We start from the raw sequence: 72,089 nt of genomic DNA, 5'->3' as shown, positions 1-72,089 counted from the left end.
TTCAAAAACTGGGGATGTAACAAAATTGGATCAGGTGGGTATTTAAAAGTATAAATCATAAAATGGTGTGTCAAAGTGCTGTTTTCCCTGTGATAAGAGAGTAGGAAAATATAATAGTGGATAAATGGTCTGTGTGGGAAGAAGATGCAATACATTGTAGCCAGCTTCCCATTGACACTAAAAATGAAGGGCATTGAATTTAAAGGAGAGGCAGGAGAAAATCCATCTTACAGGATTTAAATGGCACAGTCCAGAGACCATTTCATTAGCGGTTTTGAATAATATGACATTCATTTTGCCAAAGTTTATGACCAAAAAAAAATCAGAGTAATTTATGAAACCATTACTGAAACATTTCAGCTTCTGAAAACTTCTTTTACTGGGTATCTTTTTTTTCCTTTTATTAGACCATAAATATGTCAATGCAATTTCATTAAAGCCATAATGAAAGACATCACTAGCAACGGTGGGAAATGGGTTCATTTGACAATTTACAAAACAAGAACTGTCAGTATTCCTCTTGCTTTTCCTAATGACACTTCAGGCATTTGGACTATTTTCCCAGAGGAAAAAGCAGATAAAATTAATAAATGGCTTCCCCCTAGTCATGTGAGAGTGTGTTGCATGCCTTTGTGACTGTGTGCTTTCTAGGAACAGGCTTTTGGCACAGTGGAAGGCAACAACCTCTTCTCAAATAAACCAGGTAATATTCAGGCCAAAAACAGCTTAACACCTGCCTCCACACCGTGTGGCAGCTCTTCAAGGGGGAAGCACGGCAGCTCATTTCCAAAGGCACAGGGCGCTCCTGGGTAGAGGAGCTCCACATGGGCAGAGGAATGAGGGGATGGTGAGTAACACAGGACCCAAAAGGCCAACATGCACCACCAGATCAGCTCCCCGGGGAGGAGAGGCGTTCCCCACCACAGAGGCAGAGCACCAGGAGCGGGGTGACCAGCACTGGGTGCTGGCAAGGCTCCCTAGGAATTTGCCTAGTTTCTCTTATTCTCTCCCTGAGGTCCCACTGACAGCCAGCAGCAGGGACAGGCTATTAGGCACTCTTCATTTCTCACAAGACCGTGGCTTGGTAAGGCAAACTGTAATTTTCCTACCCCTGAATCCAGAAACCATAAGACACAGCAAAAGCAGCACAGAATTGCCAGAAAACTTTTTTAAAATAATCTGTATTGAATTCAGTGCATTTTTGGGGTCTTGTTTTGACCAAAATGCTCTTAAAATCTTAACAAACTGTCTCCTTTTCTAAATAGACTTCTTTTTCCCACTTCTCCTACATCCCAAGGGGGAACCAGTCTAGGATATTAAATGACATGGACTGAAGCTACGTTATGGATATAATTTTTCCTACCAGCAGAAAGAAATTAGAGGAAAAGAGAGGAACACATATTAATTCACAACTCCCTTAGGAGAAATAGCTCCAGCCTCAGCCTCCCCCATATATACTATTGCTCCAAGGGTTGCCTTCATTAAAGAATATTCCAAGTGTAAACTAGTAAGTCTGTATTTCCTCAATATTGAAAAAAACACATTTTAGCTCTGATTTATTTGAATTCTTCTGGCCTCTTCTAACCTAAGGAAAATCAAGCAAGAAAGCAGCAAACAAACACATCATACTGCTGGCACCTTATTTTAATCTTACAATCACTAAATACTTGAAACCTGTCACATCATGAAACACTACAAAAAGCCAAGCAGAACGAAAATACTGTGTCACTAGAGATAAACAGCTCAAGCTCAGGCGCACGAAGGAAAATATTTTTACAGCTTTTCCTGAAAAATTACACATAATTGGATAGCCCCTATGGTGGAACTGCCTCTTTCTCTGCTGGGACTGAGCAAACCACTTGCTGCAAGGAGTGACTTAGTGTCTGTTGGTGGGATTAGCAATACTCTGTGTGTGACGACTGGGACTGGACATGGCCTTCATGTTAACACATCTTCTGTTTGAGCTACTGCAGTCCACATGCAGGCAGGTTTTGTGATGGAATTCATTCATGGGAAAGCACAGTTTGGGATGGTTTAGGGTTCGCTTTATTGAAGTTCTCTACTACCACTTACTATGAAATATGTAGAAATAGCCTCAGGGCTGGTCAGATCATTTAAGAATTGACCATTCTTTTTTTCATTATTTAAAATGGAACCATTTTTGGGAGCTTTTCTGGTCACATACAGGCATGATATTAAATGAAATTGGAGAATACTCCGAAGGGCCAGCAAGGAGGTAACATGAGCACTTAGACTGTGGGAAAGCTTCAGAATTGTTCAAACATATTGTCAAAACACGTATTAGTCAAAAAATACCATCTTCCGCAGTCCAAAATGTGCCAGACAATGCATTTCAAGTTTTTCTTAATCCAAGACAGTCCTCTGAGATCAGTCATCCTGACTACTGGCACACCTGCCCCAGAATGGAGATGCTGGAAGCTGTGCAGTCCCTCAGCTGGAGTCAGTCTGCTGGTGGATTCCCCCAGAGTCTCTTTTGATGGCAGATGCCAGCAGCTGCTTGGGGAAATTGGTTTTGCTGCCCATTTGTGCTGGAGGTGGCAGTAAAAGTGACAAGAGCATCAGTCTCAGTGAGCTGAAATGCCCTGTCCTGGGAGCTTGTTATTTGGCACAAGTTTCAAAATCAGAAAATTGCTTCTACCCCAAATAATACACAGATTAAACCCAGAGAGGGAGGGAAGGGGAGGTTATTTTCTACTATGGAAGCTTCTTTTTTAGCTTAGCACTTCTCAGGGGTCACAGATATCTCCACAGTATCTGTGGTTTGCAAACACTCTCTTTGCTTGGCTTTAAAACTGCCATGCCATCTTTCAGTTCCACCCTGCTTCCCTCCTCCAAAGAAACTAATAGCTTTCCAACTCATCTGAATTAATTTGGACACAATGAATTTCAATCAAATAAAGCTTCCAAAAATGTATTTTTAACACTCCTGATTGAGCAATACAATGAGTAGAAATGGTCAGGAGGACTGGCAGAGACCTACTTGGGGAATTTCTCCTTCAAAGGAAATAAACAGAAGGTTGTTAGGTACTTTTGCACTGCATAATCAGTTTGCACTGTTAGCATCCCCAGACAGTGATGTGTGTACAGAGGGTGCTGCAGTTGGGATCATTACTCCTCACTGCAGGCAAAAGCTGCAGCAGCATCTTTCTGACACCAGTTTCCTGCAAGAGACCCAGAGGACAGAACGGCAGTAGATTATAAAATTGCTGTGAGCATAAAGTTATTGTCCTCTCTCCAGAGTCTGACCTCCACAAGCAAAAGGTCCTGAAGGTGTAGTTAATAAACTTCAGATCTCTATCCTGCCAGTGAGAATGCTGTCCTGGAAATGGAGACTTGGATCCTACTCCAACAACAATCCACAGATTTTGCATGAAACAGTCATTGGGTAAAATGTGGAAATAGCCAACATGCAGAATGACAAGGTGCTGCCAGCCAGGAATCCCCAGAAGTCCTCTCTCTTCCTCATGCATCTCCCTCCTGCCCTGCAGAGTCCCCACTGCTCTCTCCTTATTTTAGTACCAGACTGTAGCCTCCTCCACTCTGGGAAGGTCTCTCCTGTCATTGCACCCTGTTCTGCTGGGCCCCTCCAGGAGTAGAACGAGGCACTCACTCGCTGTGAATATCCCGAGTCCATAGGAAAAGAATTCTTTTGCTGCAGCACAGCCTGAGATTTCGAAACAGAACTTCCTTCTGCAGCAGAGTTAAAGCAAAGCTTTCAGAGCTTTTTGTGGTGCAAGTTCCTCTACAAAGTGGAAGGTGCAGAATGGGTAGAGCTGGGTCCCAGTCTTTCACCAACATGCAGAAAAACAAAACCTCCGCAAAAAATATTCCGGATCTATGATGTCATTTTCCTACACTGGCAAACTGCTCCCACTTCATGGCATTTGAACCATATCTGTCTTCATAACAGAGGCTTCCAATCTTCCACATCAATACATTTAATTGTATAGTGTTCTGGAGTCAGCAAGGACATTGTTTAGAACTGTTATGAAACACATCAGTAAAACATATGCCCATTACATAAAATTCTATGAATGCAGTGGATCTAAAACTGTGCCATTATGCTAATACTATTGAAAACATCTATCTATATGTATATGAATAAATATGGATGTGTGAGTAGCTATATTGATACAGCAAGTGTATGTGTGAAGTCCAGCCTACTGCTTCCAGTAGCAAAGTTCCCTGTGGATCCAAATTACACAGAACTTCATCTTATTTTTAATAAATACATTTATGGGTATTCTAGCTGAGATTTTGAGGACCACTAGGAGGAAATGGCATCCAAATTCCATATGGAACTTCAAAAGTCTTTGCTTTCCTTTAAAAATTTGTGTCTGTGTAGTCAACTGCATAAATCAGTTGTCATATTCAACTCCAGGTTGCTGTCAAATTATTGTTCAGTAGCTGCAAAAAATTTCATGTGCACATTTGTATGAACTTTACTTATGAACATGTTTTCCCAAGAAGCACAGCTGTGAGTGCAAATGTGCACATCCTGTCCTGACAATTCAGTCCTTATCTTGGACCTGCAATTTAGTTCCTCAAAAAAAAAAAAACCATAGCAAACAAACAAAAAAGAATTTTAAAGCCTTTCCTCAGACTTCCCCTGGAGTAATATCCAAAATATACTACTGGGTTTATCCTCGATGAAATCTCGAAACAAAACAAGAAAATCCCTTAGATGAACTCCCTGGGCCTGAGCAGATTTAGTTTAATTTGCCACAGTCTTTGTGGAGCTGCTGTTCCCGGGAAAGCAGCAGGTCTTGATCTTGGCCTCTAACAGATGGCCCCAGCAATATGACAGTAATAGCATCTGACATGTGTTGTTCCAATGATCTCCCTAACTCTCTGAGAAGTATGCAAGCGTTACATACCGTGTGCTGCTTCAGATTGCTATTTTTGGCATGCTTCTGCTGGCATATGTTATGATGAACCATTCACAACATCTTACATTTCCATCATAAAATAAAGAGGAAAAAGGAAAGTAGGTCCATAAGGCTATCATTTAACCTTGTTCCCAAGGTAACCTTTCCTTCACATGAGGATCAGCTCCACAGAAAGCAAAACCCAAACTGCATTTTGAGAGATTAGCTGTATTGCAGGAAGTGGAGTCCTGGGGGTGGGAGAGACACAGGTTGATGGAAATATTTATGGCCCAGCTCTTCGAGCATTTCACAGTGAAACATAATCAGAGTTTTCTACAACACATATTAAATAGTGGCAATCTACAATCTGAATGGCACCTAGTGATTTAGCAGCTGTGAGAAAGGTAAGTAGAGGGGACTGAGTGCCCTGTCAAGATGAAGTTTTCCTGCTAATTACAAGGGTAATGAACACATCCCTTTTCAAACCCAGAGGATTTTCTTAAAGAACTTGTGATTTTACTCATTGCCAGGCTTAACAAAATAGGATTTAAGACAGGGAAAGGCTTTCAACTCTGAGCAGCAAAACCTAGCTAAAGGAGAAACATCAAGGATTTTCACTGAGTGTAAGTCACTGAAATGTCTTAGCATCATAAACTACTCTTGACTGCTTTTTTCACAAATGAGCTGCTGCCAAATAAAGGACAGACAGCAACAGGGAAACCTATCTCAGCTGCTTTCCTCCTCAATTTTGCAGTTACACCCCCTACCATTTTTCCCCTTAAAAGCTTATCTAGCTCCTCATAAAATTATTTATTGTTATTGCCATGTGGGTTATTTATTGAGTCAATGAAGGACAGGCTCCAGCAGGCTCCCTCCCCGATTCCTCCAGGCCCTTACCTCTCCTTGACTTCAGCTGATGCTGCCTTTCCCTCTGCCTTGACTCAGCTTCATAGCCTCATCTTCCCCTCACAGTCCTGTGCTTTTTTAACTACCTCTTATCCATAGAAGTATGGATAGGGAGTCCTTTCAGTGCCTCTGAAGGAGTTCTTCAGTGGAGAGGTGTGAAAAAGCTACAGCACAGCGAGAGAGGAGGAAAATATCATGGGGTTTGGTTGTTAGCCTTAAAAGAAGAAAGACAAACATTTTGCAGCATAGCCTTGAATTTTTCTCTGACATGCATCCAGAACAAAGGTACCAAAATGGAGAACACAAGTTAAAATATTCACACCTGAAGCATTAGAGAAGCGATGTTGTAGGAGTCCTAGCCCCTTTAAGTGGACACTTCTATAGTTCTGGGTATAGACCAAGTGAACAGCTTAGAAAAATGTGAAAACTAAAAGCAAAGAGTCCTATTCAAGTGACATAGAGAAAGCTTACTGCAGTGTATTGAAAACCCTCAAGGAAAAGGTGAGGGAAAACCCAGAGAAGAACAGGGAAAGGGAGGTTTTCTGTAGAAGAACCTGGGCAGGGAAGGAGACACTGTCATGGAGACATGGGCAAATGCAGACTTGGATACAGGGAAGAGAGAAGACCTGAGCCTCCAGGGAGCTGCTGGGATGTCAGTACCAACACCAACATCTCTGGTTAACAGCACTCAGGGTATTCACAATACTAACACCAGTCTCTGCGATGGCTCAAATTACAGCAGCAGAAAGAGTGAGACAAGGCAGAAGGACAAGGGACAACCAGCCCAGATTGCAGGAAGGATGTTCTCAGCTGGTGCTGGATAAAGATTTCTACCTTTAACAGTGGAATATGTGAAGGGGCTGCTCTCAGAGGAGACTGTAATGGATGATCTGATCTGAGCTCCAGCCCCGGTTTGTTCTGCTGTCACCAGAGGGGCTTAATCCAACAACCACATGCACAGGATGGCTGCATGGATGGCCTTCTTTCTGTCGCACTGCTCTTCCTTCCTGTACTTTCCTACCCTGCATGTGCATGCCCCTCCAAACCTTCAGATAAAACATCCAGCAGTCCAAGTGGCATTGACACTGAGTGAAACTAGTTGAGTGAGATGGTACTTCACTGAGGCGAATGATCTGGAAAGGTCCACCCTTCTCTGATAAGGCTGTCTGCAGACTCAAATAGACAACATTATGTTAGTTAGAGTGTGGGAAGATTATCATGGCAAACAAAATGGTTGGAAATTTACTTGTTTCAACAGAAGCCTAGGTTTGGTGCTCTGTGACGCAGTCATGTCTGCCTTGTTAACTTGTCAAATGGCTAATGGACACATTGCAGTCAGAACAACATCCAGAATTATTATTTTTTTTTATTATTATTATTATTATTATTCAGAGAAATATAGCGTCCATTCCAACTCAAATTCCCACTGTACCTCTGGGAGGAATATTCACTCTAAACAGTGATAGTTAAGGTAAAGCAGAAGTAAAACCCAAGCAACTCTGTCCTAACACAGACTTCACCTTGCTCCCTCCAGTCCTTAATCCACAGAGCCCAAGTTCAGGGCAGAGATGGACTATTGGTGGCTGGGATCTCCAGCCCAGATAAGCACAGCTGGGTTCTCTTCCTTTAGGCAGAAAACCTCTTATACCTTTGGCCAATTCTGCTTCCAGACTGCTACTGTATTTGGAGGAGGAAGAAGATTTTTCCCTGACTGAGTTTTAAAAAGGAAGGATGACACATTCCTGATTTTGTGAAATTAGTACGCCTGCTTCCAATCAAGTTGTTCATGATTTTTAGGAGACTTGCTAAGGGAGATGCCTTACTGGAAATCTCATTTGAATCTAAGCAATTTCCTAGTCCTAATAATGGCACTTCTGGATTTTTCCAGAGATTTAGGCATTGGAAAGTGCCAGAGTCAAGCCTTGGGACCCTTGGGGAATTCAAACACCTTCAGTGCATCAGTAGGAAAGGAGGTGGCATTTTCCATGTGTTTTGACTTAGGTGTCTACACTTTGCATAAAAACTACACTTTTATACCCTCTGTTTTTGACACTGATGCCTAAGTTCAAAAAAAGTCCTGTTGAAGAAACAGCTGTTCTCCTACCAGTGGGCTGCTATTTTAACTCCTACACGAACAGAAAACTGACAGCCTGATGTCCATGCTGTTGATACTAAGGTTGACCGTATGTGCTTCCCTGTTCCATAATGAGATTGGAACTTCATTGCCTCATTGAAGCAATAAATAGGTAAGATTAGGCTGGTGGAAAATGAACATTTATTGGTAGAAGCAATCAAGGAACATTATAAACAATCTTTGAGTAGAAGGAACATTACTTTGCAACTGAAAGGCCTGGTTAGCTTCTCAGCCAGCACCTGACAATCATGTGGCTGCATTAGCTAGCATGGAGTCTCTCAACTCCAGCTGGTCAGGAGCTTGCAAAACTACTGTCCATTACACTTATTATCTCCTGATTATTCTATTTACAAGATGGTCTCTCCAGGGGCCCCCTGGACAAGCTGCTGCAGAACCACTGAATGCAGCAATTGTACTGGGAAGGCTCCTACTGTACTCCTACTGTAAGCACATGCCTTGGGCACTCAAGAATCTGCACTGGCAAGCTGTTAGTTTTCACCTATAATTACTAAAATGGCTTGGGATCTGCCTGTCTGTAAGACACTACTCTCCCCAGGTGATCAGACTGTCACAGTGGCACTCAGAGGATGAGCTCAAGCTGTTGCCTTACAAGTTTAAGAAAGGGCAGGACCTGCTTGCAATGATTTTGCCGAAAAGGGCTGTAAGTTTTGACATATTTTACCTTAGCTTGAATAGAAAGGTAAAATTCTCTGGAATCTCTTCATTTTTACAAATACCCCATAAAATCTAACAAAACTTTTGCAGTGAAGTGGTAAAAAGCAGCAGTGGTAAAGAGGAGACATGCAAACAGTATCTGTGAGTTGGGCAGATTATTGTTTATCTACATTTCTTTAGTCAATACCTAGTCTGTAAATAAAAAGAACACCACTGGATTATGCACCCAAATTGGTGAAACTGAAGGCCTGAATCTTTTTGTAGAATTTGAGGGTGAGTAGGTAAGGAAGGAAAAAGAGAGTATTGACAGACATAATTCCAGTTAATGGTAAGACTTGCTCTGGCAAAGAGATTTTACATTTAAGAGTGGCACACAAGAGCCCTCCACACCTTCATTGACAAAAGAACTCATCATCTCCTATTTCCAAACAATCTGCCCACAGCATACAGATCAAACACTCAAACTATCAACACAATAAGAAAAAAAATTTAGCTTGAGTTTAATTTGGTTCAATTTTTTCCTTTGTAAATCACTACACATCTTAGCCTGATATTCATTTTGCCTACAGCTCTCTACCTAATTTACATTCACATGCCAATATACCTGCTATCAAATTTGCTCACACTATTTCCTTGCAGACCCCAAGAGCTGAGCATAGAAAGTTAATGTTGGTAGTTTAATGCCTTGAGAAGGGGAATTAAAAGCTCTTCTCCTGGCATCAAATTAACCCCAGATTGTTTGAATATAAAGTATATAGCAAGGGGTGTGTCCCTTGATCCTTATCAGATGGGTGAAATATGCCCACACGTATAGAGATTGAGATTAGCATGAATTTACATAAACCAATACGGCCCAGAGTGGAAGTGTGGGCTGTATGAGGGAATATAAGCACACACACACTGCCCACGGGCAATTGCTATTCAGCAGGAACAGTCACATTCCTGCCGTGTGATCCGTGAACAGCAGAGGAACTGGCTGTGTTTTGGAACAGACTGACTTTTGAAATTAGCTGAAGTCTAGATAATGGGGTCAAAGAGATGGAGGATACAAACTTACTGACTTCAGATAATAATTTTTTCATCAATAAAGCCATATCCTTGCTGTATGTCCTGCTTCACCACCTCCAGAAGTTCAGAAGAATGAGGTTCCATCTGTGGCTTTCTAGAAGCTCTGATAATCCAAGAGATTTGAACACTCTCAGAGCAGGACAAAGTGACCTGGCCTTTGGACTTTGGGCTTTGGCACACAAAGCACTAAGAAAATCCTTCTGATCTTTTTCCATTGTGGGAGAATCTTCACAGGATTTCCTTGCTGAGCTGAAGAGGCTGTTAGACTCTTAACTCAAATCTGCAGCTCACTCTTAGGAATAAACCAGCACCAGCCCTATAAACTCAGTGAGCTCTAACTTGTTTTCTTCTGCAAAAATTTATTGCTCCATGCAAAACTTTGTTTCAAAAAACTTAAGTTTTCCTGCATCCACATGAGCAGAAGGAAAGAAGAAGAACATCCTGCCTCTCCTTCCCACTCCTCCCCAAGCAGACCAGACAGAGAGCAGGAACTAAAAGGCCATCCTGTGCAGGTATAGCTCTATTTGATGGTTTCACAGTAACAAAATATGACCTTCTTAAACCTCCACACATGCATCAGCCCAGTCAGCTAAATATTTTCCTCTGACGAGTCCCAGGGGGAGAGCTCCCTGCACACAACCTAAGGACATGAACCCCTCCCTGTCATCAGTGGTTCCCTCAGGTTAATTACCTCCTTTAACATAGCAGCTCTAAGATTTTCAGGATTACATAAACAATGCCTCACTCCTTATCTATTGAAGTTCCAATCTAGCCTCTCATCACTGTACTTTCTGGGCTGTAATTGTAACACTATTAATGGTTATTGCTCCGCTGTGAAGTAAAGTAATCTTGACTGCACCAGTTAATCAATACTTGGGCCAATGAACTGAGCCTTTTCTCTGGGCTGGGATAGTAATGCCAACGTGATCAGCTGACAAAATATGGTTACCAACACTGGCATCTGACAGAGAAGTGTAATTTTAAATATCTGTGTGAAGACTCTGGTTTCACAGAGACACTATTTCTTTAAGTCTAGCTTACCACTTGTCAGAAACCATTAGCTTCAGCTGAACAGTTACCATCCTTCTGAGGAATGACAAGCGAGAGTCTAGTGGGCTGGCTCTTGAGATTCCTTGTTGGCACCACTGTCCATCTGTCCAAGAGCACTGAGCAGAAGGCATCGCATTTGCAGTGAGGTCACAGGGCATCAAAGGGAAAAGCATCAGAAGGCAGAGTGGAGGCAGACCAAAGAAAACAGTAGTTTACTACAAGTCCTGAACACTTTGAGGCATCTGGCAGTCAATATGGGTTAGTTACATTATGTTTGCTCTGTTTTCTGCATGAGAACTACACATGCAGCTTCTTAGAACCCAGTGCAGCAACTGAGACATAGGAGACCATGGAAAAATCTGCTCGGAAAATAATCTGGCTTCTTTTTATTTTATTTTACATGTGCATACATACATACACTGAAAAAAATACATTGCCTAGCTAAGGAGCCCCATGCAAAATTAATTAGGGCAAATGGCAAGTTAAACATTGGAGGGAAAGAGGGCAGTGAAATATCAGCTTGCTTGTTTGCTTTGATCTTCTAAAAAGACCAAAATAGATTAGTTTTTGTTTAGGATTTTACATGTCCCAGAACTGTGAAACATCCAACAGTGAAGCACTTAGGCAAAAGTGTGAAAGTAGATGTATGGATATCTTACCAAACAACATTTTCACAAATCAGTAAGAAAGAAAGGCTCTTTCTGCAGTACCAAAGATTAAGGCATTTTTTGAAAAAGAAACACAAGTCACCTTGCACCATGCTCCAGGCAACTGAAAATAAGGTTGCTAGAGAGAATCACAGGAAACAAGTGCTGTCTACACCATCTTCTGAAGTGAGAGTGCCAGGGAGGCTGGAAGCGGAACAGTCACTCTCTTGAACCTGCTGATGCTGAAAAGGGAAGTTTTCTGTTTGCACCAGTCGCTTACCAAGAGAGGGGAAGCATTTTTTTCCCAGTTTGTGATTTCTGTCCTTTATATCACACCCAGTAGAAAGCTGAAACTCAGGAATTTAAGGGAATACAGAGAAATCTGCTGTAGTTCCTAAGTCACAGCAATGGTTTTGTGCAAATTCTGCCCAGACAGCTTCAGAGCAATGGTAATATATGCTTCTTAGCTCAAAGAGTTACTGCCAAGGACTACCACAGATTTCTTCGGGCAGATTTCTCCTGCTCCTCCAGATACGTGATTTATTTCAGAGCTAACAAACTGGCTGATTTCACTTAAATTCGGACAACTGCCAAGGTTCGTCTGGAACTTGATAAAGTCAGAAAGATACAGAGAGAGCTAAGCAACTGAATGGAGGCATGAAGTAATGTTACATTTGCAGGAACTATACCCAGGACTAATTTTACAGAGAAAAGCATTCACAGGTTACATTAATTTTCACCCTGTAGTAAACACCTAATTTAAATTTGTCCCTGTTGCCCCATATTCTCTCCAATAATTCAACGAGAGTGTTGCATTTCTCTGTTTTAAAGGGAGCAGACTAATTGTACCAGTGCAAATCTCATCCATGAAGCCAGCACTGCTGGCTTGTCCAGCAAACCCAGGCCCAGAGCAGTGCTTCCCAAAAGCACAGCAGAAAACTCACATGGACACTCAGCAGACATTTAACCTGGCACCTCTCTCTCCTCTCCCCCAGTGTCATTGAGGGAGCCCTAGAACTGAGGATACTCCTTTTGTGCATAAACACTGGTACTCATAGCTTAGGACTTGCGAGGAATTTTTAAGGACTTACAAGGAATTTTTTTCCTTAATAGGCTAGGATTAGGGAACTCTTCTGATACTGATAATCTTAAATTCCTCTCCCCTACCGAAGTTATGCAGGACTGTCTATCCCTTTTCTGTTGTACCCAAAAAGCATATACTTTCTCCCTGAGTTCCCTCCCAAGTCTGCAGGAACAATACGCAAAACATCAGTATGAAATTCCTGCTCTTTAGGGGCTCTGAAGCCACTTGTGGATGCCATTCCCAGCAAAGGCAGCCCACTGCTACCCACCCTACCTCCTCAGCCAGATCCCAGACTTCAGCACCCACCTTGACTGCTGCTGCTGGCATCAATTTAAGTGGCTCTCAAACTAACAGCAGTTTTACCATCAACTTTCTACTCATATTTTTTGCTAAGCAAAAGCCGTAGACTCAGGTTCTTCCATGATGTCACAGTCTCATCCCATCTGGCAGAAGGGGCTGCAACAAGTAATTACTGCTACTGACTTCCTAATTTTTTTCTATTTTACCAATGCAATTTGAAATATGACTCCTAAATCCTCCAATGCTCATCTTGTAATCCTTATTAATAGCTTTCATATCTATTTTTATAGCCATTATCTTTTTTTTCACCAACCCATTGACACTCACTGGATTTTAAAAGCTCTACTTTGGGAGTTCTAAAATATATTTTTCCAGAATCTCCTTCCAAATAGCCTGCATAAACACTGATATATCAAAAATAATCAAACTTAACAAGTAGCTAATTATGCTCTTCTGGGAGGCTGTTCCACTCAAACACACTGATCCCATGGGCAAGAGATGTGTGCAGTCAGGGCTGGCTCACAAACATTTTGAGATTAAAAACTAAAAGTCCTCATAGTCCAAGTGATTTCTATTCTCAGTAAAACCGGGGTTAAAGGCAGAAAAATGTCATCCTGTCTTGTAAAGCAGCTTAGCACATTTACTAAATGCCTCTGGGAGAAGCATCCCTTTTTCACCAGAGTTTTATGTGACCAATTCAGCTGTAACAGTTCTGGCTACTTTACTATCGACAATTTGACAAGTGGACTCAAACGAGAAATGTTTTGTGATTTCCTTTCACAAACCTAGATGGGGGAAACATTAAATAGAAATTGAAAACCAAGTTCCATCGGCATTTTTCTTTTGGACCTATTTTCCCAAGGAATTTAACTTTATTTTTAGAGGAATGTTCCAATAGACCACAGGAAAGATAACACTTGCTTCATTTCCCTTCCCTCCAGCCTTAAACATTCAGGATTTATACAGTTATTTTTATTCTTTTCAGATCCTGCAGCCTTGCCTGCTTGTAAAGTGTTAAGAGGTAGACAGATAATTGTACTATTTCACTAGTAAACAGGGAGCTGAACATGAAACTGAGCTCAGAATTGGAAACCCTGTCAAAGTGTTGGTGAATCATTGTATGAAATAAATTGTTCACTTTCTGTTCAGTCCATTAGCTACAAGGATGGAAAGAATTGCTCTCACGACGCATAATGCTGCAATTTCCTATATTCACTTAGCACTTCCCCTTTCCCTTCTGCAAATCAGAGGCATTACATTTGAGGTTTAATTCGCTGCCTCTAACCATGTTTTCATTCCTAACTTTGACAGACCAAACTATCACTCAGTGAAAATGCACCAGCTTTTACACAGCATTCATAAGTACAGTGCTCTTCCTCCTCACTGGAAATAAGGTAATGGCAAGAAAACAGAGAATTAAATGGAGGTCCCTATGCCTGTCCAGCTGCAAACAGACCATCATTTGTTTCTCCTGAGCTTTTTAAGAGATGGTGTAACAAAACTGAATCCACACAAACCCCACATCATCTGTATACCAGATTTTGTACTGACATTGTGATGAGAAAATCAGTACTTGCTTATAGGTACCACACAGTTGCCCATGCCCCTTCTTTATAAGTTTGCAGATGTTTTAACAGTCCCAAGTGTTAGGCTTCCTAAGCAATTGCTTATTTAAAGCAATTCTGCCTTAGAAATGGGGCAAGGGTGATTGTATTGGCACCACTGAGTGCTCTGAGTAGCCTGATGGGCTTCCCTCCAGCACTGAGGTTGGACTTTCCATCTCAGAGCTGTGCACTACCACACTGTACTCACTGTACTCCCCCACGAGGCCACTCACCTCCACACTGCAATGTCCCACCACTGCCTGGGAGGTCACAGCAGGGACAGCTCACCCAGCCCTTCAGATCCCTTCAGATCCATCCAGTGTGCTACTACTGGCCTCAGAGAAGAGAAGGGACAGACAAGACTGATGCCCTACAGAACAGCTGCCCAAGGCCTGCAGTGGGAGGGAGGCATGGAGGGATGGTGCTGCTGGGCCTTTATTTAGCTTTTTTAAAAAAACATCAGCCAGGTATAAGATTATTTGAAAAGGAGAGCTATGGAACAAAATTCTTGGTACTTCCTAACCTCTCTCTACTATTCTCCCTGTACATATGACAGTGTGTGTTAAATGATCCCTCTACAGAGACATCCACAGACAAAGCCTGAGGAGTTAGTCTGTACAAACAACTCACAGAAGACAAACAGTGGCCGCCTGGGGCTTCAGGAGCAACTCAGAGCAGGAACTCTTCTCTGGGATTCAGATAGCTTTGTAGCTTCTGCCCCTGTCAATTAGCACAGGCCAAGTCTTCCCTTGAATGTATGAACTGTGCTGACCAGCACTGGGAAAGAGCAGCGAATGAGATCTCAGGAAACAGCAGACCGTGTTGCCTCTTCACCTTCTGCACACTACATTGTTATTCTGGAGAAGACATTTTCTTTTTAAAAATCTCTGCAAATGAAGTAAGGCTTTACATGCTTGACTTACAGCTCTAGCTCCTGTTCCAGCAGGCATGGATCCGTCTCAGAAAACTGCATAGATTGAGATCTGCAGGTAAAATGTAGCCTTTCAGTACAACAACTATGAAATCTATTTTGAGCTAATTCCAATTGAACTGATTTGCACTGGCACTAAAATCTCTCTTGGAACATGTTCTGGCTTTGCAGCAGTTGAGATTTTGACTCCCTGGTTCCCATCTGATGAGAGACACTTGGTTTTTCGTAACTCCACCTTCAAGTGATTTAGCAGAGGTAATCACTGAAAGGGAACTCAACCAAATAGATCCTCCGGAGAAATTCTGCTAGAGTGGCAAATCCACTGTGTGTATAACCTTAACTCATTTACCATTAACTGACCTTATTCACATCTCTGAAGTTTGCAATTCACTGCAAGGAGGGTGGTGAGGGAGGGTAGCACTAGGTGTACCCAGCAATTGTAAAGCCCTGAGAAATGGCAGCATGACACCTTCTGCATTACTCTACTTTTATGTAAAGTAGCAAGACTGGGTAGGGAGTTTGGTGACAACTAGAAAAGCTCAAGGCAGAAAATACTAAGAGCATCAACCATTTCATAATTAACATATCTCTTTATAGTTCTTATCTTAAATAAAACAATACCATATTTTAAAAGGTTTTCTAGGAAATAAAAGTAATTTTATTTGTGTCATGCTGGTCTCAAATCACCCACATTTTCTGCTGTGGGAAGACAGGGCTGTTTGGCTCTAGAGTGCTCCACTGCTGCTCCGTTATCAGGATTGTATTCATGCAGGAGCTCACACAGAAGTCAGTGATGTAGGCATATTTGGGTTGTGTTACACATCATGTGCCAGTTTAACATGGCCTGAAATCTACCTCCTGCTGCTCCACAAACTCAGCTCTTTACTTCCAAAGATGGAGTATGGCAATGGCAGCTTCTTCTCCATTTTTTCTGAACATCTGAGATTTCTGACTACATTTGAAAAAATGTCCACCAGAATATCCATCACCCACTTGCATCTTAAAGTATGGGACTGTATTACCCATTTCACACTTATTTCACCCTCTGGGCCAAATTCCAACTAGATGCCAGCACATATTTTCAGTCTTACCTTAATATCTTTGCTGTTGGCAAAGAAATATGAACTCTTACTCTAAGGTGTTGGAGGGCCTTTTCTTAAGGACCACATACAAAATACAACAACAGAGGTTTCATACAGCATTTCAATTGAGGAAATTACCAATAAGAATGCCAAAGATATCTCTACAGCCTTTGGTACGACAACTGGAGGCACTCATTTCTAATAAGTTATTTCCTGAGATATATATTTTAATAGCCAATAATTCCTAGTATAACCAGATTTTTTTTCTTAAGAGTCCTGTCTCAAATACACTTGGAAGTCCGTAAGAGGAATCTGTCATTGTTGTCCGACTCTTCACTAAGAAGGTAAGAATTAGTCGGTGAAACATCTCCAGAACTGTAGTGACTGATACCACAGAGAATAACCTTTATATAAATATAGCAGAATTATTCCCTTCACAAGTGATTTGGAAATATGATCATGGGTCCTTCTGAGATAGAAAGGAAGCTGTCGTATTTCTAAAAAGACACAGACTGTTCTGATAAAACAAGAAGTAAAGTTTCCGTCTTGGGAAAGCTGATTTCCTGAGTAGAAGAGCATTGCACTGATCCTCACCTAGCTCTTAATGTGACACTTGGCTGGACAGCAGGTGCAATCCCCAAGTTCCCTGGGAAGCTACAGCAGGGGCCTAAACCAAAGTTCACTTCTGGACTAACCTGTGGGTTTCTTTTTCTTGGAAATCAGAGGACTTAGGGAGAACAGGATGCTCTGTGCCCAGATTTCACCAAGACACAAGGCTGATGTATGGCTGGAGCACTTAAGTTCAGCAGCTTGGAAGAGCTCCAAGTTCTCTAGAGTGTTCAAGGGAGCACAGTCTTCCTGACAACTAAAATGCAGGCGCAGACGGAGTGAAATACAAATTTCTATTTTGTTTATAAAGTTGAGCAGCTTTAAACCTTGTTTGTAAAAACTACAAATGCTGGTTGCTCACTCTTGGTCTTCTGCCTCCGGGCAGATGTAACTAGCCAGTGAGTCACACACAGAGCTCTCCCAAATGGCTGATGAACTCAAAATAGAGCACCACAGTCAGCATATAGGGTTACACTCTGACCATGGATCCTATTCATTCCCTAAGGAAAGACAGAAAACAAAGAGCCACTCTTTGGGACTGGTCAAAGACTGAAGGAGGAGGCAGAAGTGCAGGTGACATATAAATGCTCCACAGTGGTGGCTGTTAACCATTACTGCTCTTATGAGCTGTGTGAAGCCTTTTCAGGCTGGGACTTCAAGACACTGTGTGGCCTCTCCTCTGGTCTCAAGATGAGACTGACTGTGTCTGTCTCTCTCCTGAGAGAAAGCAGCCTATACTGTTCTCTTGAAAAATTATGGAGGCTCTGCAGTCTCCCCAGGCAATCTGTCCCCCACGTTTCACTGTTACATAACTTAATGCTCTTTTCCTGCAATTTAAGTCCATTAGTTCTTGAAGCTGGAGAACAGCTTGTCCCTTCCATTTTGCAGCTATTTCTACGTGTTTGAAAAAGGCTATCGCATCTCCCCTCAGTCTCCTCTATTCCAAAGTATGCAATCATAGCCTCCCAGTTCATCACACAGAAGCCAAGCTGCTGCTGGCTGGTGATAGCTTTCAGTAACTGCTGACCAGACTGGATTTGTACCAGCAGCTTGTAGGTGAAAGCCTTCAGCATCTTTAGCTCTCTAAGCCAGGCTGTCCTTTCAAAGACGAGAAACTTTTTCCATAATCCATTACAGAGCATCAGTAAATGCATATTACACTACAGTAAATTTCTGGAATTTTCTCCATCGCATTAGGATATCCTAACAAGAGGAAAGGAAAAGACACCTTATTTCACGGAAGTGCATTTTAGGGCCAAACTTAAAACAGGATTTTCAACAGGTCTTGAAAAGTGGAGAGGGAAAACACAATATATTATGTTAACACCTTCCTCATTCCACCCGCTCTACCAAGCAAATTAAATTAAATGCATGAACCATGTCTAGGTTTGCAAATGAAACTTGGTATTTGTATTTGCTGCCATGTCTCAGAGTGTTGTTTTTCATTTTAGGCTTTGCATGGTAGTAAACACTGCAATGCTTTACATTCATTAAGCTTGGGCCCATTTACTCTGTGCAGGCAAAGCAAGTGCATATATCTCAGACCCATAAAGCATCAGTTCAGAATTACACAGGAAATAAATGAGACTAAGCCAGAGGTTCAATTTCCAGAGTCCAGCTCACTAAAGCTAAACAAGTACCATATATAAATATGGCCTATTCCAAATAAAACGTTAGTGTAATTTGATAACTGTCAATAATTCCCTCATTATGCCTAAATGAGCTTGTCATCCAAGGAGATTGCTGCATGGCTGATCTTAATTTGCTAATAAAAACCACAGAGAAGAATTTCAGCTAAGCTGAAACTATGTGATTCATAAAAGTGCAACAGTGCACTTTTTAAAGCATTCCTTCCTAGTCCTGGCTCCTGACTGGCTGAAGCCCAAAGCCAGTTAGCTATGCAGCCTGTAAGACAGCAGCTTTGCTATGTAAGAACAATGAGTGATTGTCTCTCTAAATCACTATTATTCCTTAGCCCATTACAGTTAATTTATTTTTAATCATGTTGTATAATAGAAATAAAATCATTGGATTAAGCATATATCTAGCAGCGGGAGCCCATTATCCTTTGACAATGTTCTGTGTCATTGACATTATATCTTCACTGTAGACAGTTTCCTTGCCATCATTAGTCCTAGAATGACTATTGGATTTCAAGGGTTTCTCCCTAATCCATAATGAGATTTACTTGCCAACAGCACAAAACAAAACAAAGATATGCTTCTATTGTTTTAATGCTATGGAATTCTTACTTTAAGCTATTCAGAAAACTCAAGTATAAATCCAGATATTATATGTATTTAAAGTTTTCCTGCATAATTCTGATTCAAGGAAAAGCCTTGGTAACTTTGTAAGCTTTGAATCTTAGTTGCTTATTGTGGCTTTACTTTACTTAAGCAAGCATCAATACCTTGCCAGTTCTTGAACCAAGCTATTTCTTGCACAATGATTTTTTCAGACTGGTTAAAGCAAATCTCAGTACAGTCCATTTTCTCCAGAAAGAGCTACAACGGGTTCATCAGATTCCATGGAAAGAAAGAGGGAGAAACTTTGCTGCTTAGGTTGCCAGTGATTTCTCTGTGTTAAGTGCTAGCTAACAGTCAGCACCAATGTTGGGAGGTTAAAAACTCCTCTGGCATACTGATCCCCGTGGGATAACTCAACAGCTCTTCATTTGTACCAATGGCAGTCACAGTTCAATCTAAAACCAGATTTTTCCACAACCTATTAACAGCAGCATTAGAATGCAGCAGGGACTATCCACAGAAAAAAAGCCTTTTCTGTTATCTCACAGTTATCTTTGAGGAGGTGGCAGATATCCCTGTGAAAATTATCATTATGAATTGCCTCTTATTTAAAAATATGCTGGTACTATCAAGTGGTGCCTTTTTTATGCTGAAATTGCTAGCAATACTTAAAAGTCTCCGCACGACTCAGCTGGGAGAGTAGCTTCAATAGATACCTATTTTCCATATATGTAGACAAGCTGTGACACTTTCACCCTTATTGACATGATCTGCATAAGCCATGTGGTTTCCATTAAGAAGGGTCCACACAATATAGTCAACTCTCCATTATCTTGGCTAATAGGAGGATAGAATAACCCAGATAAAGGAAAGACATGCATAATTATTACTTCCAGATAAGAGCCAGCTCAAATATTTCTGCACTGTGCTCCCCAGACAGAGCTTGTACTTCTGTCAGAGCTTGGCAGCTTAGAGTTTATTAAGTCAGGCATTACCTGCATCCATCTGATACAAGCAAGGCAGCTTGGGTGTTTCTGTGATTTAATCACTCCACAAATATTCTAGTAACTGAAAATCATCTCTGCTATAATTAAATAACAACTTCTATATTCACCCTTTTATACGTTCTGATAGTGGTACAGTGTAGACCCAGTCAAGCATGGCCAAGTCAAGGTTGAATGTGGGATAATGAGGAAAGGCATGCCTGAAATGCAACAGGAGTAAGTTCAAGACACAAGGGAATGCAGAAGACATAGAAGGATGTAGAAGGACTTTGGATTCACATGTAACAATGAAATTAAAACAAGTGCTTCCTCTCTTATTTCCAGACAGCACTCTCAGAGGAACCACTCTCAGGACTGTCAGAGGTAACACATGGGAGCTGCAACCACTTTTCTACATGAACTGTCAAAGGTTTCTTGCCTTTTTTTTACTGTATTGCAATTGCTCAGCCACATTGGACATTTGTCAGCTGTGGGTTCTCATAATGTATAATCTTCATAGACCTTTGAGTACCAATACATATCTTCCTGATCTCTGATACCTACTGGTATATAAATTGTATTGTTCAGAGGCTCCAAGTTCTGTAACAGATATGTGGACAAAAAAGTGTCTTTACCACTAGAGAAAGAAATAATATTTTCTTACAAAGCAAATTAAAATGTTGCAAACAATTTTTTCTGGATTCTTATGGAAGGGAAGGGATAATAAAATCAGCAACACCATTTCTTAAACATTGAAGTGAATCATTTTATGGAAACCGAACTGTTGCCAAGAAAGTTTTTAATGGTATACTTGTACATGACATTGTGCTGAAGAAATGATGATTATATTCTGCCACATTCCATGTTTCGTTTACAAATTAGCATTGCCTTGGTTTGTCTGCACATTACAGTTAGAGAGAGCTACACAATGATGCAAGCCACAGGCCAAGCTGTAAAGGGAAAACTGATGGCTCTGATAAATTAACCATCTTATGTGATGTAACTGGCGACAGAAAGAGCAACTGACAGCAAATCACAATGCCAAACATGTCAAATCCCTAAATATCTGTTCATTTTACTTAAAGCATCACATACAGTGTTTAGATCACTGCGGAGGTCCTGGACAACATTTTCTATACTCCTGGTATCCTTCAGAATCTCAATGCTTTGTGTATATGGATTGAAATACACAGAGAAGGGACGATTGATTGATTTGGCAAAGTCCCTGAAAAGAAAAAAAGAAAATTAACTTCCTTTTTTTTTTTTTTTTGTCCCAACCACTAAAGAAGAGAAAATTAGATTTTTGAGTCAGGGAAAGTAATTTACCTCATCTTTTCTTTGGCCTCTTCAAAACTCTCTGAAACAAAGTAAACTTCCTGGAAAGTAGTGATAAGGCATTCTTGCAAACAGGTTGTCTTTGGATCAAATGTCTTCACATTGGCCTTGTCAGAGAGAGCATGCTGCAAAATATACCACAGGATCTGTTAAACTGGATTTTGAAATTGCTCTGTATTCTATATCAGCTGTTCATACATACAGCTTTTAGATTGCTCTCCTGTATGTTTCCCACTAACTGGTAGCCCGTCTTGTTTTACATACAGTGTTTTTTCAATTTGAACAGTGAACAGAATTTGTTATTTTAAAAGTGCTTACTATGAGAGATGTTTTTTCCCCATAATAATAAAATAATAAAGAGGATATTAGAAATGCATCAGCCATGAACACATATGGACATAAATGTTCAGATGGAAAAAAGAAAATCATCAAATAACCATTCCTGAAAAAATATCTATATAATTACAAATAAGTATGTCCCCAAAATCTCATTTAACTAGCAGAATTCATCTTCATCTTGGTGGGTAAATTGGGTCTGACTAAACCATTCATGTAATCTGTATTTTACATTTTCAGGTCAAAACCATATACTATTTTCCTGACAGGGAAAGTGAAACTACATATCTGAAAACCCATTAAATAATGGCAATATATTGCAAGACAATGAAATGCATTACTCTTGTCCCACACAACCTAAGCAATAATGCTTCATATAGTACTGCAAAGAAACAAAAACAAAACAGATATAAGTAAGTCCAGAAGAGACATTGGGCAGATATGGCAAATGCTGCTACACAGAGCAGAGATTTCTGATTAGCCTTTCTAGTGACACAAGTCACTAGAAAAGAGAGGTTCAGAACTGAAAATCAGGTGCTGAGACATTTTCCAGGACAATGTTTTCTAGCTCCCCTTTCAACTCGAATACAGTGTTGGCTTTTGGATCTACCTTATCTTCTAGAGCACACATATTTTCATTCTCAGTGTTACAGAAATACAATGTAAGGAAGCAGAGCATATTTAGGTCACCTTTCAATCTTCTTTAGTCCCCTGATATCTATATAGAGTGAAGATGTGAATGAAAAGCATAAAGAAATGACAAGGAGGAAGTAGATTCCTGAGGTCTGAAGGTGCCTCTGATTTCTTTACTTTCTATCTGCATGGACATTCTTTATAGTGGAGTAAAGTATTAACCTTAAGGTACTCACCACAACTTTTATCCTTGCTCTTGCCTATGCTCAATCCTAAATCCCTGCGAAAGGCTCTGAAAATATCATACTAACTCTCAAGCTGAAGTCTCCAAATAAAAGGACAGAAAACTAGAACAAGAGCCTCTTCCTCCCACCTTCTCTCTCTCCAAAAATAAAAGCATGAAAAATTAATGTATGGAATCTTAAAATGTCAGGGAATTCTAACTAACTTTCTTTAGTACATGTATCTTTTCCCTCTCACAAGGTTTGCTGTTTCTAGCCAGCCATCAGTTAAACAGGTTTGAAAGCAAATATAAAAAATGGTCCCTCAATCATCATCCTTTTCTAAATGGACTGCAGAAACAGGCTCACCTTATTAGGCTCCTGCCTATATTCCTGTTGTCACTTTCTCTTTGCAGAACCACGGTGTGGTTGAATGCTTATAAATTAAGGCATTTACCTCCTTCTATCAAAATTAATTTGCCTTTTTTCACTTGGAATTATAAAGATTCCCTGGGAGGGTAACTATAGATAAAAATCTCCTCTTAAGGTGCCTTTGTACTTCTAGGTGAGACTTGATGCCTCAAATGTCTAAAGCACAAAGTTTCAAACTCTGAGTGGACTGAGTGAGGTTGATTCCTTGCAGGGAATCAAGATTGTAATACAGGTCATGATTTCATAGGAACTGACTAGTTCTAGTTCATGGATTCTTTCCTGTACTGTGAAAGGTTCAACAGTAAAAGGAAATGCGGTTAACTTCTTACAATAGCCTCTGATGGGCCAGGCCTAGTCCTGGGATGGAAATTATTAGCATCAAGAAGGGATCTAGCCTGTGGCTCCTACGTTGTGAATAACTGCTCTATTCACTCAGCCCTAATTTTATAAAAGGAGAGAGTTTAAAGAGAAGGGAAGACTTTATCTATCACAGGGGATGTCCTCTGAGAAAGCCTTTCTAGTTATTCTCCTCAGATTATCCATATGAAATGTCTCATTCTTTCTGGATCCCAGTTTAGTTACACATGAACAGATCTGCTGCTTCACAAAGCACCTCTGCAGGGAGTGGAACATGAAGACAGCAGCACATGTGCACCCTGGAAACCAAGAATAAAGTATTCAGACATCCCTTCAAAATTAGGTGACAACAGATCAGTTATTCTTAGGATTGCAGTTTGGAAACAAAAGGTGTAAATTCTGGTGAATTCCCATTTTAGATACCTGTCTCCTCTGCAGGATAAGTTCTTCTGGCTCTTAGATCAAGTAAAAATTTTCATGGCTACCAAAGCAATGTTTTCATCTTTTCAAGTCTGGATGGTGTTTTCAAATTCCACACCCTGGCATCTGTAACATCTGCTATTGAGTTGATAGGCTGATGCCAGAGTTCAGCAACTGAACTGAACCTGCAGACAAGCCTTCAGAGAGACTATAAACGATCTAGTGTGAACTAGAATGGTCAAGACATTGACTCAAAGATGATCAGAGCATTTTTCAGAAACTTTACAGTGCTGTAAAATGCTGGTCTTTGGCATCATAAACATTATGAGGTACATAATCTCAACCAAAAAAAAAAAAAAAAAAGGTCTGGTGAGTGCAAAGTGCAAAAGCGTTCAGCTTCAGGCCTGTATTTTTTGAATACATGTTATTCACTTATGGTTTGGCTGGACATTCAGTTCTTTAGTGAACTCAAATGAGTAAGTATCCAATATGTATTTCTCCATGAGAAACCTCTATGTTATCCACCTCCAACAAGATGTTAGGGCTAATACTTATATGCAAAAAGCTTTTGGTAAAATAGAGCATCTTACCATCTTGTGGATCTGTGATAACTGTGTCTAATGGCCCATTCATACTGACTTACTGATTCTTACTGACGTATTGGTAATGCTAATAAAATTATTAGTGAGTCTTCTTCAGTTCAAGAAGTAGAATTTGGAGTGAAACTTTGACATGAATTATCACTAATTATCAGGAAAAGTAGCAGTATCAGACAGCTTAAGAATTAGACAATCATTCATACTGAAAATAACCGTAACAATAAAGAAATGCCTCCACTCCCTGCCAGATGAAAGGTTAGAAGAGCAATTGAGGTACCTAACCACTGATTAGGTATTAGGTACCTAACCAGTGATTGAGGTCTCTAAGGTCTAAGCTGTCCGATGCATTGTACAGAGAATGGAAGATACAGCACAGGATCTAAAGAAGACTTTTACATGTTTTTGCAGTGGCCGCTGGTCAGAAATATTAGGGCATGTCAGATGGCACCAAGCATTTAAACTGTATAACTGTGAATCACTTCCTAAGTGACCACTATCACTGACACATGACAAAAGAGTTTGGTCTTGTAATTCCTCCTTTGAGTATAAAAATGGACTGCAATATTACAACTCAGAGCTTTTAAGTTTTGAGAAAGAAAATAAATGATACAAAACCCAAAAAGTAAAATCTTCAGCTAGCAAGGGGAAAACTTGAGATGAGTTATAAATACTGCACTGTGTGAGAAGTACAGGAGGGCAGAATAGGAGCATAGGTGAGAAGTTTTGTGTGTGCCAGTACTGATTTTATCGCCTAGTTTTCCCAGGGGGAGAACACAGTCTTGAAAAAACTGCTCTTAAATGTTTTCCTGCTTATCTACAAAATAAGTTGCGAATCTGACAATGTCCTGATATTACCAGAAGATTTTGTTCAACAGTGTAATTTTATACATTGTTCAGAAAAATAGGGACAATCTCTCTATTTAAAGATTCTTAAAAAGAGCATCTGGGATCCAGGAGTTGTTTTCTTCATCCTCTTCAAAAAAAAGAGCCAAAATTGCATTTGAATCCTTTTTGGTTATTAAGTCTAATGCTGGCAATTCTTAAATTATCATTAAAACAAAATAATACAATTGGATACTGTATTTGACTTTAAAAATTTATAGAGAGAGATTTTAAGTCTACCTCTCTGTTCAATATAGATATATAAATAGCATACAACAGGGATGTGTGACTTGATCTACAGCCAGCTGAAGCTGATAGGAGACTCCTTTAATGAAAGAGTTCAAGAGACCATCACACAAATTAAATGGATTAAAGTTTCCAAAGACATTTGAACTGCTTTTTAGAAACAGTTTTAATAATTGAAATGTACATTATTTCCGCCTTATCTCTAAGCCCCAAATACATACTGTGTAATAGTGTTAGCTAGAGTTAACTTGACTATATTAGGCAGAACATTTTATAACTACTTACTGTATTATTCGTTTCCCCCTAGGCTTCATTTTTAATCTTCTCCTTCTCCTTATTTTGTTGTGCTTTTAATTTTTTTTTTCTTGATGCTTTCATAGCATGCACATAAGGAGATGCATTTTTCATTATCTGAAATTTTAGGTCTAAATACTAAGTGGGGGAAAAGATTTCAAGGGAATCCTATATTGATAGACTGGTGCACACATTTCTTTGGCTTTTACAGTTATTTGTTACTAGAGCTGTTGACCAGATTTGTGAAGTGGAGCAGTGTAATACAGAAACAGGGATGACTGAACAAGCCATTCGCTCCTCCAAACAGCCCAAATACTGCTTGCCATTTCTACCCTGCAAATAGACTCATGTATTTCTAAAAAAATATACAAATTATACATGAAATTGGCCACCATTTTATTTCCTGTGCTGCATTGAAAAGAGAGCTGATAGGGACAGAAGTTGGAGAAAGGCTTTTCTTCTTGCTCACTGAAACATATTAATAAAAAATGCCTGTGCAGTCTCAAGGGCACCCTGAGTAAATTTACAGAGAACACCAATTTGGGCAGGAGCATTGTTCTGAGGGAGAACAGGAAAGCTCTGCAGAGGGATCTGGACAGAATAGTTGTTGAGGTTCAACAAGGCCAAGTGCCAGGTTGTGCACTTGGGTGCCATAAACCCCAAGCATGCTGCAGGCTGGGGGAAGAGTGGCTGGAAAGAGGCACATCAGAAAAGGACCTGCGGGTGCTGGTCAACAGCAGCTGATCAGGATCCAGTAGTATGCCCAAATGGCCAAGATGGCAAGTGTATCAGCAACAGTGTGGCCAGCAGGAGCAGGGCAGTGATTGTCCTTCAGCACTGGTGAGGCCACACCTCAAGTCCTTGTCCAGTTTTGGGTCTCTCACTAGAAGAAAGATTTTGAGGTTCTGGAGGGTGTCCAGAGAAGGGCAGTGGAGCTCAATGAGAAGCAGCTTGAGGGAAGTGAGTTTGTTTAGCCAGGAGAAAAGGGAACTCAAGGGAAATCTCTCTACAGTTACCTATAAGGAGATTGTAATCAGGTGGGAGTCGGTCTCTTCTCCCAAGTGACAACTGACAGGAGAAGTGAAAATAGCTCCAAGTTGTGCCAGGGGATGTTTAGATTGGTGATTAGGAAAAGTTTCTTCACTTAAATGGTTGCCCAACATTGGAGTAGGCTGCACTGGAAAGTGGCTGAGTTACCATCCCTGGAGGTATTGAAATAATGTGTGGATATGGCACTTGAAGACATGACCTAGTGGCATATTTGGTAGTGCTTGGTTAACAACTGGACTTAGAGAACTTTTCCAACTTAAACTATTCTGTGACTCTAAAGTTAATGTAGCCAAACACAACATTTGGAGATCTGCCTTCCTAGTGGCAGGGATACGTAAGTATTTGCACTTCCACGGGCCACAGCCATCCCCATCTAAAGTATGGCAGAAATTGTTTCTGAAAGGATGTCTTGACTCCCACACCTGTTGCACACCTGAGGGGAACATGTCACGGCCATGCAATCTGAGTCTCCTGTTCATCCCCACTCACCACTGAAATAGCCAGCATTGCTCTCATGATTTTCAGAACAATTGCTGCCATCAGTAAGGATCTCAGTCACAATCAGGATCTCAACAACAGTCTATTAGTATGACCTTCCTTCAGGTCAGGGAAGAAATTTGCCCTCCCAGTAGGTGCTAGGGGGGACACTGCTTTCCCAAGAAACAGCAGAAGGTGATGGTGGCTTGATGCAGGGCTGTGCACCAAAGTCATGGGTGCACAGACGTTCTCCTTCCCTGATAATACCTTGCTGACAAGAAGCACATTCATGCCAGGATTGTGGTCTAGAAATGGCTTCTCCCATGGTCATTTTATCAGAAAACTAAGTAGTTTTTTGCATTCTTCTCTTTAACTTTTACCTTCTTTTCTACCCTGGAGCACATTTCCACAGACTTTTTGAATATTTTTCACTTTATCAGTCCCTTCATGGAGACTATGTCTACTTGTGGTATGGTGCTGTTCTGTTCCCACAGCACACAAGTGTTTAGTTTCTCACTAACTGAAATTTGTAACTTAAGTTCAGTATAAGCAAGATCTGGTGAAATTTAGTATCTTATGATACACAAGAGGTCAAATCAGATGATCCAGTAGTCCCTTCTGGCATCATATCTACAAAATATATATGTAGTGTAATAGAAAAGTATATAATATTATTGACTTATGGCAAAATTATTATTATATATATATGGCCATAACACTGTACTAGATCAATATAGTCCATTTTTGTGCAGATTATTTAGCTTTAAGTGTTGCTTTTCAAAAGGATTATTCTTTGCATTTATACTCAGAGTCTACTGCTGAGCAAAGAACATAGATCTGGGGTCACAAATGTGTGGTACCAAATATGCAGACTTGACAAGAATAATGCATTTGTTTATGACATTGATGGTAGAAGATTTATTATGTTCTTGACTATCCATTTCCTCTTTTTTATGAGCTTAGATGTTGTAAATGATACGGTAGGTATTTTCAGGGTCATCACCTAGCGACCTTAACTGTTAGTTTAAACAAAAGGCCTAATTCTTTACAGAATCCTGCAGAGTTTGGGGCTTAGCACTGAATGTTGCTGAGCCAAAGGAAAACAAGTGGGACATCTCCATCTCTTTCCATTCAACCATATTTGCACTGTAAATATGAAATATTGCCAGACAGATACAGAATGCTTCTGTGGCTGAAGTATGCACAGAACTGAGAGGAACTCTAATGCAATCTAAGCAAAAAGACTGAAGAAAGTAATTTTCTTCAACATTTTTCTACTACTGGAAGAACAGCAGTTTTACTAATGAGTTTCACCACAAACAGTCACAGTTACAGGTAAAACAGCAAAAGGGACCAAGATACTTCCATTAAATTGCCAGGTAGCTCACTGAAAGCCAGCCCAGGTGGGTGGGAAGGGGCTTAAACACAAACAAACAGATATATAGCAAAACAGTTTTCAATACTCCCCTGTATATGCCTTCTAAGTCCAAAGGTTTACCTGCAAAGCCACCAAGTGTTCATTTGGGTCTCTGAACATAGTACTCCTCCCTCTCTTTACCCCTCCCTCCCATCTTGCTAACAGAGAGATGTATTATGTCCCAAAATATCTGTGACAAAATACCTTTTGCCTGTTCCCCATGATTTCTATGCATTAAAAGAGGCAATAAATTATCCACTTCAACTACTCACACCATACAAGGTTAATACTTTCACCCTTAAAAGAATAGGGCTCTATGTACTGCCACACAGACAAGTTCAATGTGAGTTTATAGGCATTCCTTAATTTTCAATATGATTAATCTACTGAGTCAGCCTTAATGAATGTTGTTCTTTTCATATCAAAAATGAATCCACTCAAGTACACTGGATTACTTAGAACAGAATCATGTCTGATTTCTAACATTTTTTGTGGGTATTAAAAATACGTGCTCCTCATCCAAACAAAGCTTTTAGAGCCCAAGGCAATCTTACCTGTTAGAACCCTTGAGCCTCCTCTGACAAGAAATGAAAATTCAAACAGAAATCAGTTTTTTCGTTTATAGTTGCTTTGGTACTTTGGGCCTTACAAGTCCATTTCATGCTTCAAGTGCCAGCTGATATTTCAAACAAAGCTTTTAGGTCAATACCATATTTTAAATACAAGCTTTTTATCTTGAGAATTTTAACTGTTATTTGACAGTCAATATATTCATATCCAACTATTATTTTGTTAAGATTAAAAGTTTACTATGCTTTAAGGGTACATACCTTTAACTCTCCAATAGAAGACAGAAGTCCTGCCCCATAAGCACGCAGTTGTCCTTCTTGCTTGCAAAGGCCAAATTCAATTGTAAAGAAATAGCACTGTAAAATACACAGAGATTCAGATACAAATAGTATAGTTGCAAACAGGCACTTCAGCAATAACAATCAGTACCATATTCACTTGCCTGTCCCACTTATTTGGAATTACCTACTTTGAAATAATCTCAGATAAAGTATATTATTGCTGCTAAGTAATTTAAATGTCACGTTCAGCAGTAAGGAAGCTTTGCACAAAAATTTAGGATTTTGTTCTTTGTCTGGGTACCCAAGCAGTTCACAGGAATGGCAAGTTAGGAACAGACAAGAAAGATCCTTTTTAGGTATCAAAGGTGCTGATAGTAAGCTACAGAGATTTTTGAGACCTTCAGAAATAAATGAGATGCCTTAAAATAAAATCCTGCATGATAGTTGGTCTGACTGTTTAGGAACATCTGAAGATCTCTAAGCTATAGTTCAGAGTACTCAGTTTTAAGCTCAAGCTGATATCACTTTAAAGTCTGCAACAGGCTTAAGAGTGTCTTGAGTTAAAATGAATTTACTTGGATGTATGTGCTTAAGAGCCTTCTTGAGTTGAGGCCATAGTCTTCATTAGATTTTACTCTGTCATAAATAAAGAATGAGTATGGCATTTGGCTTCTTAAATTGCAGAAAAAAATATATTCAGTCAAAATATATTCACTTGACCAATTAATTCACTTGAACAATAACAATTGTTTTTTAGGTCTACCTTCCATCAGGTAACACACCTGATCTGTAAAACTGATGACAAGCTGTGAAGAGATGTCTTAAATCAACATAACAGTATTGTATGTAATTGTGCTGTACCTCCCTAACAAAGTAAAATGTTAGCAAGATCATAAGCACTGACAGCCCACTGTCCACTAAATGCAAAAGATCACAGTCACTTCTGCTCCTATAGTACTGTTTTACTTTGGTTTTGTAATGACACATCATATGCTTTTTGATTTTAGATCAAACAGTTGAGATTAAGGTAGTAACTATTTCTATATACAAAGGTTTTAGGAAGTTGAGTTCTAAGTTATATAAAAATATTGCACACACACACATACACACGTCCCTATATATGTTTGTATTTATTACATTCTCTGACATTTTCAGGTTTTGTGCCAAGGGGCATAACTCCATCAAACCTAGGTGATTTATATGTCTCAGTAAGGGATATGAATATAGGATAAGAAATTACCCAATACTGTGTTCTAAATTTCAATTTTTTTAAGTAACTTCAGAATGCATCCTAATACAATGTTTTGAGGTTTTTTCCATTCACTTCCTCCTTAACTCCCAACTCTTCCAGACTGGGTATCATATTAAATTAGAAGACCAGAAATTAACAGCTCTTTTAACTTCAAATCTTTAGAAATTCAGATAATATTAACTGCTTAGCCTCATAAAAGTTTTTGTAGACCTAGTGATTCATACAGCATAGCACAATGCAGAAGTGTTTAATTAAAAAAAAGAAAAAAACATGAGCCTCGTCTCTGATACAAACCTGCTTGGTCAGCTGAGAGAAGGAACAGTGGCAGAGATTTCAAATGTCTCAAGTCAGATTCAATCATAGTAGTCAAATGCACAGATATCCATAAAGGGAGGTGAAAGCACAAAATCATCAAATGAAACAAAACAAAGAAACAAACCCAAAAAACTAAAATTTCCACCTCTGACTTTGCTATTGTCTCAGGTAAATCAAGCTGGCATAAATTTTTCAGTACAGGCAAGACAACTGGTTTCTAAAAGTGTTGTCTCAGGGACAAACAGCCAGGTGCACAAAATGACAAAGGCATCAGAGAAGTAATGAGTGAAGCTGAAAGACCTATCACAAAAAGTACAAACTTCACTTCCCTGCCTAAATATTTTGCCAGAAGAGCTATCAGTACACCACAGTCCCGGCTGTATACATGCCGACACTGTCAGAAACTAACTACTCAGCTTTACACTTAAATCCTAACATCTTTTAATTTTTTCTCCTCCTCCTCAAGGTTCCTTAAAGGAATCTATCAGGAAGTAGTTCTTATGCTGTGAACATTAACATTGTGACAGATGTACAGCAGGATTTGACTCCTGATAAAACACAGTGACCATGCTAATTTTCATTCTTAAAACCAACAGCAGCTAAAAAGGAGTCTGGCATTTGTATGTTTTAGATCTGTAAGAGCAGCACTTTGTCCCCATATGTGGGACACCTTTACTGTCGACCTTTCTTAGGCTGAAGAAGACCAAACCAATGTCATGTTGCTCCCAGGACAAAGTCAAATGCCCGCTTAGCAATCTATAGGGCCAGCAGAGGAAAGGAGAAAAGAGCGCTCCACTGCTCTGAGGACGTGCACTCCAAGGGGCTGGAAAGCGCAGAAGGCAGAGAGCTACCACAGGCACTGGAGAGAGCAATCGCAATCCCTGCTGTCCAGGGTGAACAGTATCTTGCCCACGAGACAGGTCGGACTTGATCCCACTTCCTCCTTGATGGATAGACAGCACATAAAAAGGGAACTTCTTTTACATTAGTTCAAAAATTATTCTAATTGTTACTGTTATAAAAGGGAGTCATATTTACGAGCTAACGCTTGCTGGTGAGAGCCAATCTTTAATATTTGTAAGACTTGTACTCTCAGTATAACTAAAATAAAACACATAAATTGCAATAATATTTGCAATTGCACGTCTCCCTACTACTAACTTGTGGGATCAAACTACAGCATTAAAAAAAGCCCTTCAAATTAAAAGCTGATTTATACATCTGCCACATGCAACAACTACAATTTTGTATTTAGGAGTGCCCTGCTTAGCCAAGAAAGTGCAAAGCTCACCCAATGCTGCCATCTTCAGATCGCTAGTCAGCAGCACACGGCTCCCCCCACCCGTCTACTCAGGCACACAAAGGTGGCTCAGTCCACTGGAGTTTGCAGGCTCAGGTAAATTGTGTTCCCAAGCCTACAAACATCGAGCATACTGACAAGGAGTTTAAATATTAACTGTATAGCGACACTTTTTATAGACCAGACACACAGATACCCCAGTAAATGTGTCTCTTTGTATGTAAACTACAGCTGTGATACTCTATATTACACACACAATAAGTGCACGGGAGTGGGAATGACTGAACAAAGCAATGGCTGTTGAGATGAATTCATTTTTTGAAGCCTCACCTGAAGACAAAGTTTACTATAACACTGCTGATACGTGTAGGCTGGTGAATGCAGGCACAACAGGGGCATCCAGGCTCTCCTGCATGTCCTGATTTGAAATCTTGGACATGTCTCTGGCATACTCCCTGGACTGTGGCCCCAGATATTTGGTTCCTCTACAAACTACAGCAATATCTGGTTATGTGCCTTTTCTTTCATTTCCTCATCTTTGAGGTGAAGTGTGTATTTGCTACAACCTATAGACAGGCTGTTGAAGTAGGAAAGGTAGCTTTCCATGTTCTATAAATTCTGAAGTTCTCAATGAGCCTTACAGTAAAACACTGCTGTTAGTCAAATCAGCAAAATGAGATGAAGAATCAAAATGCCAAATGATGGATTAGAAATAATTTTTATGCCAAGTGACACCAATAAAGACTGTGCCAGGAGCACAAGACTGTCTTCAATGTCATTTTATTCTATTACTCTTATTTATTCAAAAAATATGAAAGATACTTTACAGTATGCTCATGAAACATTATCTAATGGGTTCAAAAATTATTCAACAGATGCATGGAAGAAAATCCAATTAAGGGATATAAAATACCAATATAGCAGATTTCTTCTTTCAGAACCCTTGAATCAAAAGTCATTGGCAAGTAAAGCAGTACATCAGGAAAATACCACCGTATGGTGTTCGACATACACTGTCCTGCAGATGTCTGCAATTGCTGTGTCAGTGACAAGATACTGGGGTAGCTTGTCTGGCCAAGCATATGTCTGATTTTAGGAGTCAGATCAGTTGTCCTGCTATTGATAGCAAAGGCATAGAAAACATCAAACCCTGGCAAACTCCAAACCTGGTCTCCAGGGTAAATAGAGTGTTTCTTGTTTGCATTCAGATACTGCCCTGCATTATAAACTGGACTACCATAAGAAGAAGAAAGAATCAGGGACAGCTATGACAGCTAACAGAAAAAAATCGTTATTTGAGGGTGCTTAGATATTTTCAAAGGCAGGAAAAAAGGTCTGATGGGCTCAATTCTCCTCACCTGTCTGGTTTCTAAGTCTTTGAAAACCCCGTCTCACACCACATCATTTTGCATTTGAGAATCTCCCTCCTGGGACCTGTGCAAAGAACTTGTACATGGTATTGAGTCCTAGTGTCACAGAGTCAGTAGTAGAAAATCTGACTTGTTCATAAAAAGGCCTTTCAAGCCATTCCACATTGCTTAATTTTCTTATGGTATAGCTGGAGTCCAATACTTATGTTCACAATTTTCAGCACGATGTATAGCATGAGATTTTATCTGTTCTCTGAAAGCACCTTATGAAAATGATGTCAGGAGGAACACCAAGCACGTCAAGAGCTGATTCACTTGTGCTCCTTGCCACAAGGGGGGAAGAATGAGAGACTCTGCAATTGCAAGACTGCAATCCTGGTACATGGGCAGAAGACTCACCCCTACCTGAACTGCCAATATCATGGGCCTACATGCCCCAAACTGATGTGTAGTAGCACAAACAATCATTTTATATGCATATAAAATTAGTTGTCATGAAGACAATATAATTATTAATATATGTAAGTACTTGAAAGACCAGTGCCAAATAAATATGCTGAAGGAAATATATTTACCTTGTTTCTGCTGGATTTCAGATTTCAAAGGATATTTGAATGGACCACTCAATTCAAATGCATGTGAAATGTTCATAATATGCAAAGATTAGTTCCTTTTTCTTTAGGAGTGCTTTGGTATTTTAGCTCAAAAAATACTCACCTAGAGATTAAATCTTTCATTTGTTGTAATTATCTCATAAATAAATAATTATATAGCACTGAAAGACTTTTAAAAATCCCATTGTTAGAAATTAATCCTAAGAATTATGAAATAAAAGGTGTTTTCATTCCCTCTGTAAAAGGTGCTCAAATTGCAAGCAACTCTCAACTCAGAAATATATGTGACTCTCATTTGTGCTCTCTTTCTTCATTCAGAGATGGTGCAAATAAATTTTTGAATACTTGCTTATTTTTCAATCTCAAAAGCATCAATAGTCACAAAAAAACCCAAAACCCAGCTGGTGTTTCACATTTGACTGAATTATTCAAAATTCACAGTCTGTTGAGTAGTATCACGAATGCTCCACTACAAGAAACAGATAGATGCAACACAGGTAACCCAGGCAACTAGCCAACACAGCCCAGTGTTAGAATCAGGACCTCAAGCAATACCAGCTATTTGACAGCTATTCATGAGGGAACATTATTGAGTAGAAATGCAGGGAGATATTTGAACAACAAATAAATCTCATGATGAGCTTCTGAATAGATCAAAAGCAGAGAAGGAGTAAAATTCGATAGCCAAGTCTCATTACAGATGATTCACCTACCTCCAACAAAGGCAGTGACCCTATTCACAACCAACAGCATTTCTAAATAAAAACCCCAAAGTTTAATTCTTCAGATTTACCTTCTTGAAGAATTTTGTTTAGTCTGGTGCTTTGAAAAGCATTTAGACTCAGTCAAATGAGGTTTTCTTCAGGGATTTCGAAGTGAATATATTTAACAAAATCCTCCTTTTCCCCCTCATCTCACTTCTTTGCATTCAGACCGTTCACTAAGGGTGAATGCTCGGAACTCTCTCTTTATAAACAACAATTTTGAGTAGATGTGGTGCTGCTCATTAGAGCACTCCGGGATAGACACACACCAGCCTTCACATTTCTGCTGACAGTCACAGCACACAGTACCACTACATGCAAATTTCTCTAATGCAAGGCTTGACATACTCAGAGAAAGCACGGACTACAGTGAGCTCAGGGGGGCTTAACCCCTGGTGAGTATTTTGAAATTATGCTTGTTTTTTCAGGAGTTTCTGCAGAAAAACTTATAATGGTAACCAAAAAAAAGTTATTATCATGCCATTTGTTAGGGAGCAGAAAATGTACCTCAAGGAGCACAAGAAAGGAGGAAACACTGTACCTCCAACTTTGGGGAGCCCAGGCAAGACAAGACAATGTGTATTGCAGCTGCCAACCTTGCAGGTGCAATATGACTTCCAGAATAAGATCTGGAAAACACTCCTACTAACAATTTTGTGTCTCTTGAGAGAATATTTCTGTTGTTCTTTCTCACATGAAGGAAGCCCTCTTGCTACTCTAAAGAGCAAGCAAAGAGAGAGCAGGATGAAGCAGTTCTGGGATTTTTCTGCCGTTGCAAAAGATGTTAGTTCCCACATAGCTGAAGTCACATAATATCCCACTCCCTGTTTGAATTACTTCAAAGTAATCTGAACTTAGGTTTGCTCTATGCAAAGATGATGTCTGCTCAGCCCGCTCATTTTATCTCTGTTGAAAACTCTGGAGTGCTTGGAGGTGAAGGATCAGGAACCTTAATACTTATGCAGAAAGTCTGGTATTTCCTGTCAAGGCAGAAATTCCACTCCACCAAAGCTAGTGATCACAGAGATGGTGCAAAAAATCAATGTCCCAAAAAGCACACTTGCTCAACACTGCCAGAAAAAGAACTACTAGCTTTTTCAACATAATTAACTAACAGTGCTGAAGCTTAATATGCAGCTAAGAAGATGAGATCACTGAAACTAGAAATTGCTGCTTAGGTAATTGTTAAACATAAGTCATTGAAGCCCTAATGCTTTGCCCTTCCTATTTCCCCTTCCCTGTCATTTGACTCTTATCTAGAACAACTTCTAAAACCTGGGAGTTTAAGGTTTATTAATTTCATGTGGAGTTATTAAGAAAAAAATTATGTACAATAATGAGCCATTCCGTTTCCACTTTATTTTACAACATATAACTCAAATTCAAATTCAGTGCTCCCTATTTTAGCTGCAGCGAGTATTCTCTCAATTCTTTTTCAAGTTGTTGGTTCAAATTTCAGTCATCCAGAGATTTCACATAGGTAACATAACAGGGACAGTGAGGGTTTTTTTACATGTTAGCTGGGACTGTAAGGGACAGGGTCCTCTGAAAGTCAAATTAGGGGGGGGAAAAAAAAAAAAAAAGGCGGAGCAAACGTACCACTGCTGTCCAACCACACTCTTCAGTCTATGCTGCCTCACATGACACACTTGGCTTGTTAAGATCCTTCAAAATTCACAGGACACAAGCAGGGACTCTATTTTACACCACTTTGTCCTGCTGCTCTTACACATGAAGACTTGGCATTAACACAATCTATCAAATTTGTCCTGATTTGCTAGGCTACAGGGGCAAGGGCTAGCACTCCACAGTGCTCTCCTCAGCCTTGTGGCTTCTGATGCAGCTTGGAGAGTATGGTTCCTCCAGCAAAGAGTCAGGGACTTGAACAATGACAGGAGGCACTACATGAGTGAGAGAAAGTTTAAAACAAATACACATATAAAGAGATCATTTTTCTGTCCTTTGCCTGAGAACATACTAATTTTATGGATCTTTGACCCTAGAAGTGTTCCCCCAAATTGTGAACTGCCTTGTTTAGAAGAATATCCAGAAAATAGACAAGAACTACCTCGTTCACTTTTTTTCCCCCCAGCATCCAGAGCCAGAATCTCTACAGAAGCCTAGCTCAGTCCTCAGGACACATTTACCACAGTTACCTGTAGACCTCAGCACCAGTCCAACATTTTTTTGTCGTTTTCTAAAAAGGCCATCTTCCACTCCACAGCAAGCATGCTAAGAAGGCAAGTCAGAAGAGAAAGCATAAACCTGAGCACTCCTTGAAATACTCTTCAGCTGGGGAGGCAAAGTTCATCCTTTTGAAAATGCTGCAATGCTCCAAGGAAACTGCAAAAGGGGAAAACTGGCACAGGATTCTCTTCTACCTATCCTGGGAGAAGCTTTGACAGACTGGCTAAGTAAATCCACAGATTATCCAGTCACAAAGGTGAAGCAACTAATCACACTACAGGCAACCCTCACTTTTATAAGCAGGGAGTTTACTGAACCACTGCCCTGTGCTCGTCCACTGTCAGAATTAATTACTGTGAGCTGTAAGGCCACTTTAGAAACTTCCCTCAGCCAGCCCAGAGTGGACCCCCAGTGTCCATCCTCACAGGCATTCCCCTGGGCAAGGCACCAGGCTTGTGTGGTGCTTCTCCTGATGCCATTCCCTGAAGCAGGCTGTGTCCCCACTAACTGCCAGGCCAGTCACTGCCTATGACAGTGACTGCAGGGAGTGATGCACAGAACCACTGAGCCTCCCATGTCATTTTAGCCAAGGAGGGGTATGAGCTTCTTGTGCCCATGATCAGCTGCAAAACTCCTAATGTGTCTACTAATGAGGGGAGGCTATATCTAACTGTGGAGGCAAAAACACATTGAGAGAAGACACAAGGAAACTGGCTAGTGAAGTTTTAAAATTCTAACTTCAAGGAAAAAATGCACTATTTCTTTACACTCATATTCCTTTCAAATTTATTTCTGAAGAGCAAAACAGAGTTAGGACTTCATTCCGAAATTACCAACATCCACACCGATTCTTTAAACATTTTTAAAAGATAATTAAGTTCTTGTATCTATTTACTAAAAATGGATTTAATAGCTAAGACTTGTTTCAAAACATCACAGTTTCTAACAGCAACACTGTATTTAAACCCAATGTTCTTTTAATCACATAAATGCCAAGGGACTCCCAAAAGCTTTTGTGACTCTTAATGCATTAACTCAACCTGCTTTGCAAAAAAGAAGCAAAAAAGATAGTAGGCATAAGCACAAAAGTGTAAGTTCTATTCATGTCAAGCTGACAGACAGATCAAAGAAGAAAAGTAGCTCAGGGAATTTTAAATATCTATTAATTTTGCTACTAAAAATATATCCAAATTGAAGATGTTTTTCACAGCCCCAAACAAAATCTTTTTCAAGTATAGTTGAGCACGTTCTTTTAGCACCCTGGTTTTCAGCAGTGAGGGTATGTAAAATAAATCTATCATAACCACAGAGTAGTCAACTGAGTCACCACTGACTTACTTGCCAGCAGTGTGCAAATACAAAGCAAATCACATGAACACTATTCAGCAAGGTGGAAAAATATACTGAGCAAATACCTGTGAGCAGAGAGATCGTGGCTCTTCAGTGTAACAAAGTCAAAGGAATTTACAGTGCCTGTGGTCTGAAGTGACTTACCAAATGTGAAGATCACTCCAAAATTGTCACTACTGATCAGAGTCCCATGGATATGCAAAAATTCTTTGCTTGTATAGTCTTAAATTCATTGCAGATATATAGTATAGATCTGTATATAAGCTAATATGCTTATTCAAAGATGAAAAATTAATCTTTTAAAGGTGTTTACATTTGAGACATGTAAAATGTCTTGTTAAACTATAATTTTAGCTACTTTTATGTAGTCAAACTATATAATTATCACAATTACAGCCTACTGATTCAAGGTAGGGAACAAAAATCTCTAGGGAAAAAAAAAAAGAGTAATATGCCTTACAGGGAAAAATAATAATAATCTGTGAGTACCCACTCTTTCCAGCATGTCTTGAAAATCTCTGAGCTCGAACTGCTTTATCTAGCACTATTAGTAGCTGCCATCTCTGTGAATGTCTACAGAAAGTTCTCTATAAGGTACAGAATATATAAAACTTACAGCTGACAACTGAAACCAGGTTCTTCAGTCTAAACTAATGCTATGTCTGATGCAAAAGCAAACTAAGAGAATAAGAGAGTGGAGGGGTTGTTCAAAGTGTGCCTGAAAGGGCATCACCATGCTGAAGTTCTGCTGACCTTGAACTGCAACAATTTTAGCCACAGCTGGAATCAAACCAAAACAACCAAAATTAACAGTCACAAGGTCCTTCTCTGTAACCATGTCTTCGGCTTCAACAATGCTTTCAGGTTTAGAGCACTTGCTTTAGCTTTCCAAAATCATCAAAAAATAAAACAAAAACCTTTATGCAATAACTTCAGAAGGACTCCTAGCTCTAAGAAATAGCTAACACTAATAGCTAATGTTGCATGCTGTACCACACAAGTACGGACAAAGAAAGAGACAACTGAAAAATCACGTGTCCTCCAGAATCAATTCAATCACAGAAACCATTATCTCTAAATAAGACATTTTGGAAAATAAATGATAAAAATTAATTTTACAGCAACAATCTTACTTTCATTTGCATGCATACAACTCTGCATCTTTTAGGAGATGGTACACATGGAAATGAGGTTAGTATTTAGCCCACGGACCTAGCTTATTGAAAGCAATGGCAAACTGCCCCCTGGCCCTCTGTAGCATCAGCATTGGACTTATAAATATATAATTAAGATATGCTTGCAGAATTATTATGGTAGATCTCCCAAAAAAATCTCAATTAAAAATTTATGGGACCATATTCCATCCAGCACTTTGATGCCATTTGATAGAAAGATGACGACAGGCCTAAGAAAACCACTTCCAAAGTTGCAGCATTAAGGAGTTAAGCCCTTGGCATAGTTATTGATGCCAGAAGTATTTTGTCTTACTTCCATACTCTAATCTGCGCATATCAAAGCGCTCAAACATGCTGGGTGAGATAATCAGATTGAACACATGAGGTATGTCCAGTCCTGTGGCTGTGAACACTAAGCTGGCATCTGTTCAGCTCTGTACAGGTATGTATCTTAAGACTCGTTCCATACGATACTATTTGGGTTATGCATAATAGCTACACGTATGAATGTCCTTTTGGAAGCAAAATCATTTACTGAACTATCCCAGACAACAAAAAGAATAGTGAACAGTTTGAGGACATCAGTGAGGCCACACCTGGAGTCTATGTCCGGTTTTGGGATCCCCAGTATAAGAGAGACACAGAGGTACTGGATCAAGTTCAGCAAAAGGCTATGAAGATGACTCAGGGACTCAAGCATTATGAGGAGAGACTGAGATACCTGGACCTGCTCAGCTTGAAAGGAGATGACTGAGAGGGTACTTCATCAATGTCTATCAGTATCTGAAGGCACAGTGTCAATAGGAGGGAGCCAGACTCTTCTCAGTAGTGCCAAGAAATAGGATAAGAGACAACAGGCAGAAACTGATGCACCACAAGTTCCACCTGAACTTGAGGAAGAACTTTACTGTGGGGATAACTGTGAGCTGAAACACATTGCCCAGAGAGGTCATGGAGTCTCCCTCACTGGAGACCTTCAAAAACCATCTGGAACACAATTTTTGCACAATGTGATCCAGGATGACCCTTTTTGAGCAGGGAGGTTGGACCAGATGATCCACTGTGCTGCCTCCCAACCCTACACATTCTGTGATACTTTGACTCTGTGATGACATGTAACAGTTTTGGTTTCTGGCTGAGTGCAGAACCTCTGGGCTTCCTCCTCCTGATGGAGTGACTGACCCCTGAAAAGAGGGCTGGGTATCAGGGTAGCAGCCATGGTTGCACAGCACAATGCAGCTGGGCCATCCCAACACCACTGTGGGTCTCAGCCAGGTAACCAGACAGCTGCATTCGGGGGGCTGCTCCGAAGAGAACCCCTCCCTGCAGTCACCAAAGATGTTTTTGCACAGCACTCCTCAGCTGCTCTGGCTCCATGGCTCCAACTCCTCCACCTGTGCACCCACAGCACAGACATTCCCTCAGTCCTAAGCAGGACCTAGACATGGCTGAAATGAGCTGCCACACACTAAACTCCTTCACTACCTCACATACCTGTGTGCTGCTGCTGGAGGATGGCCGTATCTTGTATAAATGACTTAAATAATATGTTAGAGTGTGAACAATACCCACACAGAGCCCAGGACTCTTGCTTTCCTTCACATACTGGTGAAAGCACAGGGGCAGTCAGGAACAGCAGCAGCAATTTATTTCCAACTTTTTCTTTATTGCTTTTTCCTCCACCCCAATATTTAAACCTTTATTCCATTAACTTATGAGTGATTTGTTAGTAGTTGTCAACCAAAATGTTTGTCTTATTGTTGCTTCCTGGAAGCTTATGCTGGATACTTTATTTTTTCCTGGTTACATATGTTCTATAAAAGACACTTTATGTCTTTTTGCTAATACATTATCAACTCTAGGTCAAAAGAGAAAACAAATACGCAAAAATCCTATCAAAATTCACAGAGTCCTTTCACCCATTCCTCAACCTTTCTCAACTGGATCCAACACTGAATTGGAAGATGCCTGCCACTTGCATGCACTCCTAAATTCCACAATTTTTTTCTAAGCTATTTTTCAGGCTCACTTTCATTACTACTATAGCAGAGCAAGTGTTCAGAGTGGGAGCTATTGAACTACTGGCAAAGATTACTATTGTAGAATCTGCAATTTCTTAATGAAAATGAAGTTGCTTCTGAAAATAAACAAATGTAATTAGCAAGCCAGTGCTGTGTGAAATTTGCACCATTCTCTTGTTAACCTCTATGTCAGAATGTATTACTTGTGTGCATGAAAATTTGCATTTGCAGTTCAGTAACCTCTGAGATTATGATCTAACCACTTTTGGAAACAAAATGCTACAAGAAATAGAAGCAAACTCAGTCTCTGGCTGCAATTTGTTATTTTAATAGAGCCTTTTTCTTTAGTGTTTCTAACTGCTTTGGGCTTGATCTTCATAAATCACATCCTGTCTAAAATGAACTGTATTATTTCTACAGTAAAGTTTCTAATTTCTTCCCTGCTCCCAATTAAGTCAAATTAGCTCTCTCTTTCATCTAGCTTCCTCATTACAGGGCTGGGCACAAGGATACATATTTATAAGTACTTTACAGAACAACACTGCTTCTAGCCACCTGTGAGCACAAAATTTTGTCTTTTAGGGCAATATAAGATCCTTTCAAAAAGCAGGTTACTGACCTGACCAGCTGGGCACCCTTGTAGAAACAGGTGAGCCCTCTTTCACCTTCTTAGTTCTGAGGGACCCAGTATAAGGCACAAGATGTTTCTTTTCAAGATTAACACATTCTGTGTTGACCTACCCCTTTCTGATGACAAACTGGAGGGACTCACATCCTTATCTGGTGATGCAAGATGGATCCACTGAATCCTACTTTCCTTCTGCATCCAGCCTATTTCTTTCATCCTTAAGCAACAACTTGTGTCAGCTCTACAACACCAGGTCCAGTCTTCCTACCATACAAAAGGTTCTGCTTCTACAGCAAGTACACCCAAAACTGACTTGACTCCACAGTACTACACTTAATCAAAACTCAGGTTACTGTTCAAGCTGCTGATTTACTGTGTTCCACAGCCTGATGACTAATATATCCTCTCTCTTTTCCAGTTCTAGCTGTAAAGGTGGAAAGGATTCAGGGGAGGAATAACATCCTCAATGGCATGAGGAGTGACTAAACAAATGATTGGTTTCCTACCCAGGAAAAGAGACAACTAAGCAAGAAAATGCATTCTGTAGTCATGATGGCATATAGAAAGCCTCCAGGGATGATTTGATCATTCTCTCTTCATATACAAAAAACTTAGTAGGAAAAAAAGCAGGTTGAAAGCAACAAAATGAAATAGTTCACCAGACAGTGAAGAGTTCAGCCATAGAGGTCATTGACAAAGTTACTGCAGATACTAAAGATTTATGTGTCTTCAAACATAAACTACTGTCTCCGGACAGAAATCCTTTCAGGATAATTAGATACACAGAAGCTACATTTGTGGGAACAAGAGTTCGCCAAGTTCCTAGTTGGTGAGAAGCCTGGGAAACATTTGAAAATAATTGGATATGGTCATCCTATTCTTTTATCTCCCTAAAGCAGCTATTTAGGATGGGCACAAGTCACCAGCCATAGCCCCGACCAGCACAGCAATTCTTACAGATCCAAACCTGGAAACAGACTGTCCATATCCAGAAGAAAGGCCTTAGCAGACTGCCACAATTCCTATAGAAAATACTGAGCATTAGCTCTCAATTCCAGTAATGGAACTCTTCAATCTGCAGGACTAGTTTGAAGCTGGTTAAGTATCTCTGCTGATATTTTTCTTCTTCTGCCACAAATATCTGATAGAATGACTGTAAAAATGCACTTCAGGAGACCACTGCAGTATTCTAAAATATTAAATATTGATCCCTGGAACCTACAGTTATTTTTTTCGCCCTTAGTTCTGTTTTGTGACATATGTACTATCTTTTCTGCCCACCTTTTTGATTATGCATAATGTAGGAAGGACTCCACATCCGTGTTTCAGCTACTTTATCAAAAAGTATTGCTGAAACAAACCCTTAAAAATGGAGACCATTACTTTTTATTAATTCCTTTAAAACATTTTTCAGAGCAGGCCCACAAATTACAGAATGGTTTTAGAGCAGCAGTCACTGAGCCCAGCAACACTTCACCAGACAAAGTAATCCATTAGTAAGTTATCCCTTCCTCCTGATTCAAACACACCTGTGTGACTTTGTAACGATCAAGAAAGCCACAATATCTCATCTGCTTCCACTTCTGCTGCTCATTAAAGTTTCAGTTTTCATACTTGGGTGATTTCCAAATACATCTTCATATGGGTGGGCTTGCCTGGTCAAAGTCAGGAACAGAAACATTGCCCAGGCCATCCACTGATGAACAATACAGTCATAGTACAGCAGGACAATGTCTGCCTATAGGGATCCATCATACCTGATTTCAGCTTTATCATCCCAGCTTTTACCCTGGGAATTGATTCCTCTCCCTTAAGTGACATACAGCCCAAATCAGAGTAATTTCATATGTCTCCTGTAAGCCCATCAAAATTTACTCAAGAAGATTTAAGTCATATTCACTCTTGGCTCTTCATGCTGCTGCTCCTCTTTCACTAACTACAGGTGTACCAGAAGTAACACTTTTGCAAGAAAATCCATTATGACACCACTGGATTTAAGGTACTCACTGTGCTCATTCTTGGCATCTGTCACACATACACAGTATGCAACTGGGATACAGAAAAAAGACTAAGAAGAGATTTGAATGTTGAATTTCAATATCCTCTGTGACTGCCATAGCTCTTGGGCTGTAATACCTGGTTTCAGTTGGCCAATACATAATTATTTTTATATGTCAGAATAGCTTCAGCAGGGGAACTGGTCACAGACTTGTAATGATGGTTAGTTCCCTATCAATCATTTCACAACTATAAATGAGAAACACACAGGTGGTCTTGATTTTTTAGATGTACAGTGGGAATGTTCAAAATCTCAGATTTTCTTCTCAGCTCCATTTGCTCATCCATGGAGGAAGACAGTAAGCCAGTTCACAAACTGTACTTACAGCCTAGCAGTACTAAATAGCCCCTATGGGAAATCTAATCTGTTATTTGTGAAGATGAGAGGCTATTCTGTCTAGTGAGACTATGAACGCTGAGTCTTCCCTAAGTTACCAAATGCTACTCAGTCCTTATCCAAAATGCTGCCATTTCTTCCATTCTGGTTACCTCCTCAGCAGCCAGGACAGCCAGAACTAAGGAATTTCTTGATTTGTACTCTCTCATGCTGTTAAAATTCAAGAACAAATATTATCAAGAAAGATGAAAAGGTGAGAGTTTTACACCTCTAAAGAACTTAATGTTTAAATATAACTTGCAGTGAGTAATGACTGGAAAAAACTTAGTGAAACTAATTAGGCCCTAATGACCAAATTCTAGGGATCTGGTGATGAACTGCATGAAAAAGACACTCTGCTGATGCCTTTTCTAAACTGCCACTCACTGAATTTCACCTACACAAACATATTCTATACATACTGCATCTTGAAGGGGCAACCTGAGTTGTGCTGGAACAGGAGTCAGGAGTCATTTCTGCCATTAGCAAAATAGGCAGAAATGTCTCCTGCTTTTCCTGTTTCCTGCTTAGCAACTTGCAGCTTACAGAGACAGCTCCCAAGTCCACAAATTACAAGTTAACACTGAAATGTAAATCAAGATGCATTTTTTGGTACAATTTTTCTGACAAAACCTCATGTTATGTGCTGTTAAATGTTGTAAATGATATACTGCATAAATTAGTTGAAACACCTCATGTCAAGTCCTCTCTACAGTTTATGGTTTGATAGGTAAACAGAAAAGACAACCTTTTTTATTTCTGTACTATGTGAAAATAGAAAGACCAGACATGCTGAAAAATCAGCTCAAAAGCAGTTCTAGAAAATCAATCAGAACAGGACAAGACATGAGTAACGATGATGATAAGAAGAAGAACCCAGACATGCATGGTCAATATTGTATTTCCTCAACCAGTAACTGCATTATACCACACTCCACAAAAATAAGTGAATGATGTAAATACTTTGCTCTGTTTCAGTAACACAACCTCTGTCACCTTTTTTTTGTGTCTTTCCTCTTTCCTACTCTCGTTAAAAGATTGTAAATGAAAATGGAATCTCTCAACAAACCACTACAAAGACAGTCTTTTGGCTCTTTCAGTATTTCACTCTCATGACAAAGAAGAAGCAATTCCTTTCTTCTTTCCCTCATCTCACTACAAGACCCCAAGATGATGAAGGGAACTTGCATACTGTCTTTTCAGCTCTCTTCCCTTGCAGCCACTCTTCTCCCTCCAGCTGGCCAGCATCAGGGCCCCTGCAATACTCTCCCATTTAATTCCTGCCCTGGATGGGGCTGCACAGACGTGACTAATTGCAATTTACAAAACGCTTCTAGTCTGCCCAGGCACCAGGCTCCAGCTTGCTCTACATCCAATGTGTCAGCCCTGCAGGGACAAAAACATCAGACATCTCCTTGGCAGCTCAGGGCAGGGCACAAAGCACAGATCTATCAAAGCTGATACACAGTGTTTTCTCGAGAGCAGAATGCAGCAAAAGATTATGAAATCACCTGTAATAAGTCGTCTCTTTCTGGTCTGAATTCATTCCTAGGAGGTGTTTTCCTCTCTTCCTAATGCCATTGTCCTCCCTGTAATGGCTCAGCACTTAATGTCACTATCTTTTGAAACAGGTCAGGCTAATGGCAAGCTTCCTTTGGGCATATTGATTCAAGCTCATTAATATGCATACTCTCTCTCCATTCATTTCTCTATTTACTTTGAAGTCACAGAGCTGGAACCTGCAATTCTTTTCTGTGTTAAGACTCTTGGCTGGCATTTCTCAGCTTGCTGCGTCTGTTTTTTATCTAGGATGGAAATGGGACTGAACGCTGCAAATGTTAGTCAATGGCACCTCAGGTGACATTTGGTGCCCAGCTGAATGAATTTCTTGGCCTCCTCACCCTCACCACTGAGAGGTATTCTTTCTACTTGCTCTCAAGTTGGCTGTTTACATTGCACATTTTAGGGCAAGTAACATCTCTGTATTTGTCAAGCATCTACCCCAGGGGAGCACAGCCCCTTATTGTGCTCCAACAAAAAGTAACACTGGCTGACTCTTTCTGAATGTCTCTTCCACCTGAAAGAGCTATTTCCAGCATGGGAGGAGGAATCAACTTTGACTCAGATATCAGATTCTCAGTGTGATAAGGGAAAGTGATTCAGCTGTCTTCTTTTATTTTTTGCTTTATGATTCAGGAGTAGCTCATTGTTGAGATGACACAGTCAGTCATAACTGGGAACTTCTGTGAGGGGGATGAGTACAAGCATTTATATAATATTCAGATGTTGCTTTATATTAATATCTCTACCCAAACACCCCAGTACCAACTTCATCCTCTGCAATAGGCCCGTGTCATCTGAGGTTATTTGGACATACCATTCTCCTCAAAGTACTTACAGGGACAGCCAGTTAGGTAGTTTCTCCTGAGACTCCATGTTATGGCAAGGTAGGTCTGTTTCCTACTAAGTCCCTCCCAAGCAAATGTGGAAATACCCACTCAACTGTCATGATTCCTGCACATAAACAAAGGTTTCTTCTCCACAGACATCCATTAGAAAAACAGGGAACGCGTCTGGAATCATGTGAGAGGAGCTGGCCGGGGATAAGGCATCGAGCCTGTCTAACTAAGGAGTGAAGACTGATTAAATTCAATGGCTTCTTCTGGAAGGAGCCAGAAGATTCAAATCAAACACGATTCAAATCAAACAAAGGGGTAAAAACAGCTTTTTTGGCAGATAGGACTCTAAGCCTCTGCTATGCCAGCCCATCAGAACTTCTGCAGCTTAACTGAACCTAATCTGACTCCACATCCAACACTTACTTCCAAGCCTTTAAATCCGCACAGCACTTTTTGTGTAGAAGAGCAGCAGTATGCTGCAAAAGTTTTAAAGTAACCAATTCCCCCACTCGAGCTCACAGAATTTTTCAGAAAATAAAATGTTTAAATGTGGAGCTTTGTAAGTAGAGAGGTTTTTAATCAAATCTGGTTCCTTAAATTACTTGCCACTTTAACAGAATCCACCCAAGGAAATATACAATAAGTCAAAACAACTGAACAGAAGAAGTGGTCACTAATTTATGTCATGATGCAAAGGGTTGCATCCCAGTTACTGGAATATGGCAACAGAGCAGGACTGACAGGTGCTCAGGAGCAGGGGCTCATGACAGCTTGACAGGGTCCCTCACACCATGAAGACTGCAGCATCTAACAGCTTTAACACACAGACAGCTCACTGATGCTGACTTGTGCTTCACTTGATGCAACACAGAATCCATCTCCCAGCTATTGGCTGAGGCACTTGGTCTTGATCTAGATCTACTGCTGCACAGCCTTGGCTTAGTAACCTCATATCCTCCAAAGGGAGCAGTCGGCAAGGATGCAATGTCATCTTAAAATCCATCACACACTGGAATACAATTAAGAGCTGCAAAACTGAACAGTGAGAACAGAAATATCAGTGCTAAGAACAAAAGCGGCCACCTGTGGAGGAGCTAACAGTCTAGAGATCAGAGCACACATCAAAATGTTTTATGGGTTGTTTTCTATTCCCAAATTTACCTTTCTTACTCATTTACAGCACCTTAAAGCAGACAAAATTCATCCCAATTAGCCCTGAAAAATGGTGATTATTGAAAATTAAATCAAAACTGATTACTTAGTGTGACCAGCTTTGGTCTTCTTAAAAACAATAGAAAAACACCAAAAGTTCTGTGGTAGTCACATTATAGTCACCTGGAATCTGAAAATGTAGCCAGCTCTAATTAGACAACGCACATCAGTTCATCAGCTAAAAAGGAGGAGAGATGAGAGCATGCCACAAAAAGATTTTAACTCACAGTGGCTAATTTCTGAACATCTTCATCAGATGCTCCCAGTGAAGCAAGTCCTATCTCTTGTGAAAACTGTGCAAATTTGGGATCAGCAAGTAGAGGCACATGTCCCAAGAGTTCATGGCATGTATCCCTAAGGGAATGGAAATGAAAAGAGAGTCATTACAGAAATTAATACCATAATAATTCCATAATTAATTTAACATAAGCCATTTTACATGGATCTGACCCCTACCTTAGAAGTCTTGCAATGGAACATGGTTTTTACAGTGTAGTTCTTCCCTGAGTATATGGTTTCTACATGTAGGTAGAAACACACACATTAGCTTCTGTTAAATAGGTTATATATCATGTAATCCCAGCTGTTCTGTGATTTGCTTATCATCTCCAGATTGAGTGAAAGAGCCTGATCACTGCAATCTTTCAGACTTGGTGACATGAAGACTGAACTGCCCAGGGGAAAGCCAGATGTCCCACAAGTACAGTCTTCAGCTTTTCTCTCGACATAAATCAAAATCCAAGACATTCCCTCTTCCTCTTGTCCAGTCCTTTTTCTGTAGTCCTCTTTCTGTACCTGGGTAGCACTCCACATTTTGCCACTTGCCCCCAGGAACATGGGGCAATATTTACAGAGGTTTCTGTGTGCCTAATTTCTCATTTAGTCACAAGATCCTACTGCAATTGCTGGGTACTTTTGTTATGCAGTCTACTTTTCAGCAAGCAGATTTCAGAAAAAGCAGAGAATCCAAATCATTTCAAAAAGAACAGCTGTTTACATCTGTAAGTGCATTGTTAGCCATGACAAAGTGCAGACATAAGTGTACAAAAAACTGCTAACGGAAGTGCACATGCATCATCTACAAAAGCTTTCAAACAATTCTGAAAGTTTTGCTGCATTTGTTCACAGGAAATAATGGACTTGGTAGTAAAGTTCACTTTAAAAATCCAATCTGACATTTCCTTTGCGTTTGTCTCTTCAAAGACATTTCTCTCTCTTTCTCTCTCTCTCTTTTTTTTTTTTTTTTTTTTTTTTTTTTTTTTTTTTTTTTTTTTTTTTATCCTAAGCTGTAAACAAATGTTTTAAAGGCAGTGAGAAAACATCAAGTTTTCTGCCTTCTACCCAAAATCATCCAATTTGTCTTTTACAAACTATTCTTGTTTGAAAAGTCACAGAACATGACATTTCAGATAAATCATGAACAGAAAAACAACCCTCTGTGTAATTTAAAGTCTTCTTACCCAGTATCCTCACCAAGGAGTCTGAACCAATAATGCGTAGGTAGATAGTAGCAAATAGAAGTTTCTGAGTATACATATAAAGATTAAAGTATTTGGTATTCCTAGTTTGCCTGGCCAAAAGTGTATCAAATACAGTTCCAATACTGGAGGGACATGTATAAGTCTTCCTTCTCAGTCCAAATGGTCTCACTGACAGATGCAGAGCAACTTTTGCTTGTGTTACAGTCACACTTTTTGGTGAGACAAGCACCTCTGAAGTTGTGTGCAACAAGTTTAAGCCAACTTCACGTGTGAGTAATTCATTCAATGGGACTCACGGTCTAGAGGGGAGTCCCTTTCTCATTGGAACTCAGACTGGAAAAATGGGTTAGCTCTGCATGCCTCCATTTCTTTGTTCAGGAGGTAGTTTGCATCATTTGACTGGATAATCATCAAAGCTAACGGCCCTTCTTTAATTAATTCAATTCCAATCACAACTTTCTTCTATCATCTCTTGCAAGATTTAGCTCACTAACAATGCAAAGGACAGCTGGGAAATATAGTTTGCAGTCTGACAGACACATCACCACTTCCCAGTACCAAGCAATTCACTGGAAGAACCTGACTTCTCCAACCATCAAGTTCCAACATAAAAATGCACCACAAAGCCCATTCTCTGGAAGCCCAGCACACCAATTCTTCCCTCCATCAGGCAAACCAACACTAATTGCTCAGCATCTGTGCTACACTCCATCAGTCCAGATATATTTAGCTTTGTATCAGTAGTTCAAGCACAAGCAAACAGTGAAACTGGCTCCAAGTTCTTGACTCCAGGTAAGTACACTGATCTGCAGGAAGGCTTTTACAGCACCACCACTACTACTGACACCTACATAGCAAGTGCCTACATCTCTATTTTCCTGTGCTGAACCCACAACCCCCAGAAACAAATAAGTAAAGATGATTTATTCCCAGTTCTGTACTGGGACACATGGTCTTTGTTATGTCCACTCTTGCAGACAAAATTAGAACAGACAAAGCCTAATCCCATTAACTTGTCTCTCTTGGCAAGGGGAAAAGAATGAGGAGGCAGAAGATATTTCTCTCATGCATTTAGCTTGTAGATTCTTCTATTAAAGCTATGCAAAGTAATATTTTGAATGTGCAGTTACAAAGAGGGGAGCTTAAATCAAAAAGCATATGAACAAAAAAAATCCCCAAACCCACAAAATCTTTCAGGCAGAAACATGAACCAGCATTTGGGATTGTCATTGGAGTCTTTTAGACTTCCCTGGCAGTCTGGCCCTTTATAGATAGTCTAAACAATATAATTCTTCGCTTAACTACCAAGGCTTGATTCTTTTGTTTTGTCTTATTCTGAAAATAATTAAGTTCCTTTAATTTATTCACACACATTGCTCAGAGAAAATAAGATTTTTGTAATGCACTTTTCACAGCAAAAGATTTTTCTTGGAGTAAATTAGTTAGTAAAGCAGAAGAAATCTACATAGCTCTGTGAATGCAGTGGAAACATAATTAAAATCAGGAAGAAATATCTTTTAAAATGCATATGGTAGTGATACAGATCAAGCTAAATGAACTCTCTAATTTGTATCTAGCTCTGTAGCCTGGGTGTTAAATCTGACAGAAAGCCCACTGAAGTCAAAGGGAGCCTTTTTACCAGGTTTGTATCATTGAAATGCAACATTCACCAGCCAGGGACCTGCAGCAAACCTCATTATGGCCCCATATATCAACCAGGAGATCTCAGGGCATTGCAGCTACTGCAGAAGATAAAGAGCTGTCCCCACTCAAGTCAATTTAATTTTGCCATTGATTTTAAAAAGTACCAGGTTTTCACTCCATGCTTCTGGTAACACTTATTCTGTGTTCTGTGTTATGGAAAAAAAAAAAACCTAACACATTTTAAAAGGGAGTTTCAAAATTTTCCAGTGGAGTTCCTGATAGTCAGTACACATTACTTATCTAATGTGTACCAGTAGGTCTGCAAGAAAAGGGTATAACATCACTAGAAAACGACAACTTAAATCATCTGTTAGTCATATTTAGAGGTGTTAAGACCACAACCTGTATTTTTAAGTTCAGCCGTAATAAGGAATAAAAACCCTCACTCTAACTCAACTGTTATTACTACTCAGCTACTTTCCAGCATGACCACATATGTTACCAAAAAAGCAGCTGCCATTACTACTAAGGATCAGCTGTGATCCACTGCTTAATTCTGAGTGTAAGCAGCACCCTGAAAATTGAAGGGCTCTCAAATACACAAATCTATGAACTAAAGAACATCAGGAAATGCACAGACACACTTAATTGCTTCCTGGAAGATGTTATTGTTTTTATTCTGTTGGAGTTTTGTACCTATATCTTTTATCTGTAGAAGAAAATGTTCTAGTTTGTACTAAGTTAATAAATGTCATCATTCTTTTGCTGAACACTGGTACGTGCTGCAGCCTGAAACACTAGCTTCCCACATGAGGGGAAATCATTGATGCAAAGCCTAGTATTTCCCTTGTATCATTTACTTTTTTGAAATATCTACAGATATTTTTAAAATATCTGTAGACGGGAAGAGGTTCAGTCTTTCCTTCCATCCAAGATTTTCCATTCTATCAATCTGCCTACAAATGTAAGAGATTTAAGTTCCAATTACAGGTTATAGAAGTGACTGAATTCCTTAAGGGGTCATCACCTCTTTTCCAAAAGAAACACACACACAAAGCTAGCTTCAGAGCATTTCAGCAAGTGCTTCCCCGAGCCCAGACCTTGAGGAAAAGGCAGATAAGTGTCTAACAGCACCACCTGGTGACTCCTGCCAGAATAAAGCTACTGCATTTTTAGATACAGCTTAGTATGCCATGCCATTAAACCTTTTATATTCAAAAATATTACTCCATGGTTTTGGCAGGTAGTTCATGAAATCAAACTTAGGCATGAATCCAAATGCTTACAGGACTGGAGCTGAATATACATGTATGAATCTTTCACGTAAATTCGGAAAAAAAAATCAGACTTACGTAGTCCAAGCGAATCAAACCACAGCTACAATTTCATGCTAACTGCCTGATGACTGATAAACTGAAAAAATGTCATTCCTGCGGTTACAAGACCAGCAGATACCTTTGGTAAAACTACCTCCATATTATCTAAATGACACGTACCGTTCTGCTGCTACTGCACAGAACACAACATAACGCAGGACAAGAACTATAATCTCTTTGATCTTCTTTTTCCCCTTTTTTCATCAGAAGATCCTGTGTCAAAATACTTCATACTAACTCACCATATTCTGTTTTGAAAAAGCTGCAATGCAGTTCCATAAAAGTCATAATTAAAGTGTTTCTTATTTCTGTCATGATTTCCCTGTAACAGGCTTCATATTTAATATTCTCTCTTGGTAAGAAAATAATGCCCCATGTCTTGCTTGTGTTGTACTATAGAAGAGAAATAAAGTTCAGCTATGGAACCTGGTCCAAAAAAATAAAAATGGCAACACAGAAGACCAAATTAAAATTCTGAAAGCAGGTTTTTTTCAAGATATTCAGGGGGAATTTTTTTCCACCATTTCCTTCTAGTTGTCCAGCAGAAAATAAAATTGTAGACACTTTTTCAGAATTTTTAGGTTAAAACTCATTTTCCACTGAAATTTAATTTAAATAGTATTTTTTACCCTCTATATAAACAACCCAGTTATTTAAGACCCTTGTAAAAAGTCAACAAAAAAGTCTGAATTAAATTCTGGCTCACCAATGTGAAAGATTATGTCATCAACCGTGTAAGAAGAATTTCACATTTTGCAGAAAGGTTCCTCTTTTCAATCAGGGCAAATTCACTTGTTTCTTTTAAGGAACTGGTGAGCATATTTGCTCAGTGCTGAAGCAAAGGCAGCAACTTACGGTTCGGGTGTGTAGAGAGGATCTGAGCCGTGCCGTATGTACTGCGTGCAGTGAAAGACTCTGTACGCTAAGCCAGCTAAGAAGTCACGGGGAGACAGGTACCCAGCAACTGGTCTCACTGTGAAGCCAGACCTTTCTGAAGTGAAGGAGATAATAAAACATCACAGATCTGTTGTTAATTATTCTACCAGAAGCATGACACAAAGAATCTTGATGATCATCATGCATAATTTTCAATTATTACGTATAAGAAGTGTTTTGCGTTGCTTGTATATGTATGATGAAAACAGCTTGAGGTATTTCAAAGTTGATCTTAGTATCTTTGTCAAAAAAAGAAAAAAAAAAAAAAGAAAAAAAGAGAAAAAAAAAAAGCTAAAGTCCTGTAAGTGATGTTCTTAAACTTTTTATGTCTGGTACCAAATGGGAGCAAAGTTTCCATACTGGAAAATACAAACTATGTTAAAAAACTAACAGAACAGAATAGGATTAAAACAAATCTGTCCTTATTTTTAAAGATAAAATATTGTTTATGTCAATAAAATACTGATTTTACAGCCAAGGTCCTCATTAAAATACTTAACCGTGTTCCTTTTTCAGATTACTCCCAGAGTGAAACAGTTTCAGACTCAGTGACTTCAAAAAGTACGTTTCTCTCAAAAATTAGCTCTTTATTCTTTCAAAGTTCTTACAGGACAGTGTTTCAAGTTTTTCTGCAACAGGTACTATTACCTGCTCTATGTAGTCTGAAAGCATATTTCTGAAACAAGCATGAGATTTTGAATTTCTATTCAGGGAGAAAAGTTTGTATGATTTGGCATCATTCCTTAGAGACCGTAACACAACACATGAGAGACCCAGAAGGACACAATCAAATTCAAAGAATGATGAGTCAGCTACTAGAAAATGCAGGTTTTCACAAACGAGAATTATGGATGAAACATGGGCAGAGGAAAGTAAGCTTGTCATTACAAATTCTGTATTTCCTTTAGCTTGTCCATATGTATATTTGGATAACATGCTTTGCACATTATTCTCTTACCAGAACATGTTGGGGTTTTTCAAAAACCCACCTTTATAATATTTTAGTTCCTGAGTAAGAGGTCTAAGAAACAAATATATTTATCTGAAGGGACCTTTGAGGAGAAATTTAACTCTTTGGTAGCTTTTCTTCTAGAGATAAAAACAACAACTCCATGTCTGCCACACTGTCCTCATGGGATACATGCACATTACAACTGACAAGTAAGAATTTATTTTCAAACTTAAATGTGTGATACACTGATCCTTTAAAAAATAAAACTAAAGAGAAGCACCACATCTATGGTGTCCAACATATAAATATAAGGACTCACTTCATGAGGTCTCAAGCACCCAGGAAAGCCTCATATTCATCAGGCTACAACAACAGTGTGCCAAACCTGCTCTCCTCTTCTAATTCAGTTATCTTGGCATTTGATTCCCTCTTTTTCCTGCCTGGATATTTGGGGGATGCCCAGTGAGGTTACCAGAAGTCCCCATCTGTGGCAATGAGAGAGCAGCGCTAACTCAGCTCTTCCTTTTCACTGTACTGAAGGGTTTTCTCCCTGTACAAGGTAACATCACACTTTATATGTTCAGCTGATTAATTTTCTCCATTTCATACTTGCAAATGCCTGCATAAAACTTTCTTGACTCAAAAAACTCTGCCACAGAGAACACCAAAACCAGAATGATACCTCAGGCTAAACTGGAGGCCACTGACAACGCTCTGCAAGTCTTTTCATTCATTGTGCTTTGTACTCCATACTAACAAAAAGAGTGTTTTCATTAACCCATATCTATTGATAAACCAAATATGAATCTTACCTTTAAGAAAAATAGAAACATCTTCCAACTGAGGCACATTATCTTCTCTGTATCCACAATACTTGCTCAGCAGAGGAAAGTTTTTTAAGTATTCACGACAAGCATGGGTGGGGTAGAGTTTACTGAGTTCCCTAAATACCACCCCCCAAGTTTTAACTTCTTCCGCTGTGTACTCCACTCTGGGAATGGGTTGACCACTATTGGAAAAAAAATACAAAATACCTCTGAATACAACCAGACTGTAGACAGATTGTAGACAGCAACACTTCCACAAAAAAGTATTATTTTAATAAAGGCAAAAGAGATTATTAAAACTATTTTAAGTATTTTTAATTGACAGCTTGATGCTTCTTCCTTAGAATTATTTCTTGATGCTATGATGTACATATTCTATCATCTCCTTAAGAACTGTGTTTCTTACTAACCAATCTCATTATTTCTTAATCTTTGTACATATCATAGTAGAAAGATGGATTTCTTATATACCATGTTCCTATACCAGACTATTATTTCTCCACTTACTGACACTGGTACCTTTGCAAGTGGATGGCTGAAGATCCTGATTCAGTCTAACATGTAGATTGAGTAAGACCTTCAGTAGACTGCATTCTCTATCCATTCTTTAAAATATATAACACAGCATCAAATGCTGAGTGAAGATTAGGCAATTAAACAGATGCTTAAAAATGTATGGATCCAATTTTAAAAATGTGCACTTATTGCTAGTACAGCTGCTTGCATAAGCAAATACGTTTGGAACCCTGAATTCATGCAGGACTACATTACGAGGAAGGTCATCTCAGAGCCAGCAGCTCAGCCTAGAGGAAACGAAGCCTTTAAATTCATCCCTCCTTTTGTTTCAATTCTGTCCTATTCCTCTGCCCCCTCCCACTTGCATGGATGTACAGACATTGGAAAGGAAGAGCCTCCCAGTACACCTGCAAATCTGTTTCTGACATCCAAGATTTGCCTTCAGTAGTTAGAGTTAATTCAAGACTGACTGGCAGTGTGAACATTACACAAAGAGCTCCCTCCAACTTGCACTGCCTTGTACTTGGCTGTAAGGAATTTCCCATGACTTGGTCATGGGCCATCATCTCATGTCATTAATTCCCCCTAAAAATGTTATAATGTTCCTCTGGATTTAATATTCACAATCTAGAATATGTAATCTCTGCAATCTGCCTTCTCCCCAGGCATCTTCTTCTGCAGCACTGTAATTATGAACAGATTGGCAAAGGGATTCACAGCATCCTCCTCCACTCTATCAGTCCTTATCCCTCACTCTCCTGCCACAGGGCTGGCAACGTGGGCACAGCCAGCCCAGTGCTGCAGCTTCCCCAGTACCACAGACAGCAGCTCAACAGGCGTATCAGGCACAGGCAACTCCACTGCAGCAGGAGAACCGCAGTGCTGGGCTGTTCCTCAATTCATAATCCTGTCTCCACCGTAAAAGGTAACAAGGAATAAGCCCTCATGTCACATTTGATTGCTGCTATGCAGTCCCTACATGCACAAGAGAGGATCATCTGCCCTACATTCATTGTGGTTGTCCCCTCATCTTTATTGAAAACTTACCATTTAATCCCCTTGCCTTTCATGGTATCAAAGGATTTTGATCCATGGCAGTTATCTGTCAGTCAAAGGCAACTTTGTATGAGGTGCTCGTACTTGGTAGGGACTGCTGAATATCCAATACATGCACTAGTTCCCTGTCAGCCTCTTTTGCAGACATGACAAGAATTGCAACACATTTAGTGGAGTATTTCTCATCCACAGAAGCTGCACTGGGCCCATCCTGCAGTGGGAGACAGTCCTTCAGGTCCAGTAGCTGTCCTCCCCGTTAACACTTTACCAGCCTTAAGCTGCCTGCCAGCTCATGGAAAGCACAGCACAGCTATTCTGAATTGTACTGTACACAACAGATACAAACAGGTTGCTACTCAATGCGCTTGCATTTGCCAGAATACCCAGCCTCATCCCTTCTCCGTAGGTCTGACCTCTACTATGGATACTACCAGTATGGGTCAGCATTGCCACATCAAGGAGGAAGATATGGAAAAGCTCACCTTTCTATTTAGCCTGACACTAGACAGCATCTGAAGTCAAGGACCTGAAGCTTGTTCACCACTCACTAAAAAATTTCTAACTTAGTTATTGTTTCAATTAATTCATTAGTACTGAAGTAAGGTTCACTGGATGTTAATTCCTTAATAGGCTTTATGCCTGGGAGAGCTGATCTTATTTCCAGCTGATCATGATACTGCTTTCTTTATAGAAAGATTCAAGGCAGCCAGACTTGTGGGAGGATCTATGCCTTTTTTCTCCAGCTCTAAAAGCTTCGTATTCCTTGCCTTCTTTTATCAACATGCAAGACCCACGTTGCACTCAAACATCTCAATAAATCATGGAAATGGCCAATCTGCATAGCCAGTTTCCCTGTGGTTAAGATGACTCTACAAGATAACCTAATCTGAATTTTTATTTCTCCTTACTAAAATAGGGTCTTTTCATTTGCCATGGTCATGAGCTATCAACTCATATTATTAATTCCCTCTTAAACATCATATGTTTCCTCCAGATTTAATTTTCACAACACTTGTCCAAACCCTAATCAGTCTCAAAGGATTAATTAACAACATTAATGCATTTTCACTATCTTTAGGATAGAAGCTAAGTGAAGGAGGGACGAATATGGTTTTTTATGGCTTTTCTGGTCCATTTACTTCATACAGCTGATTTTCACTGCTGTGCACTGTTAACATGCTTTTTCCTTTAACAGCCAACTCTAGCAAATACCTGCTCCTCCAAGTTCACTTAGTAATATTTTTTTCCCTCTCTCTCTTCATTACAGACACCACTTTATGTTCAAGCGAAGCAAAGCACCTACCACTATAGAACAGTAGCAATTCATAAAGAAAATGCTGATCTGAGATTTTCAATTCTACTCTTTATGGAGCCAATTCCTTGCAGCTAAATCTCTGGGTTTTTCTAAGGAAATAAATGTGGGTTGTTGGCTTTTTTTATAATGGAAAATTAGAATTAGAAACACATCAAGCCTCAGTAAGTAATTAGGAAGGTCACTTGCCTCGAAGACACTGAGAGATGTTTATCCCCAAGGAGAGCAACCCTTGTAAAAGAGCTGTTCTTATTGTAGAAATAAGTAAATAGTCATTAGACAACAGAAGAGAGCGTGATGAGACTGTGATGTAGTGTCAAGACACCTACAGTAACTCTGAGCTCCACAAGGTGGATAGCAGAAACAGCCCAGCTGTAGCAGCACAATCTTCCCTGAGCTGATCTGCCTTTCCTCAGTGTGGCTTGGACTGTGCTGCAGCAGGATACTGAGGCTGTCTCCCTGGGCTGTCTCTCCATGGATACCCAGAGGCAGGCTGACTGTACAGACCAGAAGACAGAGCATGTCCCCGGGGGAAAGGGTAACCAGTGCAGGAGACCTGAAGTATGAATGAGATTTTTGACACAGGTTAGGTAACTGCCCTAAGCACTCCCAGTTTTTCTGGTCCCTGGCTAAGAGGATTTGGAGCCTCTTCTTTTCTTTTTGCTTGTAGTAGTAGGACAAGTTTGAAATCTTTTAAAGGTTTGAAAAGATGAGGGGAATGCAGGAGTACATCTGAACAGTTTTGCTGAAGTACAAGATCTGGTCCTCAAATAACCTCTAGTTTGGATTGTGTAATTTTTGTAATGTGCCCCCAAGAATGTTCTTAAGCCTTCAAAATCTAAAGAAGGAAAAGGTTCTCCTTTCCTTTATTTGTTTTATTTTCTAGAAATATGCAGGATTACTTTATGTTATTTTGCAAAAAAGTGTTTCTCTTCTGGTTTCAGGGTGGAAAAAAATAACACACTTGGAAGTCAAAGACCAACTACTGCTTAGTAAGTCAGATGCATTGCCATTCCAGCACTTAGGCACCTGAGAGGGAGAAGGAAGGAAGATTTTATCAGCAAGTTAGAGCTGTGAAATGCATGGCACTACTGCTACCATCATGGATAAATGGAGAAGTATCCCACCTACCAAAAGAGTCTAAGAGCACACACAGCCTGCCCTCATCCACAGGTATCCACTTGACATTTCACACTGCAGTAAATGCTAGGCAAGAAGCACTAACTTCACTGCAAGCATTAGACTCAAAGAAAGATAATAAATCAATCAGCTTTAAAAAACATTCTAACAAAAAAGCTATCTCGATTTACATTTGGAAGTTGGCAGATCAGGGCTTAGCTGGGCAGCCTAGAGAGCTTCTTTACTAATAAATACCTGCCCCAGCAGGCAGCAGCTCAGTGTGCTGGATGGATGTCATGAGCACCCAGCTAAATAAATATCACTGTGGGCAGAAAGTGGAAAGAACACTAGCACCTACCCATGTGTAAGACTGGTTATAGCTTAATGAGTGGCATGAGACAAAAGTAAAGGAAAAATATAATCAGAATTATATATGCTAACAAAGCAGAGTTAATCCTTCTGCAGCCTGTGTAATAGCCTTATGCTGAAAAACCTTCAAAAATTCAGTTTTGACTTGATTCCTGACAGGATGTGCCTGCTGTAAGTGGGGAAAAAAAATTTGCATGTTTCATACTCTCAAACCACATTGCTAGAAATCTCAAAGGAGAAAAAAATGAAAAACTTGAAGAACTGTAGAGAAGAAAATGGAAAAGAAGATGAAATTAATATGTTCTTTCCCTTGAGAATGAGGGCTTAAACTGGTTGCAAATAAAACCTAGAGTAGGATTAGAACTAGTTGAGTGCTTCTGTGACAAGAAAATTGCAACACAGTAGGTGTTTGTAGGTAGAACAGCAAGTTTCCTAAATTCCAGGGACTGTAGCAAATTGAAAATACTCACTTGAAATGGGGAAAAAAATATCAGAATGAGAAAACACTTGCAGCTACTTGTGTGCAGTCACCAGCTTATCTAACTACATAGCAATGCACTGATTAAATTCTAAGGAACTTGGAGCTGTATTGGCAAAACCAGTAAATGGCATTTTGCAGCCTCCAGTAGAATCACAGAATCATACAACTGCTAAGGTTGTAGAAGATCTCTAAGATTACCAAGTCCAACTGTTAACTCAGCACTGCTATGTTCACCACTAAACCCTGCCCCAAAGTGCCACATTTAAACACCTTTTGTACACTTCCAGGGTGGTGATCCCACCACTTCTCTGGGTAGCCTACTCCAACATCCAACTACCCTTTCAATAAAAAAGTTTCCTAATAACAAGACTAACCCCTTGTGCAGCTTGATGCCATTTCCTCTCATCCTGTCACTTGTTATTTGGGAGAACAGGCCAACTCCCACTTCACACAACCTCTTTGCAGGCAGTTGTAGAGAGTGATAAGGTCTTCCCTGAGCCTCCTTTTCTCCAGGCTAAACAACCCCTGTTCCCTCAGCCACTCCTCATCAGACTTGTGCTCCAGATCCTTCACCATTTCTATTGCCATTCTCTGGACACACTCCAGCACCTCAATGTCCTTTTTACAGTGAAGGGTCCAAAACTGGACACAGGACTCGAGGTATGGCCTCACCAGTGCTGAGTACATGGGGAGAATCACTGCTCTGGTCCTGCTGGACACACCACTGCTGATAAAGGCCAGGATGCCATTGGCCTTCTTGGCCACCTGGGTACACTGGTGGCTCACGGTCAGATGCTGCTGATCAGCACCTCCAGATCCTTTTCCACTGAGCAGCTTTCCAGCTGAGTTTCTCCCAGCCTGCAGCACTGCAGGCTGATGAGACCCAAATGCAGGACCTGGCATGTGGTTTGTTGAACCTCATGCCATTGCATGCATCAAAAGAAAATAATAATTTTGTGGTTTAGTGAGCTCTTCCAACTATGTGTGATTGAGCAGTGCATCAGTCTGTCAGTAAGCCATGGAAATATCTGTAAAATATTTTCCAAAGTTTAAGTAGCTGTGAATAAAATGCTAAAAGAAAGAGTGCTTGCCTTTCAAACACTTTACTTGCCTGCAGCTATATCAAAAATGTAACAGGATTCCAAGTATCAGGTTTGTAATTTATAGCCTACACTAAACTAGTCAGAGTTTAAAGGATGACTTTGTCTACTGTTAAACTTCATCCTACAGAATTAAGTAGAGCATGAATTCTAACTAGTCAGCAGCACAGGGAAGAATTATGCCAGTACTTACTATTTATAGCTCATGGCAACATCCACAAAGTACTTTCTTCTCTGTCGATAGACATTATCTTTAAATCCCTTAAGCAAGGAAGAAGAGAGTAATTTACAATAAGGACATAAAATTAGCTGTAAGAATTACAAAATAAATCATTAAAGTGTTTATTTAGTACTTAGTTGCATTGTATTTTGATTAACACTGTCTACTGTACTGCAAGAGAAAGGGAATTTTTTTTTCTTTTTTTTTCTTCACCAGAGTTCCACAGAGTTCTTTCAGGAGAATTTTGTGCAAAGGTACAGTCCAGTTGAAAAGGGAAACTTCCTTCCTGTCATTTTATCTCACTCATGTTTTCCTTGGTCTGAACTGAGATCTACAGACAGATATACAGCACAACAATCTACTTATTCTTAATACACTTTTTTCACTATAATCAAGCATCTAAAGATCATACGCAACTCATTTTGAAGATTCTTATTTCAGCAGTTGCCATCTTAACCAACACATTGGGAACTGAACCATCAGCCTCCAGCACCAATCTGAGTTACAAAGGAAGGGCTCTACCTTGTGGGCTACAGTAGGCTCACACCTTCTCCCTATTAAGAGCAAAAGAGCTGTATAATACATACATACTGGCCATTACAGCTCTTGGAGCTATTCAAATTTAGAACAAGATCTCTTCTATATCTATAAAACATGAAGACACTTCAGGTTTGGGCTACATGAAGAGTAAACTATTTTCAAAGTAGAACTGCCAACCTCTTGAATATATAAAAAGGTAAAAGAGTTATCTAAGTTACCCAGTGAGTAGCCCAGAAAGTGCATTTAAATTTCCCCCAGTCATAGCTGAAGATTAAAATGTCTTTTTTCCTTACTGCTCACATAGACAAATGCAAAACACTGAAACAAATTGAAAGATAGCATTGCTTGATTTGAAATACTTGTATGAGCTTCCATAAAGCACAGATGACATTTTATTGCTCCATAACCAAAGCTGTGGTGCTGAGGCAGAGTATGGGAGGATTTCCCAGGACTACAGAAAGCTTTCAAACCTCCACTCCTTCACAGAAAAGCTTCTTTGACTGGCAAAAAGCTGCTGTAATCTGGGGGAGCCTCCTTGTCTCCTTAATACCTTTTGGGGTAAATGTTGAGTTACTCAGCTAAAGACCATTCAGAAGACCTGGAAAGTGATGGAAGACAGCACAGGGGACTTAAAAGCCTGTCAGGTGTAATGAAACTGAGACTGAAATCATTAGCCATTATGAGTGGGTTAAGGCTAAGCTGCTGAAGTGGTGCTATCCTTACACACTCTGTAACAGGATAATTCTCTATGGTCCTCTGGCACATACATGCCACTGCTAAGGAACAGGGCAGGTACCTGTCACAAAGGACAGTCAGATTAAGTGTTCTTACCCCATTTCTAACATCTAGCACGCTGCATAGGCTAACAAATGGTGTGTAAATTGTTTTTTGTAAGAGTCCTCCCAAGTGTAAAATATATATTCATATAAAGAAAATGTCTTTTTTTTGTTTTCTGTAAAACCGAAGCAAATTTTCAGCAGAGCGCTCAAGTATTTAATGAAGGTACCAGCTCAGAACATAAAACAGCATCTAATGGCCTGTCACAGCCATAAACTCAAAGCTGGAATGAGCTGCCTCTACAACCTCTGTTTCAACCAAATTATGGCATATTGTTGAAGCTAATCAACAGGCTTTTCCTTTTGGAGAAAATGTGAATTAAATCCTAGTTTGTCATCAAAAAGTACATGGCAGAAACCAGGATTCAGGAACATGCTCCCTGACTATGGGCCCTAAGTATGGGAAGGGCTCCCACATGATACAGGAGGCTGAGAACCAAGCAAGGTGATGATGATGATGATGATGATGATGATGACTGTGGCTGGTATGTGGGCAGGTGACACCAGAGACAGGTGACAGCAGAAACAGTGGGGCTGCCATGGAGCTTTGTGATGGTGTCCATTTGGCTTGTGTGCACAGGGGTGAGAATTCTGTGCCTGAGCTCCCACACAGCACAAAATGTGTGCAACAAAAATCAAAGGAAATGACCATCTACAGCTAGGGTTTAATCTGATTCTATTACAAGACAGTCTTATGGTCAGATATCTTAGTTCACCACCTACTTCCTTTCAGGTGGAAATTTCTGACAATACCAGTTTAACCCAGCCTATTTTAAGAATTAATATAACTATCTAACACCAGTATCTTTCAGTCAAGTCACTCTGAGGTAGAAACTTGGATTTATAGAAAGGGATAATATTTAACACAAATGTTTACAATCATCTGCCATCTAAAGACTCAGAGGTTACGCATTTATAATCATTAGCCGAAAGAAATAAAACAATAAAACCTCCTTTTTTCTGTCTTTTGCATTGAGCATTTGACACTACTACAAATATAACTTGTGCATGCAGGCTTGTCTCCTGCCACCAAAGTCAGGAAACGATGAGAGACACCTTCCCATCTGCTGCATTCATCAAAAACAGGAACATGTTTCTCTGTTTTATCTCTTAATTACCCCCTGAGTGCCAAATAATTCTTCATAATTCCTTCTTCTCTGACACCTATTGACAATAGCAATACTTACCCAAGAGCTACTTCTGGCTGAACCGAAGGTCTTATTGATCTAAATTCTAAAGTTTGAAACTTTTCTATGAACCAATTAATTTTTTTTTTAAATGCAAGCAGTACAAAAGGGTATATGCTTGATAAACAATGAATAAGTTTTGTGGAGGACCTGCATTTTGTGTATCTTTCTACAGAAAAGGAAAACTAATCCACTGAAGCTACCAAAGAGAAAACCAGTCCTCCTCTTCTGAAAACAATCAGCAGTCAACAGGCTTTTTATTGGCAAATAACCTGACAAATCATCGACAGGACAATTTTGTGTTACACTTACAGGGTGATCAGCATCCAGCTCTGATCCATACATCAGAACTCTCTGAGAGCATTTGTCTAACTCAGAGATCTTCCTGGGGAACCAAGGAACACAGTCGAGATCTGTAGGAGACAGAATGCAAATTGAATGTACTGGAGTGTAAGATCATGGAGATACCTGTGCAAAACATCTGTCAATGTCCAACCCAAGTGACACAAAAGCAGCCTTGCCTTCTTCATCCGTCCAGATGTTTTCCGGTGGATTGAGAGATACTATATTAGTTTGAAACTTGAGCAATTGGATTAGTTCATTAAATTCTTTCTTACTGCAGTCACAGTCCACAAAAATTTCCACCTCTGAATTCCTTCTCCTTGATTTTCGTGATTCAATATGAACCATACTCACATGTTTTTCCTGCAGAAAGATGAAATAACAGATGAAATACAGACATACCTAGAAGAGCAATTTCAGAAGAGGAATATTGGTGGCATATTCCTCAGGAAAGTTTTTCCAGTTTTTAGAAGGCCTTTTTATTGAAAGTATTCCTATTTATTGAAAGTATTGAAAGTATTTCTATTTACAGGATTAGTTAAGTACTGATGACAAAAAATATCTTACACAAAAAGTAAAAAACAAAATTATTATTTTTTATATAATTATACTCTCTTCTATTTTATATAATTATAGATTATTCTAGTTATATAATTATTATAATAAAAATCTTAAATTTTTAAATAATTATTCTCTATTTTTAATGAAGAAAACCATGTAATGATTTCATTTTATTTACCAAAACAATCTCTTACAGAGGACAGTATTACACAATTTTTTTATTTAATGCAATTTTATATTTATCTTTGCTACAAATATTAAATTAAAATGCAATTTTAGTTGGCAATTTGCATAATAATTTAAATATATTTGAGCGTGCTTCTTAAACAGATGTTATTAAACATACTACTTGATACACCTTACTATGTAAGAAAATATTATTATGAGAGTAAATGTACATCAATCCTCACTTATCTACTGTGCAATTATCAATAAAATGAAGTGTTAACAGCAATATAATTAAAATCTAACTCAGTTTATCCTCTATTACAATGTCCCCATCAAACACAAATCATGCAACAAACACTACAGTCTAAATACTTTTAGCATGAAACTTTCCTATGGGGTCTCTCTCCCACCACAACTACTGGTGTGCCAAGTGTACTGTACAAAGACAGTAACAATAATGTGCTATGGCTGATCTGATCTAGAGTGACAGCCTTGCTTCAAAACAGGAGGTTGGATTAGATGGCAGTTCTCAACATGACTGACCTCCTACGGACTCCGATTCTTCCTTTCTCTTGCTAGACAGAAACTATCTATTACTTTTCATTACTATTCTTGCACTTACTCAATGAAGCCAATAAAACATTTGCTGACTTCCAAATGGGAAGAAATTCGGGTCTGTATTTCCACTTGCCTGCTGTATTTTATATAAATTCCAGGTGGAGGTCTCCTCTGGTAGAGCAAACCAGCAGTGTCTGTTTTGACACCTCTGGATATACAGCTCATTCATTGGCATGGTCCATAACTGAGTATACAGTGTAGCAACCCAATCACATAACAAATTCAATTTTGTCTTCCCTAGGTTGAAAATAAAACCCTGCACTCACCTCTGCAGTACTCAAATCGTTAAGTGACTACATGGATGGGGGTTGGATATCCCTGCCACATCTTCCAGACACATTTTAAGAGACCAGAGTGAGTTCTATGCCTGTTTCCAAGAAGGGGTAGCCGATGTTTAAATCCAGAATTTCAGGTATGAACCGATGCCAGCATTTCAGCCAGAGCTGCAGTTAGACACTTAACCCTCGGAAAACAGCTGCACTGAAAACACAACTCCTACCACAACTTCTGTTCACTCCCTTAGGTTTCCCCTCTTTGTGTCAAACACACTGCTTCCTGGAAGACTCATTCCTGTGGGCTAGAGAATCTACATGTCTAATCTACACAAGCCTTGGGAACCTATGAGTGAGGGCTGGTAAGGCCCAGTGATCCCACACTAACATCCCTCTGAAGGTTTGGCCTGAGAGGCAAAGCCTCTCCTCCTAACCTCCTAACTTTCTCTTCACTGCATAGACTGAACGGCCCAAGACTTTTGTCATGCTACTTTAAGGATTCTCAGTCACGCCTCCAAGCACTCTGAGCAGGAGTCTGGCCAACAAGCACAGACTGCACGGGGACATGTGCGGGAACCAACACCTCACAATTTACATTCCAGTTAGACACATAAAACCCAGACCCTGCAAACACTTAAAGGTGTGTCTAATTTCCAGATAAAGCAAGGCTGCAACCAGCATCAGCTGATTGTATGTGACTTAGATTCCAAACTGTTCTCTGAAAGTGCCTCCTTTCATTGTGGCCTGCACAGACAACTTCAAATCTAATTTACAGTGTTGAGAATCATGTCAGAAACCTAAAGGGAATCGTGTGAACATCAGCATCACTGTCAAACTTTATTCCAGAAAACTCTTCACAAGCCCAAAATGATTTGTTCAATGGTCCATAAAATTTTAAGTTACTTTTATTCAGCTCTGCAGAGTGAGTGTAGCTGCACTCTACTCCTCCTGCTACGGTCCACTAGATTGATATCAACAAAGAGCCTGACCTCAGTAGCCGTCCTCAGTCCAGCCAGCAGAAATGATTTGTAAGCATTACCTGGAAGAGTCTGAGAGCTTTCACCAATCCACCAACTTCATTCTTCAAGGAAAACACCACAGCTGTCTTTCCACCTTCAGAAACAGATTCACTTTTCCCATTTCCCTTATTCCCTTTCTTCTCCTCATTTTTCCCAGAACTCGATCTGTTTAGCTACAAACGGATAAAAAACACGATCATTTCAGATGAAAACGGGCATTTCCCACAAGAGAAATTTTTGTTTGAAAATAGCTAAAATAGCTGAACAGAACTCATCCTGATTTAACTTGAAAGAAGAGGTCATCTGTTTGCTTGAAATCAGAATCACAGGTTAAAGGCAGCTGCTAGAGATGATTGTGTAAGAGACCAGCCCATATAAAACAAACCAACCAAACAAAAAAAACCCACCACAAACTAAGGAAAAGCATAGATGGGATACAAATACGATGGCATTATTTGGGCAACATTATCATTAGAAGTAAATGTGAAGCAAGTGGAGACAGTCTGAATTACCAATAAAGCCTGCAGATCAGTTATTGTAACCTGAACATTGCTGCAAAATCACAGGGATGATATTCTAACCTGTACCAGACAATTTATGAAGATGTACACTGGTCTGTATTTTTGTACCAATCATTCTTATATTTAAAGACAAAACTTTATATTCTCTATTGTAGTACAATTAATATTATCATGTAATGCAATTCTTCCTACAAAAACAAAACTTTTGTTGATTATACAGACAAGAACAGAAATACCTAGACTGCAACACAAAATACCAAGTTGAAGAGACCTCAAGGATCATCTGGTCCAACTTTTCTTGGTAAAAGCATGGTCTAGACAAGATGACCCAGCAGCCTGTCCAGCCGAATCTTAAAACTGTCCAGTATTGGGGAATCCACTGGTTGTCTTGGAAGATTATTCTAACGGCTGATTGTTGTCATTGTGGAAAAACTTTATATCCCACAGAAGTTGAGCCAGCTGAAGAACTCAAAAAAATACAGAAAATTACACCATCCTTACCACTCTTACATTCTTCTCACTATTTGTGAGCCCAAGACAAAATTTCAGTCAGTGTTTTCCAAAAACATCATTTTATCAGCTTAAATCTTGCTGATTTAAGCCTTTATAGACAATTTTTATAACATTGACCACGATTTTCAAAAAGCAGCCTGCATTTTCTGATACCTAGGCTGTTACTTCCAGAGAAATTCAGTCTTCAGTGAGATGTCAATTGCTTTGTTATAACCCATAAAAAATATGAAGACAGACAATAAAAAACATAAACTATTTCAATTATTCAAATGGATTAAATTGTCCTTCAGTAATTTCTAAAGCAGCTTACAGAAAATAACCTGAAAATTCAGCTTTTTAAACATATCTTCTGACACTCTTTAAGTCACACTGATGAAACCAGCCACATTTAAACTTGGTATGGGACATGCTAAGAAGTCTCTGTGGTCTCTTCTCATCGTTTATTAGACTACAAGGAAACGTAATTTGTTTGCAGAATGATATATATGAATGATATGCAGCTTCACACGTTTATTTTTTAGCAACTGAGTTTACATGATTCTGCTCCTACCTGATACGGTAGGGGGTTTGTCGAGGGAGAGTTATGGGGAAGGTCACTTTTGTTTTAACTTCTGTAATATCTGGGATTTGGCTGAATCCTTTTCACATACATCAAGCACACAACCTCCACATGAAGTGACAAAGCTGCTGCTTTTGGAGCATCTCTGGTTTTTCTGTGTGTGCTGCTTTCTAGAAGTTTTGTACACACACGATCATGGAATCAACCGAGCATCTGAGAATCTCAATACTGTCAAAAACAGAGGAAAACGAGGGCATTTGGCACTTTCCAAGCCCGTCACAGGTTCCTTAATACTCTCAAGAGACATTACCCAAAGTGATGACTGAAAGACCCTCTCAAGCATTTAAGAACTAGAATGAATACCTATTTATTATGAGAAGAGGATGAACTTGAATATTATCAGCCACGTTCATTAGTACACTTCATAATTAAACAACAACTAACAGACCAACTTTCCTAATGAAAATTAATTATCCGGAGCAAGTGCAAGTCTTCAGGAAAAGAAGTCGTTTACAGCAGAACTCAGTGAAGAAAGTAACTCAACTATAAAGAGCGGAAAACAAATTTATTCCATTTAATTCAATGCTTTCAACAGAAGCTGAGTATGTATAAAAGGGGATAAGTCCACATTTTACTGTGAAGACAGTAGGCCAACTCAAAACTGGTACAAGCCCATATATTCTGCTGGTTTTACCCAACTGATAAAAATCTTCATCTGTTATAAAATTTTACAGGAGTCACAGTCTTCATAATCCTAAATATTTCATGTATTCAGAGCAGGTTGCCTTATTTAGTCACACATACATTTATTTACCTGTTAGCATACAGAAGCTTATCGCATGCTTGAAACCACCCAAGCACCTGTTACACACCTTACAGAGAGGCATTTCCAGCTCCTGACAGAGTTTCCAACAGTCCCCTGGCACAGTGTTCCCACGTGTCCCTCCACCCCTGCCCTTCGGCAGAAGCCGGGAACACAGCAGCAAATTCACCGGGACCAACGCAGAGTGGGTGCGCGGTATTTGTACCTGGCCAAAAAATGCTTTACAGATCGAGCTGTGAGGCTTACGAGTGCCCTGAATAGGCAGTCTCTGCTGATGCAGACAGCCCGCTGGACTAACCCAGGACTTCCAAAATTCAAGCATTTAAAACCATCTGAGCTAGACCCCATGCTTTTCGATTACTCCAGCAGCAATACAGTTCATTTCTGCCGTGAGGCTTGTAATGCTAATGAAACTTTTCCCCTTATTTATGGCACTTCTAAGGCAGCGATTTGAACGGGGACCTGTTCGACAGCGAAGTTAGCTTCCCCGGCCCCCGCAGCTGCTGACAAACTGCTGACCGGACCACGAAGCGAGGAGCGATGGGGACGCGGGGCTGCCCGGCCCCGGCGGAACCCGACCCCGCGGCGGCTCGCCCTGCCCGCCCGGCCCCGGCACTTACGGTGAGGCTGCCGGCGGCGGGGCGCTCCTCCGGCAGCGCCGAGTCCAGCGAGAAGCCCCGGCGCGCCCAGTACTTGCTGGAGAACATCATCATGGCGGGCTGCATGGGGCCGGCGGCGGGCGGGGGGCAGCGCCGCGCTCTGCCCGCCTCGCCGCGCCCGCCGCCTTTATACGCCCCCGCCGGGGCTGACGGAAACGCGATTAGGGGACACCCGTCTCCAGGTGACGAGAGCCGCGGGCAGGCGACGCGCACGGCGCCCGCTCACCTCAGCGGCCGGGGCGGGACGGGACAGCGCGGCAGCGATCCGCCGGCCGCAGCCCGGGCGCTGCCCCACAGGGCCCGCTGCCCCGCAGGGCCCGCTGCCCCGCAGGGCCCGCTGCCCCGCAGGGCCCGCTGCCCCGCAGGGCCCGCTGCCCCGCAGGGCCCGCTGCCAGCAGGGCCCGCTGCCCCGCAGGGCCCGCTGCCCCGCAGGGACCGCTGCCCCGCAGGGACCGCCGCAGCCCGGGCGCTGCCCCGCAGGGACCGCTGCCCGCAGGGCCCGCTGCCCCGCAGGGACCGCTGCCCCACAGGGACCGCTGCCCCGCCCTGCCCGGGCCGCTCCTTCGCCCTCCCCTCGCACCCCGCCGCCCGCCCGGCCTCTGCCTCCGCCGCGGCACCGCGGCACGGCTCAGAGCAACGGGGACAGCACCGGGGGGAACTGCAGGAGCTGAGCTTCGGCACAGGGGAGTTGTGCAGAGATAGCGAGAGACGCTTTGGTGTAGAAATTAATCGCTCTCAGTTTAAGTGAGCAGAAGGCAACTGTTGAAACAGTTGACTGCGGGGCTGAAGGAACTCTGTCTCCTAAATTTACCTGCTAAATTCAGGATTTCTAATTTCTCTTTCATTGTAACATTCATGTTGTGACTTGCCACCGTCACTTGCCATCCCGCCTCCTTAATTCTTTCATCTTCCAAAACTTCTCTGCGACATCCTTTAAATAGGTTACCCTTACAGCATGTAGCACTGAACAGCGCATCTGAATTGGGAGAACTATGTCAGTTTCCTTCAAATACAGACTCCGTTTTCTCTATTCCAACACGCCAGGCACGGGAAACTTACTACTTCCCCTTGAAAAGCACCATGACTTGCCCTGAACCTCCTAGAGCGGCAGACTAGCTGAATGCAACAGCTGGCTCCACATGGCCTTACCTTGGTATACACACAGATCACATGGATTGAGAAAAAATTTGAAATCAGATCCGCTGAAGGTGTGACATTGAGCAAGAAGCTGCACAAGGCAAGTAGCACAAAGTATCTCTGACAGTACTAAGCTCATGTCACATCTAACTCAGCTGCAGACTGC

At 40.2% G+C, this 72,089-nt stretch overlaps 1 protein-coding gene across 1 annotated transcript; it reads right to left on the bottom strand.

Annotated features, from left to right (window-relative positions):
• Positions 1-20,935: 20,935 nt before the first annotated feature.
• TPH2 (tryptophan hydroxylase 2) lies at positions 20,936-70,925 on the bottom strand. The gene is made up of 11 exons (XM_066319184.1): positions 70,748-70,925; positions 67,732-67,884; positions 65,253-65,436; positions 65,044-65,144; positions 62,142-62,209; positions 55,981-56,177; positions 54,136-54,271; positions 49,007-49,133; positions 29,738-29,833; positions 21,535-21,668; positions 20,936-21,433 (listed from the first exon to the last, which is right to left on the bottom strand). Exons 1-11 carry the CDS (start codon positions 70,850-70,852, stop codon positions 21,259-21,261), a joined length of 1,476 nt encoding a protein of 491 aa, XP_066175281.1. The 5' UTR covers positions 70,853-70,925; the 3' UTR covers positions 20,936-21,258.
• Between the last annotated feature and the right edge of the window lie 1,164 nt (positions 70,926-72,089).

The sequence above is a fragment of the Sylvia atricapilla genome, chromosome 5 (assembly GCF_009819655.1).
Source record: "Sylvia atricapilla isolate bSylAtr1 chromosome 5, bSylAtr1.pri, whole genome shotgun sequence".
NCBI lineage: Eukaryota > Metazoa > Chordata > Aves > Passeriformes > Sylviidae > Sylvia > Sylvia atricapilla.
The sequence above is the reverse complement of the archived record's forward strand: the minus strand, read 5'-3'. Positions and strand labels throughout refer to the sequence as shown.

Bases quoted from the DNA above. Each gene is read 5' to 3' on its own strand.
- TPH2 (XM_066319184.1), bottom strand. From the start codon at position 70,852: ATGCAGCCCGCCATGATGATGTTCTCCAGCAAGTACTGGGCGCGCCGG. The intron at 67,885-70,747 runs GTAAGTGCCGGG...ATCCGTTTGTAG, and splicing joins CCGCCGCCGGCAGCCTCACC to CTAAACAGATCGAGTTCTGG. The intron at 54,272-55,980 runs GTAAGATTCATA...CCTTCACTTCAG, and splicing joins TGTTTCTATTTTTCTTAAAG to AAAGGTCTGGCTTCACAGTG.